Source organism: Numida meleagris, chromosome 1, assembly GCF_002078875.1.
Source record: "Numida meleagris isolate 19003 breed g44 Domestic line chromosome 1, NumMel1.0, whole genome shotgun sequence".
NCBI lineage: Eukaryota > Metazoa > Chordata > Aves > Galliformes > Numididae > Numida > Numida meleagris.
In genome coordinates, this window is record NC_034409.1 from 35873679 (window position 1) to 35931007 (window position 57329).

The following is a 57329-nucleotide window of genomic DNA, read 5'->3' on the forward strand; positions in this document are numbered from 1 at the left end:
GAGGCAGAATGTGACCAGTGTTACTCTGTTCAGCTAGCACAATAAGTCCCGCGCTCTCTCTTTGTAAATCTGTTTTCCAGCTCCTGAAATGTTTGCTATAGACTCTGGTTTTTTTGGTTTTGTTTTTTTTTGTTTGTTTGTTTGTTTGTTTTTAAATAAGTTTTTGTTGGTGTCAAATGGATTTTGGAACTGGTAGAATAAAACTGCACTCCTAGGTAGCGTCTTACAACAGAGAAAGAAAGCGAGTTTCTGTACCGCATTTCAGCCAGGAACATGCTTTTGCTGCTGAGTCACAAACCCTGAAAGACACTATTATGTAACAGTCTTCACCTACAGCTGAGTTAGGTGGTGCCTATAGCAATATCAAAGGCCTTCTTCCTCGCAAAATAAAATGACTGCGAATTCTCTGATTTGTCATGTGGCTGTTGCTATAATTTTATTTTTACGAGAAACTGTTTACTCTCTTACGTTTCAATTTATAGGTGAAACATTTAGGATGTGGATCAGCATCCATCTCCAAAAATACTTTAAGGCTTTGATCAGTATCGATGCTGAATTATACACATCTCGCACTGATCAGAAAGGGCTTCCCACTAGAGAAGACAAATTGTGCATGAAATGGGATAGATTCCAAAGTTGTTTTGAGGAAGAAACTCTTCTCTTCATACTCTTAACAAGTTTATTGCCACGAATTTCTAAACAACAGATGAAAGGACACTCCAGAAACACAGTCTGGCATTCAGTTCCCTTGGAGTTCCTTCTTTGTCAGACCAAGGCATTAAGAATACAAGATGAGTAAGGGAGAAATTTATTAACGAGATAAATCTACTGTTAAAATTTTGCATGTGATTGGGCTGCTCTCTTGATTATAGAACTGAATAGTCTTGAATTAGTACAGTTTACAGGCAAGAGCAAGAATCTGCTAAGTCCAAATTCCATGATAAATCCCACAGTGTTGGTCCCTTCTTGTAACAGTCCTGGAACTGCAATGATACGGGTCTATGAACCAACACTGAAAGACACTAGGATGGTGAAATGAGAGCTGCTGGCAGCGCAAGCTACAGCATACCCGATGTGGTTCAATCTCCTTTCTTCTCCAAAGACTGAGTCTTTCCAAAATATTTCTATGGCCTCCTAGTTTTTAAATAAAAAGGAGTTGTTCACCTGAAAATTTTAATTTGGGGCGAAAGTGACATTATCAATAAAGGAGTTGTTCTAAGTAGTATTAAAAAATAACACATTTAACTCAACGTTTAATTAAATAAACTAGTTATGAATTAGAGAACGATGAATTCTGCTGCCATGGAAAACCATGTATTTAGCACCTCCAGTAGCCACTGTATATTAAAAGGTCATATATGAAATGCCCAAGCAAACACTGAAATGTTTAGTTACTAAAATAGTAACTATGCAAATTTTAGCTATGGGCCAGCTGCTTACAGAGAAGCTTTAAAGGTGGCATTAGTAGCAGCATAATGAAATATTTGAAAAAACAGAAATCGTCTCTGATTTCAAAGCTGAGCAAAAGAAAGTTTGGAGAGATCTAGAACAGAACTGAAGATGCCATCAAAAGAATTAAAGCAACATTGGCTCATAATTTGTAGATATCTGCAAGCAGATGTTCAGTCCTTGAAAGAACAGCATCTCCAGTGCATCTTGATGGACATGCAATCATCTCAGGTTGGGATGATGAAAAATGATTGTAGATAAGACCAGCAAACAGTAGAAGATGGAGAACTTAACTGTCAAAGAGACAACGTGCTACCCAGTCTGGAACCAAACTTAACATACAGTTCAAATGCAGCTGCTTACATGAGCAGGTGAAGGCATGATGAGAGCTAGAAGGAGCAGGAAAATAAAAGACCCAACAGAAGAGAGCTGTGCAGACTTTTTTAACTGCTTATCCAGACACTGCTGGGGAGGCTATGGAAAATTGCAATATAGTAATACTTGAATGGATGTGGACTTGCTGTTTGAGACCAGAAATAGCAGCTGAGCCGATCTCAGCCAACTTAAAGGCAAATCTGTATATCGAAGGATCTAAAGGACACATCAGTGCTGCAGATGTCTGTCTTCAAAGCAGCTTGTTGCTTTGTAGCCCATGAGATATGCCACATTTATGGGACAAAAGCACATACAACATGTCAGATAACCATGTTTGCTAGTGCCTTCACATTACATGACCCAACTACAGCGAAATCTCATCTCCTATCCTTGTTCCATCCAGATCTCAGAGCACGGGCTCACATGCACAGCAGCCAACAGCTGCTATGGCACAAACCCCAAACCACAGCTGTGTTCCCACTCCCTTGCAGGCATCGTCACCTTTCCAGCTTGTGCAGCTGGAGAAAACCTCTGCAAGGCATTCAGCTTCTCCAGCTCCCACACGCGTACAGGTGGTGTGGGAGCTGGGTAGGGGAGCACTGCTGCGGCTGCCGTCAGGAGAGGACAAAAGATGAGAAGCCGTCACGGCAAGGTGCTCCCATCTCCCTGACGAGAGACTTCAGTTGGCCGCAACAGCCCAAACAGCAGTCACGCACTGCTAGGAAGGCAGGACACACGGAGCGGCTCTGTGAGCTAACCGGGAGCTGGGCATTACCCGGTGGGGCGGCCTGGAGCCAGAATAGGACTGCAGGAGGCGGACGCAGCGGGAGAGAAGCGCTTCCAGCACGACCCCAGAGGAAGGTGAGGGCTCTGTGCAGGTCACTGCAGGCCAAGCGTTCGGTTTGTGCGTGTGTGACACTTAAGTACGGAGACATTCACGTTCAGTTGCGGACCGCGAGGCCGCCTTGCCCCGGGCCCGCCGCGCCCGTCGGCCTGCGAGCCGGCACCGGCCGAGGGACCTAAGGCGAGCCGCAGCGAGCCCGTGCGGCGCTTGGCGCGGCCGGGCCGGCCCGGAAGGCGTTCCCGCCGTGCCCCGGAAGTTGTGCGGCAGAGCCCGGCCCAGAGCGAGGCCCTGTCGCCGCCGCTGTCGGGAGGCGCCGCCGTTCCCCGCCGCGGACGCGGGGCCGCCTCTCGCCCGTGGTGGGCGGCCCGGCCCTGGGCTCGGCGGCCGGCGCGGGCTCATGGCGGAGGTGGGTGCGGACGCTGCCCCTGCTCCTGTCCCTGCCCCGGCCGCGCCTCGCGGGGTGCCCGGCCGGCTCCGTTCTCCCCTGCCCTGCGGCCGGGGCCGCGCTCCTTCCTCGCCGGAGTGCGGGGCCGGCGGTGCGGTGCGGTGCGGGGCGGGCGGGGCGGCGGAGGCTGCGGCCGGGGGCCGCTTGCGGACAGAGAAGGAGGGAGCGCGGCCGGGCGAGCGCGGAGCGGGTTCGGAACAAAAGCGGAGGCGGCCGGGCCGGCTTGGCGGCGGGGGCTGCCGAGGGCAGGAGCGGGCTGCGGGAGCGGCCGTGCGCGCCCGGCCTGCACGCTGCCACGGGTCGTCCCCTGCCAGCTGTCAAGCGCTGGGCCGCTGCTCCCGGCACACCGCCACTGCTCCCGGCTCCCGGCCGCGCTCCGCAGCGCGTTGGGCCCCGTCCTTTCGCTGTGAGAGCGGGAGGGGTGGATGTGGAGGATCACAGAGGTCGAAAGGGGGTTCGGCACCGGTCTGGCTTAGTTCTCTGTCCGAGCCGTGGCTCTCTGGGATGCTCTCTCGGCTTCGTGGTCTCTGCGTCCTGCTCAGTATCAAAGCACAAGAGGTGGTGATCGCGAGGAGAAGTGGTTAGGAATGCTGCTGGGCAGTCGGTTGGAGATGACACTGTGCTGTTACTGTCTGTGAGGCTGAAATCGCTGTTGAAAAGTGAATCAGTGCAAGTAAGTGTTGGAAAAGTTGCCAACTACAGTTTGATACTTAAAACATTACAAAACCTTTTTATTTTCTGCATGGCTTTTGAATAGTATTTGAAATCTTCTCTTAGCTTTTTTACTTACAGTGTTAGTGACTAAGTGGCATTTAGTGTAACGAGCAAGAAGTATGGATGTGTATTTTATCTTGCTTTAATGGTGTTAGTATTAAAAGTGATTCTGTATGACTCTCATTCTATCCACACTGCTGGCTCCGCAATACATTGGCATTCAGGGAAATGAAAAACTACGTTTCCAAATATTCATCGCTGTTTTAACAGTGGGTTGGTATGAAGAAACATTCAGATCCAGTGAATCCAGATTCAGATCTGCTTGCTTGTCTACATCAGCAGAACTGCCAGCAAGGCTCCCTGTCTGCTTCCCTCAGTTAGCAAGTGCATCCAAGCAGCACAGCCGTCCTGCGGGCGGTGTTGAAGCCTGCTTAATAAGAAATGTGTATTAGTATCAGTGTGAATCACCAGTTCAGGTCCAAAAATATTCGCTGCATTGCAAATGGAAAGTGATTAAGAGCATTATTTCTTGACTGAGAAGCCTTGGGTTTATTTGCCTGTGTATCAAGAATGCTTTGAAAATGCTTGTTGAAACAGCGTTCCAGCAGTTGTATTTATATTTGGTTAAATAGCTTTTTGCTCACTTTCCAGTTCGGTGTCTTGTCTTGAATGCTGGTGGTTAGCTGTAGTCAAAATAAATTGTTCTCATTTCAATATAGTTCCTACAGAGAAACTTGGAACGCTTTCTAATCATATAGGAAACTTTGGCTAAAGAGGGGTTGTGCAGTCCTTAATAGGTAGTCTGTGGAAGAATCCAGCTTTGTAAGGAAAGGAGAATTTCATAAACTGTAGGAAAATAGATGGCACTGGCAAAGACAGGTTTAATGATATGTCAGTATGAATCTGCACTTTGATCGCCGCTTTCTTGATCTGCAAGGTTGATACTTCTTGTCTGCTACGTTGATATGATTGCATTTATTTCTTCTATTAACTGGATGGGTATAAACAAATGTACTGACCTGCCATGGGAACGGGTCCCTTTTAAATCTAACAATGCAGTAATAAATGTAACTGCTTGGAAGTTAGCAGGGTTATTTCTAACAGTCAGTCTGTACTGCTACTTATAATAATTTACTTTTCAAAAATCAGCTTGGAAGCAGCGATATCCATGCTTTGTAGGGGTTCTGATCCTGCAAACAGCATTATTCACTTCTGTGTCCCCTGACTCTTGCAGTTTCAGCAATACAACTCTTTGAGTGGTGTCTGAAATTCATTCCTCAGCAGAGAGGTTTACAAGACCACTTTAATTGCCTGAACCATTGTTTAAATTCCTTGTAAACGTTAAGCTACAATTGAAATAATATTCAATGTGGCTGTATTAGTTTTATTGCATGTGTGTTCTTACTATGCAAAAAATCTGGGCCACTTTAATCAGTGATACATAAAAGAATGTCTGGTGAAAGTATGGTTACTATGTTAGCGTAACACTTCAGTTTGCAGCCCATGAGGAGTGAAGCTGGCTGCTGCAGCTGCCTGCTCCGCCTCTTGCTGCTTGTGCCCAAGTGGGCTGTGGCTGCTTAGCTTTCTAAAAAATGCTGACATTTGAACTCAAAAAGAAATGTATTAGAATCATCACGCTGAGCTGCTGTGGCAAATTTAAATATAAAATGGGGCAGTACACAGGTTTGTTTCACAGCATCAGCTGTGGATCACGACTGGATGTTCCACCTTTCAGCCTGTTTCCTGCTCACCCCTTGTGCTGGGAGTGCCTGCCTGTGGAGCTGAGCTGGTGGCAATGAGTGGCTTTTTCTTTAGGGTGACTTCAGTGGGGTGAGGTGCTGGAACGGGCTGCCAGGAGTTGTGGATGCCCCATCCTTGGGGGTGTTTGAAGCCAGGCTGGATGGGGCCCTGGGCAGCCAGATCTAGTGAATGGCAATCTTGCCCATGGCAGGAGGTTGGAACTGGGTGTGCTTTAAGGTTCCTTCCAACCCAAACCATTCTGTGATTCATTCTATGACTTTGAATTGATGATGCCCTGGGCTGGCTCCTGGTGAGGTTGGAACTGGGTGCTTTGTGAAAGCAGCGATGGGACCCAAGTGCCTGGGGGGAAGAGCAGGGCTGCCTGGGCCTTGACCTGTGCCCAGCACCATGGGACTTCAACTGGGACCCAACCACTTGGTGTGAATGTGTCGCTGACACGGATCAGCTGCAGCATAGGAGAATACAGTCGGTCCTGTTTGCTCCCAGGCCCTCGCTGCTGCTTCATCCTAGGCACAGGTGGGTGCCTGTGCCGTGCTGGGACGAAGTGCACCCAATGGGGCGGGCAGGGCAAGGAAGATGCTGGCGCAGTGCTGCACAAACGGTGCTGAGGGGAGTGGGGTGCGGCCGCGTTTCTGGTAACAGGGACGTGTTGTGCCAGCTTGGAGTGTGCTTGAGCCTGGCTGACTTTGGTGAGGTTGGGCTTGGGTTGAATGTGGAGGGTTTGGATGCATTGTTTGGTTGTGGTTTGTCAGCGTATTTAAAATCTAAGACCCCTTAATCCGTGGCAGTGTGACTGATTTCATTATGCACTTTGAAGGGATTTTGAGGGAAGAATCTTGCTGTTTTGTATACCAATGCCTTTTTTTTTTTCTATTTTTACTTGGTATCTATTGTTTAATTTAGTGATAGTTAATGGAAAAAATATGCTCCTGCTTATAACTGCTGTTCATCCATCAGGTTCTTGAGACAAGGAATTTGTTGTGTGTGTATTGAGTTTTTAAATATAAAAAAGACTGAGAAAAGAAGATATTTATCAGCATGTGCTAAGAAACCCGCGGGATATTCTGCAGTAATAAGTAAATTGAACAGCAATAACAACAAACGATGAAAATGCTGAGGCTGACCTGAGACTTAATGCTGTTAACTTCAGACGGTTTCCCAGGAGGCAGCATGTGATTCTTCTGTCTAAGTGACGAGGCAATGCTTAGTGGTTTTCCAACTCTGTCTTAAGACTTCAAGGCTATAACAGAAGTTTTGCTTAATGCTTCAGGATAAGGATAGGCATTGCTTTTTGCAAACATCTGTGAAAATTTTAGAGATTGTGTCCCCCAGCCATTTGTCCCTGCTGCTCTGCCATAGCTTGCTGTGCCTGTTGATCCTCCCCAGTACAGAAGCTGTTAGCAGCGCTGCCTGCCTGGGGCACACTGAGCAGCACAGGGCAGCATTAGCTCTGCTTGCCTTCACTGGGCTGTCACCTCAGTGAACTTTCCCCAAAGTGGATGCGTGTGCCCTTCTGTGATTCCTGCTGTTGCAGATCTCTACAAATGATCCCCTCTCTTGAATGAATGGCAGTAAGCGCGGGCAGCAGTGCCTGATGGAAAAGGTTATTTACCTGTAGCATTTTAGTCTCATTTTCTGAAGCCGTTTTAATGGGTGTTGGTTTTGACTGCTACTAAATAACATCGTTCTTCATCTAAGCCATTTGAAGAGCTATTGGCTGAAAACTGCTATGCAGAGGTGTAATTCCGTGCAGCATAGGCACATGTTGTTTGAGTTGTGCAGAAGTGATACAAGAGCAGGCATAACGTAGCAGGCTTTGCATTGTCCACTCTTAAGCATCAATTCTTTTTTTTTTTTTTTTGTTGCCCCTTCTGTGTAATCACAGCAGTATGCAAGCTTTCATTTCAGACCTGAACTGATTATAAACCGGTGTGTGGTTGCTCCTAATGTAAGTACGTAAGCGTCTGTGTGTGTGTGTGTGTGTGTGTGTGTGCGTGCATGTCAAGCATTCTCCAGAAAAGCACTCTCTTCAGATTCCTCTTCACTGCCTCTGTCTGGGTGGCAGCAATCACAACAGCTGATTTAGTTCACTCTTTGTTAAGGCCCATCTTCCTGGAGCCATGTGATTCTCCAGAATTTCAGTCTTTCCCTCAGGCTTGAAATTGCTTTAATAAGAGAACTAATAACTTTTTTTTCTGATGTTTACACAATAAAATGTCACGATTACTGCATATTTGGGATTGACTATATGTATTCTTTTCTAATTAGTGGAAGCGTTGTCGTGATTACTGTTTCCTTCCCTTGTTTCTGAATCCTTTAGTTTCACGTCCTATTTATTCTCCTGGAATGCTTTCACATCCATCTGGAGGGCGCTGAGGTTCTTGCTGCGTGAGCTGTGCTCACTCTGCTGCTGACTCTCAGGTGGCCCAGGATAATCCCCAAACTTTTTGCCTGGATCTCGGTTGACAAAGACTAATAGCTGTGTTACAGAATGTGTTCATAGAATCATAGAATCAGCTAGGTTGGAAAAGACCTACAAGATCACCTAGTCCAACCATCCACCCACCACCAATAACCCCACTAAACCGTGTCCCTCAACGCTGTATCTAAACATTTCTTGACCTGTTCCTCCAGGTTACTGCAGGCAGAACGCAGTTATGATGCATGCTGTTGCTGCCGTGGTTGCCTTTGCTTCAAATTCCAGAATCTGCCACAGTTAGCAGACCTGCCACCTCCTCTTGTAGGACCTCTTGTTTCCTTCCTTCTGCTGTAAAGGTTCTTATCCAGTGCTGGCTGTTGGTGGAAACACCTCTGTGTTGGTAGGTTTTTGAACCGAGATTTTACCAGAGGTACCAGATGTATGTTTTAGCTTATCCTTTTTCTTTTTCTTTGTTTATGATAAGTGCGTATCTTACATCAAAGCTACCCTTGGGTATTTCTTGCTTTACAGCTTTTTCTTGTACGCCTTTTCCATTCAGGCAGTTCTGATTCAGAAATCGTATATGAGATGTCTGTGAGGACTAGTGGGCAATCTGGAAAAGTGAGAGGAGTTCTGGTCTTACTCTGAATTTGGAAGAGACCGGGTTGCCTTTAGCACTTTGAGTCAGAGGATCAGACTTCTTTCCCTTGGCTTCTCTTCCTAATGATTTTGGTCCTGGCAGCATTGAGATGCTGCTGTTGTCATTCCTATGGTGGTGACGGTTGCTGTAAACCACTGACCCGTTACTGTGTGCTGACTCAGTGGTGAAAAGTTGCTTTAATTTCCTGCCTTTGCAAGGAGAGAATAGCCTCTCTGTGCAGTGTGCTGGTACCTGAATTCCCGTATTTCTGGTGGAAGGTGCAAAACGTCATTGGACAGGTCCACTGAATTCCTGCAACCACAAAGTGGTTCTTAGCCGCTGGGATTTACCTCCCCGCATCAGACAGTCAGTCATCTTTCAGGCAGATTTTCTTTGGACAGAGATGTTGCCTTGTGCATTGGTGTGACACCTGGCACGGCATGCAGCTGGGGACATCGCAGTGTTACCGTAAGCCAGTCAGTAAAAACGATTGTGGTAACACTGTGTTTGTTATCTGAACAGTGCAAAGATGAACAATATTAGATGAAAATATGAAGTTTTTATGAACTTTTGTCCTTGTACGTAGTACTTTTCTTTTTTTGTAGTAGCATGCGGTAATGTATTTCTGAGAGGGAATGTGTTGGTTTCATAATTTGTCAGATATTTGGCAGGGCAGCGAGTTGACTTGTTTTGCTGTTCCTTAGCATATGATGCCATCTTTTCCCCATTGGAGATGATGAAGCAGCAGCTTTACATGGGAAACTCCCGCTGTCTTCTGCAGAAAAACAAACTGGTTTACGTATAAGCTTTGAGTGAAAAATGAATGATCAAGTGCAAACTGTGTTCCATTTTGATAGCAGTGTATCTTGTGCTGAGCTTTTCTGAGATGACAGTGGCAGTTTTTTACATAGTTGTGCAGCAGAAACAGAGCTGACTGTGCAGCAGTTATCCTTCAGACGTTGAAATTTTTCAGTCTATTTATGAGTATCAACAAACACTGTGTGCATACTTCTGCCATGCGTTGAATGCTTCTATTTTCCTTTAATTTAGCTTAAAACTAGTAATGGAATTCCTGAGGTTTTGAAAGGAATAGCTCTTGGCAAGCACAGGATTTTGAAACCAAAGGCAAATTAAGATACCAAGCAAACACGGGGAGGGCTGCTTCTCCAGGGACATATGTTACGATTATTCTGACGTCTTGGAGACTGTTAGTTGGGTTTGGTTTTTATACACACACACACACACACACACACATCTCTCTTTATTTTTGTATAGGCATGGTTATTGTTGTTTTGTTTAATAATTAAAAATAAAGATACTGAAACTCAAGTGGCCTTCTTTTATTCCTTGTTATCACCCAGGAGGTTTAGCCTTTTCAACCAGCCCTTAGAAGCAGGGGGTATCATGCTCTTCGTAGGTTTTTCCTTGTATCTGACTGTATTTTTCAGAAATTCAAGCACTGTTTAAAGCGTCTAATTAGATTAAAGGCTTTATTTTATTTAAAATAAACATTTCCTTTTAAGTGGCTGCTATAATTGTAATAGGAATAGTTATCATACATCTCTCAGGTAGTACAGTATACAGCCAAAACTCGTATTTACATTTTCCAAGCGTAGTTGTGCTTTTAGAAAGCGTACAGCCAGGAGCTGCTTTAGTTTGATGGCAGTAGGAGAAGATAGGACACGTGGAAGCTTGCCAGGCTGTGGGACGAGGTTTGGGTTGGGGACAAGGAGGGGGCAAGGGACCCGTTGCTATAGGCATCTTCTGTCGTCCTGCTCCCTGTAATCCCGCCGTGTGCAGCATTTATGGGCAGCTTGCATCTTACCTCCTTGATTTAGCTTACCGCGTTTCTTTGTGGAGTTTCGTGGCTCTGTGTGCCTTCACTCAGCCCTGCATTTCCTGGCAGTGTTTTTTATTATCATAAACATTTTGAATGTCTTGGAGCTCATTATCATCTCTCTCTAACTTAACTCATTTGCTCTCTGCAATGCTGCTGACAGCACTATAATCCTCTGTCGCCCAGGGCAGTAGTTAGGGAGTTGCCCTCTTTTTTTTTTTCCTTCTCCTTCAATCCACAGTCAAATTTAATTCCTGTCTTTTTTCCTTGTCCAAACAACATCTCCCAAGAATGCGTTTTCTTTTTTGGTCTTAACAAACGAAGTTTAGACCCATATCTGTCATCTGGAGTACTTCAAAGGCCTCCTCCCTCCTCTCCTGAAATTCACATCTCTGCCATCTGTGTAAGGTACAGCTGGTAAGATGTTTCAGTAGTCTGCCTGACTGCTGATTTCTCTCATCAAGTCTGTGTTAGTTGTCTTTGAGTCTGAAAAATCTGCATCTTGTATTTCCACATTATATTCTGCCTTTGCCTTGCTGCTCACGGTCTGCCTCTTCACTTATGTACTGTGGCATATCCTTCACTTTGATTTAGGAAACTTCTAAGTATTATCATACGTAATATATGTTAATGCTAGTACTAGAGAAAACGACTTTGGGTTATTACACTACCCTTCAATTGTGTCTCTGCCTATACAGATGAACTATCTACTATTTTATCTACTGAAGCTAGCAGGGATGCATGCTGCCTTCCTATTAAAAATGAATAAAAATATACAGACCTATGAAAATTACATTGCATTCATTGCAAGAGATTTCATTCTCTTGTCTGATGGCTGTACTTCCTTACTCTGCAGTTGGAAAGAAGCATTAGTGATGCACTTCAAACTTTGCTGTGGGAGTACAGTGTTGGATTTTGCAGTCTTTGTATGTGATTTCAGTTAGTAAATATTCTTTACTGCGGATGAAAAAGTTTTTTGGGTAAGACAAACCTATTGTAGTCTGGAGCTTTTCTTTAGATGGTACACAAACGGAATTAAACCTGCAGTAAACATAGCACTAAATGCCATGCTTACTGCAGAGCTGAAATTGATTTCAGCAGAAGCAATCTTTTTTTTCTTTTTTTCCTTTTTTAATAAATAGAAGCCAGTTGACTCCTAAATATTTTTTCATGTCTCATGGAGAATTGGGCCACAAGTGACTTTCCCTATTGAATGTTTCGACTTTGCTTTCAGATATGATTGCAATGGTTTAACTACTTCGGCTTGCTGTACCTGTCTTTGAAAAGTTCTAGAGTGGTAGAATTAAATTGTCATGAATCACTTCTGAGTCATAGCAGCTGCCTTGTGTTTTGTTCTCCTAAAGCCCACTGAGTAGCCTTCCCGGCCTTGAAGTTGAGAGCGCAGCTTATGTATTGCTCATCAATTTATACAGCAACAACTGTGAAAGAACAGTGGCAGCTCTAGTGTTAGTTTTATTAGGTGCACCAAGATCAATGCCAAAGTAAGCTGAAAGTTTTGCATCAGTCCATGTGATGTTTGTGTAGCTAGCTTGGAGATAGTCTTACTCCGAAATGATTAGCCCCTCCTTTAAGATTCCTAAAAGCATTTAACTGGCAAATGTGTGGATGCTCTGTGTGAATGTGAATGTCTCTTTTCTTATCTTCATTTACTGTATATGTTTTAGGCTATGACATTGATTTGTCAGAGAGCATCCTCTGTATTTGCAGTTTGGCTGGGAAGGATGCCATTCCATTTATCTTTGTTACTACATTTGGCTGGGACATTTTAGATCTCAAATAGTAACGAACAAGCTAACGTTATATTCAGTGTTATCCAATAAATTGTTCTCTAAGCACTGAATTTTATGGCCAGGCTGTATGGGACTTTGAGCGACCTGGTCTGGAGGGAGGTGTCCCTGCCTATAGCAGGGGGGTTGGAATTAGGTGGTCTTAAAGGTCCCTTCCAACCCAAACCATTCTATGATTCTGTGGTATTTATTTAGTATTGTAATATTGTTAGGCCTACGTTTAGAGAAATCTTGAGTAACACATGCCAGTCAGGCAGTCCTGCAACTCTAGATAATGCTTCATTCTTAAAAGCTGCTGGACTAGAAAAGAATGTATACAGGAAGGGAAGAGGGGAATGTGCTACATAGACTTGAAACTATTTTCCTTTGCCCCTGCCCCCACTCCTCCTTTTTCAGGTAGGCAAGTGGATGAGTAAACCTTTCTTACCCAGTGCTTACATTCCCCCTCCTCCAAGTTCCAGAACCTGTTTTGAAAACAAAAGTGGGGAAAACATTCTCAGATTGGCTTTTAGGTCTTCAGTTCTGGAGCAGTGTTTGTTTTGTCTTAGAGGCGCAACATATGCCAGAAACTTAGATAAGCTTCTAGTTTCTCTAAGACTCTTCCAGCGTAAGTATATATTATGGCTGTTATTTTCAGATACTTATGGCCACTAAGGATCTTGAAACATTTCTACTATTAAAGGGTAACAAGCTGCCCTTCAAAATCTGAAGTTTTAAGTTATTTATCTTGGATTTTCTGTGCCTGCAGTGAATGTGGATCATCTGACCTTCACATATGTGTTTTCTTTTACTGTGACTTTCATCCATAAGTGTCAGTTTGTTTGCTTAATAAATATTTATTTCTTCCTGCTTCAGAGTTCCTTGTCCTGTTAAATCTTTCTAAATTGATCCTGTACAGCACAATTTCATGTGTCTGCAAAGTTTAAATTTACTTCTTTTGAAGAGTTTGTATGTATTAAGTCACCTGTAATGTTTAGTCCTGTTTGTTAAATGGATGCGACTTGCTTCAAAGTGTGTGTTTCTGTAAGTTTTATGCTACTGTAGAACATAGCTTAATATTGTTAATAGTATGGAATTTAAAAACAAAAACACCTTTCTGAAGGTTTGATTATGCTGATACCATACCCATTTAGCATTTTTTGTGAGTTCTTCGTTGCTAACATAAAAATAAATCAGTAATGCTTATTTATGGTACAGCCTGTCCCCATCTTGTCTTCCCTGCAAAGGACTTAAATATCTCTGACTTTCCCTGGAGCTCAGCCTAGAGCAGCTTTGGATTGGTTGTGCCCCAGCTTAGATATTAAAGTTTTAGGGTTCACAAAAACAAGCATGTAAAAAATCAATTGTTCAGCAGTTATATCGGGTTTTATGTTCACATCATACCTCTGATAGCTTCTGCTGCTCTTATCTATTGTTACATAGATTGGAGCACGATTTTGAGTGACTTTTTTTTTTTTAAGATTCTGCTTAATGTTTTGACTTCTCATGTAACTACAGGTGAGAAAACTTAGCAAGGTCTGTAGGAAAAATAGGTGCAAATTTATATGCCAATCAATTTGCAATATATTGCTTTTAAACTCTGTAGGAATGAAGGAGAGCCAGAATGCAGGTGGGTTCTTTGTGGTTTGGAGTAGGAAGATGTCTGAAGAGGAGTAAACCTGTGTAGCTGCGACTTGGAGTTCTTCATGAGAAGTAGTGTCTTCTCGAGAAAGATTATATAAAATAATTAAACCTTGACTACTTTTATGCTAATAAGTAGAGTGATACTAACTTGTTCTTGTGTGATACAGCCATCCAAGTGCTCCCACTTTGATTCTGAGATGCCTAGCTGTAGTGGTGCCCTGGGTGGGTTGGCTCTTACACTGTCTTACCCAGTGAGCAGAGCATTAGGGATTGTACCTTATGTTTTTATGAAATGTTCTGCCTTCAGCATAAGTTTTAGTACTGGAGCAAATGGGATATTGTACATGAAATATGCAGTTTTAGACTTCTGCACCAAAAAAAGTCTTCGTTTCTGTGTGCTACATATTGTGTAGTTAGTTACTTTGAAATTGACTGACGTAGTTTTTATGAACTACTGTAGTGCATGGTTACATGAAATTCTAGAAAATTTTCAAGAAAATATACATTTTTGAAGTAAAACCTATTTTCTAATGTTAAAAAAACCTAGAAGAGGCAGGCAGCATTTTTTCATGTTATTTTCCAATGCCCTGCATAAAAATGAGTGACCTAGATGTGTTGGTTTTTCTCTTCTAATGGAGTTTTGTTGGTGATTAATAGCTAAAATTACTGGGGGGAGGGGTAGTTGAGGAAGGGACAGATAATGTTTCTTCTTCTATAGAAAGAAAATCTTCAGCTCTCTTGTGTCATTTGTGTGCATTCAGCTTTATATTCTGCTCCATCATTAGTGTGTAGAAGTGCTGGCGTTCGAGTTGTCAAAAATTGGACGTAACCCAGGAGCTGAAGAGAGTGTAAACTTTTGTAGGTCGAAGTATATGAAACTTCCCTGTCGGCTAAGGAGGAATATGTGAAATACTGTACTAATGAGGCTTTTAAGTAGTTAGATGTTAAATTAGTTCCGTATGAAAAGTAGTTTCTCAAGTGTGCTGTATCAGGGGGATGTAGCTTCAGAAACCCTTTTGTCTTTCTTGACTTCAGAACAAAAAGGGAAGGAAAACAGAAGAGTGCTTGAAAAGATGGAATAATAAAGTAGAGTGGGCTTTAGTGAGCAGTAAAAATATTGTTGTATTTTACCTCAAATAGTAGATACTGTGGGTTAAGCTGTTTGTGATTTGAGAGAAAATGTGGTTTATGTTCACTGTAAGTGCATTATGTGAATAAATTCCAAGAAGAATGGCATTTTTTTTAGTTATATCATTGATTGCCTATCACTACAAATGGACTATATTGAGGTGGGTGGGTTTCGTTTGAATTTTTATGACTTCGTGGACATCACGTTTAAAAATAATGCAAAACTCGAAGGAGTAAGGAGATAGTAAGAAAACTCCTACAAAGTTTGACATAGGCTAACCCTAATAACAGACTTCATTTAAAATTTCTTTGGGTTTCAAATCCATATTTGTGAATATTTTGCTTTTAAGCTACCAGTGAGACTAAAACCAAGCTGGGTGAAGCGCTGATGGTTCAGCTGGCTGTCAGTAGTTGGTTTTCGTTCTAAACTAGAAACAGAGACAGCGCAGCTTGGGACAGCTAGGGCACCTTTTTCTTCTGTTTGCTTTGCACAACTGCCTTGTACATGGATGACCAAACTGTTTCTAAGTCATTTTACAGCCTGCCTTGCAGATTGCTGTTTTAAAAGGCTGCGCTGTGCTCTGCAGCAGTGTAGTGCTGATGTGTGAGTGGATCAGTGTTTGCCTCCTGTGTGAGGCACGGCTGGCACCTTGGGAGCGCAGTGAACCGTATGCATCAGCTCCTGCCTGATGTTGGTTGCTGCTTCCCAGAACTTCCTTTTGGTTCCAGGAAAGGTCTGAATGCTTCCCTAGAAGCGATGGTTATCGACCCGCACCTAATGTAGTCGACTGTACCTGTGGGTTTTGTGATGCTCTGGGATTTTTTGTGCACATCTTGTATGTTTTGTGTGTTTATACATGTATTTTAGTATTTTTTTTCTTTTCATCTCTTGCTAGCTATTACTAGTCTAAAAGACACACTTCATCTAAGGTACGTCACTACTAATGGCATAAATCTGTGATAGTGACACGACAGAGGCATTTGCATGTGTAGCTAAACTAGTGGGCAGCATCAACTGTACGTGGTTCTCAGGAAACTCACATGCGTTGTGTCCAGTGCCACACGGGCACTAGGCTGAGTTTGGGGTTTTTGAGGTGGTTGTTCCCTGGGCTGTCTGATGACCAACAGAGAAGCTGTGATGCACAAAAGATTGACGAAATCAGCTATCATTTCAGTACACCGGTTGCAACGGTTGGCATACCCATAAGAAAATGAGCATCACCTCAGCAGCAAAGAATTGTTTTTCTAGATGGAATAGGGTAAAAATGGTACAGCTGGGGTAGGGCTATTAGAATGGGGAAAGTTAAGGATGTTCATGTGCTTATGGTCCCCTTTATAAGTGGATGAGTGTGTCAGGACTGTCTGCAGACATCTGCAGGAGGTGGTGTGGGGCTGTGTGGAACCAGTTGATCAGCTCATGGACTTCAGGGAGAGTTCGCCATATTTGATTGAGATGACGACAGATTAAATAATTATTCTGGAGGTGTTAATGACTGTTCAGCAGCAGCTGTGGTGGGAATGACCCAGCTTGATTGCTTGTGGTTGGAGAATCAGGGCTGTATCTGAGGCACATCTGGGGCTTGTCTGCAGTGCAAAGGGAGTGAGCAGTAAGGTAGGCTGATCAGCACATTCACGCTATAATGATGTATACACTAGTCAAACTTGCTGCATGTTTTGAGCATTAAATTATTAATGCTCCTTCTTGCAGTACTTTCCTTCATTAGAGACTTTTTGACAAGCTGGAGTGATTTACAGGGGGACAGTGGATCATTGTTCTACTGAGCTCAGCCCTGGAGACAATAAAAGCAGATAAAAGCTCTTTTTATCTAAACTGTATATACGTAATGTTAAACGCAATTTGGGAGTGATTTGTGTGAAGAGGAATTGGAACAGACAAAATTTCTGAAGGGAAAACTTTGTATTTCTCCTACATTTCCCTGATTGCAGATAACATAATGAGTTTTCCTTCTGCACAGTTACAGACCTCAAACGATCCATCCGTCCTGAAAGGTACATCTAGAAACTGGTTATGACCTACAGGAACTAATGTATTTTGGCTGATAACAAAGGGGCTTGATCAGCTTCCGCTCTTTTATCTGCCTCTATGATTTGAAATCATTGAAACTTTAGACCAACTTTAGAAGTAAGAGGCACATAGGAAAACGTCATCTGGCGTGCCTTGATGAATTGGATACCGGGGGACAGAGCTTCCTCCATTCGTAAATTTGGAGTTGAATCTAACATTTACAAGCTATTTATAAACTTAGGCTTTTTACTACTTACAGAGAAGCAAATTGTTTATGAGGGCTTTAAAACAAAAAGTGTAACTTTGTTTCATGGTACAGAAAGGACTTAGTTGCTTTGTAACAGCTGCGCACTACGATCAGTCTTTCTCTCCCCATTCCTTCCTAGGAACTGGAATTCTCATATTCTGTTTCTCTCATCCTTTCTTGTAAATAAACTAACTTCTTAGTGACCCCGCTGTTTGGGGAGCTGGTTGGCGTTTCTGCTGCAGCAGCAGATTTGTACGTGTGCAGCACCAGGCAGGTTTCAGTCTGACAGGAGCCCTGCTCGCAGCATACCACAGCCTTCCAGCTGCTGGCACAGCACAAGCAGGGGATGAATATGTTCTGGCTGTGGTTCCACACTATATTATTTAAAAGTTTTCCAACTGTTTGTTTTCCCTTCTGCACTGCATTTTGCTGCCCTATCTCTTGCAGTGTTATGCATATATATATATATATGTATGGTGTATGTCTATATGGTGCGTATAAACATATAGGGTAACTGAAATAGCCTATATTAAAAGTCCTTTTTCCTTCCAATGAAACGTGTACTTTGTGTAATGTTCTTTCTTCCAGACACTAAAGTAGTATTTATTTTTAAATTATAAAATACAGTTTTCTCATACTGTAGTTTATGGAATAACGTGCAGAAATTAATCTGCACTTTCAGCTAGTCAGCATAAATGGGTTGTTTGTTTGAAAGAGCCTAGGGATGTTAGGTTCGTAACCTTGGATGTATATGAAGAGTTAAATAATTGATGTGAAGTTGTACAACAGCATCAAAGCATGCATCGTCTTTAGAATAGGTAAATAACAGGTGTGTTACAGTGATCATACATTACAGAAAACTCATGAGATGCAGGCGCAGAACCAGACCTTGCTGGAGCTTCGAAGGGTAGGGCAGTGGAAGAACTTAAGGGATTGAGTGGGACTTGATAAGAAAAGGGGACTGGGAATCAGCAGGAAGAAGCTTGAATTTTAGCATGTTCTACATTTGGGATGCTTGCCTTTGTTGAACCTGCTTATTATCATCTACTGCATGTAAGGTCTGCATTATAATGATATATAATATATAATGATTGTCTTAGCATGTGTTTTATCAAGTTTCTTAGTTCTAAGTTGTGTTCACCGTTTCTTCAGTATTATTACGCAGGGGTGAGTAAATTCTGTGCTTTGTTTGGGAGAAAGTGTCTTCCAGTGTAGAAGAAGAAATTGCAATAAATGGACAGAATATCTGGGATTTACATGCACTGTAAAGTAGCGTCATGATTATTTCACACTACTTCTGCAACACCAACTTTTCTCCAGTTCTTTTCTGTTTCTGTTCTTAACCATAAAGTAGCTTTTGCAGATTCTGGGTTGCAGTTTCTGCAACATTCTTGTTGACTAATTCGGTTATTGCTAGATGTAATATGTTGCTTTGACAGAAGTGTTTTGTTTGCTTGTACAGTCTGAGACACACATTTTCATGGTTTATCTTGGAATACCCAAACTTGCTTTGGAACATTGTTGCCAAAGGCTATTACTCTTAGTGATTATTATGTTTATGAAGTTGTTGTGTTTTCTCAAACCACAATTCTTGTAAAAGGATAATTGAGTTAAAGCTTGGGCTATTCTTTGGAGATTCTGTTCGACTGCCAAAATATTTTCAAACAATACTTAGTTATCATTTCAAAGATATCCTTTTAACTTGAAATACTTAGTAATGTAATAAGCTTTTAAAACATACTGCTGTCCCTCTAGTTTACTGAATGTTAACTTTAAGGTGAAAGGAAGCCATTAGAAATCAGACTTGCTACCAGGACGAAGTGTGTTACTTACTGCGAAGACTTGCAGCTTGTCTTCTTACTTGAAATTAATCTTAATGCTGATCATCACATACACAGATCACCTAGGGAGGGGAGTCACTAAGGTCTTGCTGTTTGCAGCTCTTAAGCAAATCAGACTTCCAGAGGTATCATGCTGTGTGTTTACAAGAAATGTAATTTACTGCTGAGTTGGGCAGTGGGGAGTTGGTGAGGGTGCTTGACATCTGTGTTGACTTCTTGAAAAGCAATAGGAATGACTTCTGTCAGTCAGATGAAATGACTTAAATGTCAGAAGTTTAATCTTGACTTGTATGCTCAAGTGAAGTTTTATGTTCTTATTTTAACGTTGTCAAAGTAAGTTGATTTTTATTTTCTTTTTAAAACAAAAGCCGTGCTGGGTAAATGGTTGCCGTTCCCGTTCCTAAATATTTAGGAACTTCTGAAACAATATTTCTGCAGAATTTTTGACACTTGAACTGCTGTGTTAGTGGGTGTTAAAAATTGCACTGCTAGGAGTTGCAGAGTGCCAGCACGCTGCTTGTATAAGTTTAGATTTGTGAGTCATACCAATACTGTTGTTTATCTTGAAACTGAACTATTATGCTTTTTATAAAAACCTTATTTTCCCCTACGTTTAAACAGATTTTAGTGTTTGCTTGAAATTTTACTTTGCATACATAACTGTGTTTTTATATGACCTTAATTTTGCATAAAGTTAGTTGGAAGGAAGCAGTTTCAGAGGCTACAGCCCTATTTCTTTTCCCATAGGTCTTCTGTAGGTGTCTGTAAAAGTGGTACACAAGATGATGCGTTTCAGGAGATCCCTGCAGTGTCTCTTTACATGATCATGACACTGTTTTCATGGCTTCTTTAAAACCATCAAAGTACGACCAGTTGCCAGACAAGAAGTATGACTTCTCCTTCAGCTGCATGGTCCACCCTTCCTTTTGTTGGTGATAGTGTGGCCTTCCTATCTGTGAGATCAGTGGGGTGCTCGGGATTAAAGTTATTCTGGTTCTGGTAGAGAATTACTCATTTTTAGAGGTGATTCTTTTTGGCATTTTTTTCTGGGCTTTAGCGTCAAATGCGAGCAGTTACAGCTAAATGGGACAAGATACTTAAATACTGCTCATGAGTCATGATTTGGACTGTCTGAGATTTCACAAGAGTTGTAAGAAATTATTGTTGTTTTTTTGTTGTTGTTTTGTTGGTTTGTTTTCAGGGAAGCAATCAGGGATTGGCAGTGCAAAAGTTGATGCAGCAGCCCAATATTTAATCTGCAGTGTTTAGTGAGCATTACGCAATTGTTTTGATTAGCAGTATTCATTCTTTTGGCTTTTTTTAAAGGTACACAGTGGTCTTAGTTGTTCCCTTTGCGTAACTAATACCAAAATCTCTGGTTAAAGTGCCACGATTCCAACAGTTTTCAAAGGTATCTGCCTGCAATATTAAAATATTTGACATTAAATGTGACCCTTATGAGTATTTGCTTGCAAAAGCACTTTCTTTAACCTTAACCTTAGTAGCTCCTTTTCATATAACTGCTTGTTGCTGCTGATAAAATAGGTGTGCTTTTGGTTACATTCAGCCCGCTCCCGTTTTGTCTGCCTAGATTAGTGCTGTTGCTTTGATGTGCAGAATAGATTAAGATGCTAAATTGTGTGGGATTTCTTTTCACTGTTAAGTTCAGAATGATAGGGTGCTTATTACACAAAACTGACATTCTTAATGTTGACTTCTAGTTTTACTAAAGGGTGGTCTTAGACACAGATGTTCACAGGAATTTTGTTTCTCAATTCTCCCCAGAAATGTCCTTGAAGACAACAGAAAACCCGTGTTTTGCACTGAATCACCAGGCGAGCTTGTGATGTTAATCACATTATAACATCTGGTTTTGCCATTCGTATTGCTCTTTTTCTGAATGAAGAAAAGAAGCAAGAACAATTAAATACACTGAATTATTTGAGCACATCTGTTTTTGATAGCTGAAGATGTAGCTTAAGATTGGAAAAAATATATATTTATGGAAATGTCTAGTATTTTTTAATTGTTTTTATATTATTCATGTTATATCATGTGTGCAGGTAAATTCACTGGGAAAACTTGCAGAGGGTATCAATACCTGTGATACTGCTATATTGCTTGACCACTTGGGGCATTGGTGTTTTTTTTTTTTTTCCCTTCTTAGGTCAATGTGAAATCTTTGGGGTTTTCACAGAACTGTTACAACTTTGGCTGTGTTTTTAGCCTCCTCCAGCAGGACATCACTGTGCTGGTGGGTGCACATGATCATTTCCATCTGCCAGTTCGGTGCATAGCTTCAGTAAAGACTGACCTTTTTGTGTGAGAGTCTGGAACTGGATAATTCTGCACGTTTTGTGAGTAGGTAACAAATGGATGTTTCAATCCAATTGACGACCAAAGTTCTCTGCACCTGTTAAGCATATGTTCTGATGAGTTTCCAGAACATGCCAGTATTGAAAATTAGAAGCTTGTTGGGCAACTGGGACAGATTGTACATTTGGTTGAAATGAGTTGCACCCTTCTAATGACTATTTATTTGTTGAAGTTCTTGCTGGCCGTTTAGAGTGTAATCCGCGCTGATACGTGGTCAGCTCACTGCGCAGTAACTGCTTTTTGAAATGTTTGTTGGGTGTGTGCTCTTCTGACCCATCTTCTCTCCTTTGCACGCACACTTTGCCTTGTATAGACTTCAGACTGTAGGGGAATTGTGGGAGACTTTTTGACAAGATGCTCTATTTTTCCCTTGGTGGACAAGCAAAGCTTTGAAAATGACGGTGGAAAGGATTTTAATCTCACGTGATCAAGATTCCTAATTAAGGACCTTTGTACTTGCAAGTTGTATTATCTCTTAGAATGCAATTCCTGTACAGCAAACTTTTTTGGCACAGTATGTCTTCAGGATGTCTTTATTTCAAGGTCTTTGACCATTACATTTTATAATGTTTTATGACTCTTTTACTGTTGTGGACCATTTACACTAAAAGTTTAAAAAAAAAAAAAGTGGATTTGTTGGTGCCGTGTGTTGACTGTAAATAAGGTATAGCTGCATTTTGCTAGGAAGATTTACCTAGGTCAGGTTTGCTGAGAGGTTGTGCACATCTCCATTTCCAAGTCTGTTCCCATTAGCCGCATGTTTGGTATCTCTTTACAATTGTGGGGTCTAAGGAGTTATATGGGGTAGGATATCAAATAAAACCTCTGTTTAAGTATAAGATTGCATGCACAACCTTTAACTGTCTATACTAAATCAAGGGTAAGTTGTAGGGAATGTAAATGGTACAATTGTGTAAATGGATAAGACCAACACACAAAATAAGAAAAATACACGTGCCGTGTAAATGGTTGTACTTCAACAGTGACGATGTTAGAGATTTCCTGGATGTGTTTGTGGGCTAGGGATTAGCTGAACAAAGACAAGGGAACGAATGGGAAGCAAGTAGTCAAGCAGCGGTGTGTCTGTGCCTGGTCCTGTCATCTGGGGTGGTTGTGTGGCTCCATCCAGCTGGCCTTCTGTGCTAAGAAGGGTATGGAAGTGGAGGGTGGTGATGCTCATCAGCTGCTGATTTGTGAAACCTCAGATTTGGGACCAAAGGGACGGTTGTTCCTTTCAGGGTATTTCCCAGTGGTAGGCCCTGTGGCAGGAGGAAAGACAGAAAAGTAGAAAAATCCCAAGGTAGTCCGAAAAGGAGGAGACTGTTTTTGGTAACCATGCTTCAGGAATCAATTTCAACCAAATGTCTCGTGATATTGTTACCTGATCTGTGTGCTTCTGGAAAATTTCTTCTTATCAGCATACTGAAGATATGTGAAACTCCTTATCAAAAATACTAGATCAAAAATACCAGTCATGTTAATGAAATCTTGCAGTTTACACTTCAGACTTTGTAGCTTTGTTACATAGCAAATATTTTGATTTTTCTGTCCAAAGATGCTTTGCAACCACGCGTGTTCATTCCTATTACTTTCACTGTTGTGTGTTTTAGGATACTGAGTCATTTCTGTAACTTATATCAGTCTTACTTGTAATTAGATGATATGCTAAAATGTATGTCTTTGAAATTTAGTTTCTACTCTATAATTGCTTTCAAAAATCTATGAATAGTGGAGAAAGGCTTACTCTTCTGTTTTGTTTCTACTTTCCAGTGCCAGCATTTGTTCTTAGTCATACGTTGCTTAGGGCTAGAACGGAGAACCTGGTCTGACTTCATTTTGTTCAGATAAGCTATTGCATCTCACCCATTTACTCTTGAATTGGAACCAGTTAACTTTCTACCTAAATAACGTACTCCAGAAAAGTATCCAAGCTTGATTTTCGAGCTGCTCAAGAGATCAAAGCTCCACCAGTTTTCTTGTCAGTTTATTGCATGCATTAATTACAGTGTATTTACTGTGTGTTTAATAATTTGGTGGTTTTTTATGCTTAATGGCTTTTCAAGCAGATTTCTCATTCTCAGAGGTTCTAAAAAGTTATCTTCTCTTGAAGTGTAAAAAATCTTTTTTTCCATTTGACCAATGATTTTGGAGTGCACATATTTACTAAACTACAACTTCTTAGTCAGAAACCTCATCTTAATCCATTTGTAATGAACTTAGATACCTGGCAGTATCCCACATCTCCCTTGAACACAAGAAAGCACCTCAAAAATCATTGCTGTGTTCCTTGACAAAACAACATGGGTCTCAGGTGACTGAGCATTCAGCTTGTAAAATACGTATGCTGTAGTTCCTCAGAAATAACATGGTAATGTTTTTTATTTTAAACTCAGATTGGAAACTCTTCCCCTGTAGCTTGCCTCCAGAAAGCCTACAAAATACACCAAAAAAAGCTGGTTTGGGGTTTTGCTTGTAGGCTTACATGTTGTTCCCAGGGTTTTCCTGAACAGCTGAGATACGTTGTAGGGACTGAGGAGATTCTTTAACTACTTTACAGGAGGTTGAGTATCAACACTAGCAACAGCAGTTTACTGTAGTTGAAGCAGCTATTTGTTAAGATGGGTCGTTGACTGCAGAAATGCTGGTAAGCTGGAGCAGAGAAATGTAACGAGGGTAATCAGTGCTTTGGGTAGATATTTTACTGCCCTGAGTTTTCAACTCGGGAGTAACTCTAGAAAGGAGTTAGTAAGTTTTCTGTGTGAATTATTTTTTTTTCCTTTCACTCATTTGTACTTAAGTCCGCTTTGTGGTGTTGAATCATATAAATTTAAGTTAAAATACAAACCCAGTTCTTAGAATCGAGCAAATTATTTTTTTTCCATTCTTGTCAAAGTAAGTGCCAGCAAGCTTTATGGGCATTTTATTTAGTGTTTTGTGCCAAAACATTTTACATCCTGTGTTTACTGGATTCCTGCTGCTTTGTTAGAGACCCAAGTTTTCATCCGCAAAATCACGGTGCTGTAGATGTTAAAATGTGTGATTTTTTTTTTTTCTATCATGCTTTGGACGGACTTGTGATTCCCTGAAGCAGCAAGCTGGCTGTTTTAAATGATGTAAATAAAGTTACCTGTCGCCTTCCGGAAGGCTGTTGTGTTGGGGTGGTATCCATTTTGCTTGTTGCAGCTACTATGTTCCCTGCTTCAATCAAGTTCATCCGTGTTCCTGCGCCTTTTTCCTGATAGTGAGGTATGATTGATAACTTAATTGCAGCTCAGAGTAACTACAAAGGTGTATCTGTGGGTGTGGCATCAGGAGCGTTTCTCTTTGTGGTGCTGTTGGTATAAACAGTGCCACCCTCTTCCTTGTGTTTGTGTGCTCTTGTGGTGAGCCTGATTAGGAAGCTGGTCCACATCAGGAACAACTCAGCAAGGAAAATAATGATTATTTTTAACCCAGATCAGCTACGAGTGAAATACTGGTGTGTGGGAGTGATGGGTAACTACAGAAGTGTTTCTACAAAGTGCAGCCTGAGACAGCTGAAACGTAGGTGGGTAAGTGGTTTTCTTATTAGTTTTTTGTTTGTATTTTAATTCTCAGTAGCAGCAAATGGTATTTCTCTTGCTTTTAGGCAGAGATGATGTACATGTTAGCTGGAAGAGAGCATAGAACAATTTATCTCTGGTCCCATTGGGCTGACAAAGCTGAGATTTGGGTCTGGCTTGGCACTGGAGCTGAGCTCAGAGAGCAGCTAGCCATAGCCTTGCTCTGCCTGCGCATTCCTGCCTCCCCTCTGTTTTGCCAGCTTTGTCACCAGGCCAGCAGGGAGGCAGCTCAGGAAGCTAAACTTGCTGAAACATAACTTTCCAAAAATATGTTTCCAACTGGCCTTGCTCCATGAAGCAGCTCACCATGGGGATGGATGAGAGTTAGCGTTCACCTGTGGCTGGCAGCAGGCAGGAGGGCATGTGGCGGTGCCTCTATCTTGTGTTCTCCTGTAGCCCCCTGACAGCAGGAGCTTGGCCTCCTGAGTGATGCCTGAACATTTCCAGCCAGCCCAGCAATCCTTCTGCTCCTTTCCGTGCTGCCTGCCCGATACCCTGCCTGCATTGGCTGTGACCACTCCTGCCACAGCACCTTGCTGTACTCCATCACGACCAGCATGTGCTGCCTTGTGCCACTCAGACTGAAGGGCGAGGGAGGAGGGGTGGGGAAGTGAAATGGACTTGCAGACTTCATTTGGAGGAATGCTAGCTTAGGAGATACAATGGCTGGCAAGACAACTTGTCAGCTTACTTCAGTGCTTCAGCTGGTGATTCCCATGGAGATCTGCAGAGCTCCCAAGTGGTTGGGAATATATTTGTGGTTTTTTTTCTCGTTTGCAAGGCCTTTTTGAAGTTAAATAATAAAAAGTGCAACAGAAGAGCTGCTGTTTGTACCTTGAAAGCTAATGCACTTTTCCAAGTGGTACTGCCTTGCCATCAATTGAATAGTATAGCTGGTATGGAGTGGGCGCAACCTGTGTTGTTGACTGAAGAGTATAATTTAAATTTGAAGAATTAATAGAGCGTACCTAGGGAATATTCATGTTGGATGTTTGTCCTCTTTAATATGTGTTTTCCTATGTGGAAATTAATCACAATGAAAATGCATGTAGTGATGGAAGGTAAATTCGGGAGGTGTTAGCCCCAGGTAAAGAAAAGACCTCATTGTGGAATTGATGGCATTTTCAAATGATGCTGCTTTGATATGGTTATGCCTAACAGTGGTGATAGTGCATTGACATCTTCAACAGTGTCTAGAATTAAACATTTTCAAGAGAAAATGGATATTCAGTGTAGCCATCAGATGCTAGCAAAATGAATAGGCAAGGAGAAGCTTGCCCGTGCTGGCTGTAAACCAAATCAGCCCATTTTCCATACACAGTGTTTGAAGTTTTCATGTGGTATTTTAAAGTTTATTGTCCACGTTCTTACTGTCTAGAAGTTGCAGAAGTGACAGTGTGAACTCATGCGTAGAGGTTACTGTTGAATGCAGTCCACAGCAAAAAAAGCAACAATAAAAATCTTATCTGAAGTCATTGAGGGCTGCAGCATTTCAGGTAATGTTTGACGCTGCACTGTGCTTGGAAGAATGGCTCCATAGCCGAGGGGGCATGGAGGTGTGTGAGGGTTGTTGGAGGCTGAAGCTGAAGACTGCTGTCCCAATACCAGGCAACTTCAGCGCAATTCTTAGGCCTTTTGTTTTTCATTTCTTTTTTTAATTGAATTTGTTTAAACTGAGCTATACCTCTGTTGTGTTGCCCATTAGGAGAGGACTGCAGCTGAATCTTTGTATGTAATTACGAATCCCAGAACTGCTCTAAATGCTGCCCCAAGAATGAGGAGCATCAGGCAGGTGGGAGCTGCCTGTAAAATAAATCCGTACGCAGCACTAAAGAAAATGATTTGGCTCCTTTGTGAGCACACATGCTGCACACATTCAGGCAGCACACTTGATCACAAAATTTGCACCTGCTGTCAGGACAAGAGTCCAGGAAGGCTACTTTTTCTCCTTAAAAATTATCTGCTGCTTACAGTAAAAGATGATCGTTTCAGTACAAATATGTTTAATGTTCTCAATTTAAAGAATTATGACTTTTCTGTGTAGTTGAAGGTGCCAGTGCTTACAAATGTTGTGTGATACACAGAGTAGACAGCAGAATCTAGAAAACCTTCCACAGAAGTGATCTCTAAAACACACCTAGTCAAACGTGTTAATGGAAGGAATCTTATGGAAGGACTTATTTAAATAAAATTAAATGTGACTTCTTTTGATCAGGGAGGCTTTAGTTTATTGTGAATTCCTTCTCTTCGAAATCGGCACCTTCATTATGCAAACAGGCTTTCATACTACAGGCTTGGAACAATAAAATGCCTGAGGAAGAGCCCTCAGTAATGCCTTGAGAAGAGTTCATTCTTACACAAAGAAGAATAAAATCAGAATATTTTTCATTACCCACCATCTCAGATTATCTCACCCCAGATAAGAGTTTTCAAGGTAATATAGTTTATAATAGAGATTTAGAAAGCTATCGTGGGGGAAAGAAAACAAATTGTGTAAGTAGTAGTAAATCATGAGATCCACAGCTGATAGCATTGAGAGATTTAAAATGTGGCTGGGTTTGCAAGCAATGTGTGCATTTTTACATTGTAATCCATTATTTTGGGAAGTAAAAGAGAGCAAGTAGTTACTCAAGTTAACTTTAAAATAAAACTGGTAGTTCAGCGTAATTATTTTACAGCGTTAAGCAAAGATGTAATTAGTTTATATTTTTTAGGAAGAATGGTGTAATAAAATGCAAGGTAAGGTGATGTTTTTTTCTCTAATTTCAAAATTGGTTAACACTTATTCACTGCAGCCTCACATCCACTTGCTCAAGCAGTGCCAAGACTTGTGCCCAAGTGGATTGGCCAGGGTCTCTTGTGAGAGACGTGGGACGAGAGAAAAGTTGTCAGTTCCTCTTCATTGGCAGTAACAAAGTAATTTTTGGATGACCTTTTATTTCCTTTAGTGATTAGCAGGTGTTGTGACCTGGTCATTTCTTTCTTCAGCTTCCGTAAATCTTGAAGACAGCCAGCTATTCATTGTCTGGTTTTCCTTTTTTTTTTTTTTTTTTCCTTTAATGAATTATTTTTTTAATATGTTTTAAATTTGTCAGTAGTCTGTGTTGCAGGTGGGTTAACAGGAAAAGGATGGATTCATGCGATGTGGTGCAAGCTCATGAGGGTCTGTATGTCTGGCAGAGATTGGAGATGTCTGTCCTGTGATCAGGGAGCATGCCTTGCTGCTGGGAGAGCTACTGTGTGAACAGTGTTCTTCTTCCTCAGTACATGCTAAGCTCTTAATCCTCATTCTGATGTTCAGGCACTGACACACGTACATGCACACACAAACATTTCAGTGCATGTTGCGTATGGATCTCATAGTATTTTTAGTGATCTTTAAAATCTTTAGAAGATATTTATACAAAATGGGCAACTCAGTGTGGATTCTGCGGAAAGGTACATTAATTATAAAAGACAGTGCTGTGTCATATTAACACTGGACGGCAGTCATCTAAAGTAGTATAATACTCATCCAACAAAGTAAAGCATTGTAGACTCCTTACTGAGAGATCTGGGCCGCTACCGACATTTCCGTTTGATGTTTTAGCGATATTCAAGAAGAAAACATTTTCTAAGGCCCAAGGAGGAGCTTCTTTTAAAGACTGAAAATGTGATATAAGCAAGTGAATTTTTAACCTGTGCTACTTGTAACGCTCCTGTACAGGGAGATCACAGTACAGTTTTTTGGTAACTTCTACCTCAAGTAGGAAAAAACCTTCTGGCGCCTGGATCAGCTAGGCTAGTTGGGAGTGTGTTGAATCACTAACAAAGGAGTAGTCAAAACTAATGGAGATGTTGCAAAGGCTAACATTATTTAGTTGCATTTAAATTGACAGTAGAAGATTTGGCAGTGAACACAAGAAAATGGTTGCTGAGGTGCGCAGATGTTGGATTTTACTGAAATCTAATGGGAAGATGAGAATTTGATTCACTTCATATAGCACAGCACACGGACGGGCACCTGCACAGTAAGGTTGCTGTGATTTAACAGATCACCCACACTTACTAAATGTACATGTGTTCTTTTCTATTGCAACTGTAAAGGAAAAAAATTAATCTTGCTTTTTGACGGATGCAGTTCAGTGGTTACAAAAGGTTCCCTAAGATCATGGATCTTATTTCTCATCAACCGTCAATGAAGAGTCTGAATAGTCCTTCTGATACAGAGGAGAATGTAAATAACTATAGATAATCTTCCCCGTGTATACCAGGAGTTGGGGCTGTAGGGAAGATGGAGTTAAACACTATTAGAATTTTTCCTTAAAGTGAGGAAAAAAAATATATGAGAAGCGCATGAGTGAACAGAGTTAAGAAATGGGAACTATGATAAATGGAGATGACAAACTATTCTTAAAAGAACACAGATTTCATGATGAGATGGAATTTTCAGTTTTCCAAGAAACAAACAAAAAACCGCCTATAAGAGTGTGATTTTGAAATAATGCCTGATTACTTGTATCCCTGTGCTGGGAACTTTTTGATAGAGAAATAGAAACCAAGGGGTGGACGAAGAAGGGCATAAATTGAGAATACGTACTTATATATACTTACGTAGTTTTATAAAACACACTGGGATGGTCTTAGTTTTGATAATATCTTGCTATGTCTGCTTTTAATTTTGGAAAGACAGACCTTGCAGGTTTTTTAATGTTATCTTTATTAATGAATTAGAAGACTTGTGTGCAAAACACTTCAAAAACATAAAAGCAAAGCTTAACCTTTCCTGAAATGTTTGAATGAACAGTATTTCTGAGATTATAGTATTGCAAAATATAAACTCAGTGCCGCTTAATTACAAGAGTTGGCACTTTGCTGGCTTTGAAGAATTGGCAAGAGCCATGAGCCTCAAGTTTAGAAGGCATTTGTGGTTAAATACTGGAGAGCTGACTCACTATTTCAACAGTTTCAAGCCAGGCATCCTTTTCAAGAATTAAGCTTGATTCTCCCTTTCTCATAGCGCCCATTTATTGACTTAATCGTTCATAGAATCGTAGAATGGCTTAGGTTGGAAAGGACCTTAAAGATCATCCAGTTCTAAACTCCTGCTGTGGGCTGGTTGCCACCCACCAGATCAGGCTGTCGGGGATCCCACCCAACCTGGGCTTGAATGCCCCTGGGTATGGGGCATCCACAGCTTCTCTGGGCAGCCTGTGCCAGGGCCTCACCGCTCTCTGAATAAAACATTTCTGCCTAACATCTAATCTAAATCTCTTCTCTTTTAGTTTAAAGCCACCTCCCCTTGTCATAGAATCATAGAATGTTTTGGGTTGGAATGGACCCTTAAGATCATCTATCACTATTAGACCATGTAAAAAGTCAGTCCCTCTCCTGTTTATGAGCTCCCCTCAAGTATCAGAAGGCTGCAGTGAGGTCTCCCTGCAGCCTTCTCTTCTCCAGGCTGAACAAGCCCAATTTCCCTCAGCCTTTCTTCCCAACGGAGGTGCTCCAGCCCTCTGATCATCTTCATGGTCCTCCTCTGGACCTGCTCCAACAGTTCCACATCCTTCTTGTGCTGGGGTCCCCAGGCCTGGACGTAGTAGTCCAGATGAGGCCTTATAAAGGCAGAGCAGAGGGGGACAAGCACCTCCTTCCTTCAAGTCTATTTTCCTGTCTCCTTGCCTTTCTCATTGAGCCTATATCCAAAAAGCTCTTCTGCAGCAGTGATACTGCAATCCCATTTCTGCTCTTTGCTGTTGCATAAAAATGATGCTTGTGTATATTCTGTTCCACAGAGGGCATTTTTAACGGTATTTGGAATTTCCAAGACTAAAACAGTTTAGTAGTGTTCGCTTGTTTAACCTAATGTAGTGGTTTGGAGTTTGGTGTTTTGGTCGTTTCATTTGAAAGGGTGTAGTTATCTGGGAGGCATTCATAGAAAACAGTATCCTGAAGTTGTTTTATTAAAAAGTTATAAAATTGCACGTGTTTAAGTTGTTTTAAAACTGATACAAACTATTCAAGCTATAATTTAAGTCTTGTTTCTCTGGAAGTTTAAAGTAAGGGGATAACTTTTGGAGAGCAGTTAGATAATACAACAAGGAACATCATTTCATCCTCAGAAGGATTAAGGGGAATGAGGGAGTAAATGGCTCTTGGATTTATTATCAAGATGCTTTTTCATTAAAGAACAATGAAATGTGCTAAGCTAAAAGATTTTAAATTCCATTTAATGTGATTTACCTCTGTGCAGCTATTGAATAGAATAATTGTATCAACCTAGTACCTAGATATGACTGTGTTTTGTGTCACATTAGCATGGGCCAAAATACAGAGTGCCATAAATCAGGAAAAGGGAATGTGGTCTCAAAGTGTTACACTAGAACTAAGTGGACAGGTGTGGGACTAGTGTTACATAGGCAAGCCTTAGATGATGTATCATTAGCATGATGTGGTTACTTGCTGCAGTTCCCTGTGCTCTTCTCACCTGACTCTTTGAGCTGGTCTTTAATCTTCATTTTTACAAAGCAACTGGGATGAATATAAATGCTTTCCTTGTGGGAGTGAGCAGGTATTTTTGCGGGATTAGTGAGTAATGGTATTCCAAGAAATGTTTCACTACGCTAAATGCTCAAATTCAGGTTAAAATAATCACTTTTAAGAACTGGAGAATTTTTTTTTAATACTAATATGCAATTTCAAAATTGTACGTAGTGGCTTTTCAAGCTGGTTGGCAGGCTATTTAGGAACATTTCCGTAAGAAAAAAATAATCTCCTAATGCACTCATCATTTATTTATTATTATTTTTTAATAGTTCTGTGTTATTGTTTTACATAGCACCATCTAGTGCAGGGAAGGAAGGAAGAGAAAGAAAACGTTGGTAGTCAGTTTGAATCCAGGTACACTGAAAAATGGCACTGAAGTCTTGAAGATCTGAAACCCACCAATGCAAATCTGTGTGTTGAGAAGGAAGGAGGGGGAAAAAAGAATGAGGAAAAAAATAAAAAGAGCATCTCTCCTGAAGGTGAGGAGCGGGACACGGCCGGGCCTGGGGTCTGTGAGGAGCATGTTGCTGCAGCCTTGGTGCTGCTGGGAGAGGAATGCTGCCAAGGGCAGGGCCCTGGTGGGCGAGTGTGGGCAGTTGGTGTGATCCCCGCCGGCCCTCCTAACCGCGCCTTCAAGGAGGGCTGCGAGGGCGGCCCACAGGAACGACATCTAATGAAAACCTTGAGGTAAAACTCCACCTGTTCGCATAAACAAAATTATAAACCAGGTTCTGCAGCTTCACCTCTACCATTCATAGCTTGTTTTCCATAATTGCCGCCGGTGGCACCAAGCTCTTTCTCAGCGTGTTTCTCTTCTTGGATCTCCTTCGTTGTAGTCTTTAACTCTGTTATGGTTTGTTAGTGCTGGTGTTGTTTCATCCTGCCAGTCTTTCTGCTAGCGAGCGCTGCTGCCTTTTCATCCTTCTGCTACTTACGTAGCTTCAGTATTAATTTTCTTAATTATCACTGCCAGATGGATGAAGGGCAGGGATTAAGTTTGACCTTAGCTCAGTTTGCTTTAGCGTTAAGACACCATCTCTTTGGAATACATTCGCAACGTATAGGTGAGTTATGTTACTGTGGTCAGATTGAGGGGCCAGAGCCAACCAGGGCATTTGAGAGAGCAGAGCTGATTGGAAGGATGGCAGTGTGTGGGGAGGCAAGGAGGCAAGGTTTCTGCTAGTTCTGTTAAGCATTCATATCCCTTAAAACTGCTGTGTTTCCATGGGGCTGTGTTCCAGCTCTGGCACCTCTTACGTCTGTTCTGTCTCCAAACATGAAAGTGAATTAGTCAGTCTTTGCTGATGTACAGAAATCTTTAATTTTTTTTTTCCAAATAATTACAAAGTGAAGACGTCTATTCTGTGACTGTTGGGGGAACAAGTCTCTGGGAGCTGACCACAGTATGTAATTACTAGTTCAGGGTAAATGCTTTATTTTGATGCTACATTTCTTATGTGCATGTGAGGTCTGGGACGTGGGAGTCCTGTGTTCCAGAAACCTAAGTTTTGTTTTCCAATTGAAAGAACTTGGCTTCGTGGTAGTGAATGCACACTAGCCAAAATAAATAGAAGGTCATGGTATGGGCTATTTTAAGTCTTAAGTAGGATACCAGGATTCTTAAATCATATAGAATTTGCCACCATGGATTACATCACAACTCTGAAGACAGAATTTGCCACATCAGATAAGTTATACGCTGAATCTGTTCTGTTACCCAGTTCTGACATGGGCAGATTCGACTGTCAGCAAAACTCCAAAGGACTGATTGCAGTACCATTTCAACCTCCTTCACCTATCTGCTGGAAGGAATCAAATGATGATAAAACAATTTTTATTTTAGTCAGCAGCAGTTTTCCTACATGGTAAGTTGGTCTCTCTATTAGTCTGCCTGCTGTCTTCAGTGCCTTCCAATTTGATGGAAAAATTGTGCAGAGAAGATAAAGCAGCTTTGCTGTAGTGACATCTCTGTCCCAAGTTACTTAGAAATTGTGTCTGTGTAACCTGAAAGGCTAATATTTTTGCTTTTGGTTTGTACTTGATCTCTGGGATGACAGTATCTTGGTGGAGTTCTTCTATGCTCTGCAATAGCTGTCAGCTATCAACTCTGAGCTGGGAAAAATTCCTTATCCTGTTGTGTCCCTAGGGACTTGGCTGTGTTTTCTTCAGGTATTTCCAGTTGTGAGAGTTGAAGGGAAAGATGTACCGGAATGAGCTTCGGAGAGGGGCAGGTTGTGTGCTGTATGGCTCATCCTCGGGCAAACAGAAAAACAGAAAGCATGAATTCAGTGATGTTGTTGGCTTTCAAATGAATTGAGTATGTAAGCTTCAGGTTCTGTCAGAAGAAGTTTGGGCAAGTGAAGTTAGTGCAGCCTTTGCCATTGTTTGGGATGAATGTTTTATATTGGATTTTAATTTGCAATATCTTTTAAACTGTGTTTTCCCTCTTTGACATAATTCAATCCTTGGTATTTTTCATGAGGGATCTAGCCTGCCTCGAATTGCATTCTCCTCACTGCTTATATTTTTGCAGGGCAAAAAAGTTTCGCCCTGCAAGAATTCACTGTTCACAGATTAAATTCACCAGATGTAATTAAATGTCAGGCAATATTTAACATCAACTCTTATTTAGTATTGCTCTGTAAAAAGTTTTAAAGGGAGAAATAGGGCCTTAAAAGGAAAAAAAAAATGAGGGACGGGGGAGATGAAAAGTTCTTGAACTTTCAGGATTGCCCCAGTGGTATCCTCGGTTCCATCAGAAGAGGTGAGGCCAGCAGGGTAGGGGAGGTGATTGTCCCCCTCTATTCTGCCCTCGTGAGGCTCCAGCTGGAGTACTGCATCCAAGTCTGGGGCCTCCAATGCAGGAAGGATGTGGAGCTTGTGGAGAGGATCCAGAGAAGGCCACGAGGATGGTCCAAGCGCTGGAGCACCTCTCCTATGAAGATGGGCTGAAGCAACTGGGCTTGTTCAGCCTGGAAAAGAGAAGGGTGCAGGGAGTCTTCAGTATGGCCTTCCAAGATTTAAAGGGAGCTTATAAACATGAGGGCAACCAACTTTTTACATTGGTAGATAGTGATAGGACAAGGGGGGAATGGTTTTAAACTAAAGGAAGGGAGGTTTAGATTAGATGTTGGGGGAAGTTCTTTACTGAGAAGAGTGGTGAGGTGCTGGAACAGGCTGCCCAGAGAGGTTGTGTGTACCCTGTCCCTGAGGTGTTTAAGGCCAGGTTGGATGGGGCCCTGGGCAGTCTGATCTAATGCCAGGTCTGGCAGCTGGCAACTCTGCCTGTAGCAGGGGGGCTGGAACTTGATGATCCTTGAGGCCCTTCCAAGCCAAACCATTCTATGATTCTTTGATAAGGCACTGCTGACCAGCTTGGTTCAGGTAAATCATGGCTAACACTTTAGGATGGTTACAGAACACATTTTGGGAAATGCTTTAGAAATTGTCAGAATTTGGACTGAGGGATTCATGTATGCGTTGTTATTGAAGACAAGACAAATATGAAATGCCAGATGTGCCAGCATCAGTTTGTGCAATATTGCAATTTTAAAAAATAATTAATGATTTGAAAAATACTATTCTACATAGTATGCTAAATAGAATTCTTTAAATGAATGAAAAAGGTGAAATACTGCTTGTGTTGATCTACCCATCTCTGAATGAGTTTATGATTTTAATATCCCTCCAAAACTTGCAGCTTTTTTTTTTTTTTGTCATAACACACATTTCCATAGAAACTGATGTTTGCTGTGGGGAGTTGACAATATATTTTTTTTTAAATTCAATTTTTAAAGCAAGTATTTTGAATAAGATTAGGAAATAAAAGCACAGGGGTGTTGTGTGTTGTACTTGTTGGGACTGTTCTTCCAATTTATTTTTAGTAGTCAAGGTCCTTGAAAACAATGAATGCCAATGCTTTGAGATTTAAAATGCAGACATTGTCTTCCAAATTATGCAATTCAGAATGTTACAGGCAAAAAATGATAGTATGAGAGGGTTATATATAGCTTAGCTCTAATCAAAACGTTACCAAATGCTTCTGGAGGAGAAGGAAAAACCCTGATCATAGTCTTTTTTTAACTAACATTTTGTGGTATGAAAAAACCTAAAAATCATGTTCGTATGCTTTAGTTGTGTTCTCTGCTCCCAGCTTGTGGGTCTGACTGAGAGCAATATGTAGAGGATCTGGCAGTGGAGGGGTAGCTCATGGGTTTAAAATGCCACTCTTTCAAGAGAGTACATGCAAAAGGTGAGTTTCCAGCCAGGGCTCCTCTGCTTCTCCCTGCCTCTTCTGAAATGTGCTATGACTAGAGGGGTCCTTCCTTCCCTGACTTTTATGGGATGTGTGCTAGAAATAATTGCAAACAGAAATCCCCCAGAAGTTAATGTTTGGTTCTGCAATTGTGCTGGTAGTGCTGGCTGAGAGGCTCCCCCAAAAAGCCTTAAGGTGTTTTATGTCTAAGGATCTGCTTAGTGTATGAGGGAAAATAGACGTGTTTTAGGTTACTAATCCAACTAATAAACCTTACTGGAGCTCTAACAGTTCTAACTTTCACTCCTTTTAACAAGGTGTAGATAAGTGCAGGTCTTGCTTTGTCTTTCCTGGCATTTCTTCCTTGCAGTGCAGTAATAAATGCGTTGGGAAGAAGTGAAAAATACTCTCCTGCCCTTCTCCCTGCTTGCACCACTGATGCTTTATGAATGAGAAGTTACAGCTCCAAAATCTGACACTGGAGTCATGATTGAGAAGATTAACTTTAGGGTTGTGGCTGTGAAAATGTCTACTTCTCCTTGTGTGCATAAATTCCTGTAAATACTTCACAATCGGGGAAGATTTAAGAAAATTGCAAATTGAATAAACAACCCTTAAATGAAACCCAGCTTGTAATGGAGTGCAACTTGTTGGAGAATTTTGTTACTGCTTTGTGTGCTTTCATTTATCCACTAAAAATTACCTTTAGATCACTTAAGAATTCTTTTGTAATTAAAGCAGGCTAGTTGACCTTACATAGTCAAACCATGGGAAGGATTAAAAAATGCTAGAAAAATATTGGGGTAAATATTGCAAACACGTGCATTGGTGTTGTTTGCACGTGCTTGTGATTATTGTTTCGTATATAATTTTTGTGACTAGCTGTAAGATGCAGCAGAATCCATCAGAGAGGATGGGTCCTATTTTTTTTCTCTCACATCTGTTTTCTCTCCCTTTCTGCAAGTTTTAGCAAGGAACTTGAAAAAATAAGTCAAGGCTGGTAATTAGTGAAAGGGCTGAGTTTTCTGAAAATTGGGCAGAGGGGACTGAGGTGGTCATTCTGACCCCAGCTAGCTCTGGGACATGGTAGACCCTCTGCTGAGATGGTTTGGTGTGCCAAGCCAAAAAAAAATGAAACCTGGCCAGAAAAATCTGTGTACAACAGATTGGGTAGGGCCATAATTGAAACAGTGTCTACGTGTGTTGCAAAGGGTTTGGTCTTGAATACAATTGCTGAAGATCAAGAAGGCTCATGGCTAAAGCACGAATTATATTAAGGGTACATGACTTGCTGCAAGTTACTGAACTAAATAATACCTGTGCAAGGAGAGAACCTTTGTGTTACATACACAAATAGACATATCCATCAAATGGTTCAATAAAGCTGTTCCTCTGCGCCTTTGTGAAAGCTCGGGCTTAGTTTCAGTTTAAATACAAGCTGTTATTTATTCCTTTTTTTTTAAATGTGACAGTGCGCTAAAAAGTGTACGCTTAATTCTGACATCCTTTCTATTCTAACTAGGAATGTTTTTTAGGGGGTTAGACTGAAGTAGTCGGTTAGTACAGTATCTTGCTTCTTAGAGTAGCCAGTAGTATATAAATAGGTTGCTCTGAAAGTAATGCCTCCTATTTATTTCTATAGAAACTACAACAGATACAAAGAGCACAGTAACACTATTTGATAGAGCAAGTTCTCAGCTACAAAACGCTGTTTTTCAGGATGACTTTCCCCTTACGTATAGGGAAGAGAATAATAAGAAGGAATGTTCAGTGATCTGATGTCTGTCCAAAAATCAGTAGCAACAGCCAGTGAAAGGAAGCGATTTATGGTTAATATCACGGAGCAAGAATCATGAGGGGTGCAGAGAAAGGGTGATGTGTTAGCTGTACATATTGGCATTTGTATGTGTTCAGGAGATAAGCAAGAGACTTAAGCAGAGTAAGCCATGTGCATTTCTGTTTGTCTACTGTGGTTTGGTTCTGTAAGCATGAAGTATAATAGGAGTTTTGCATTGTTTCTGTGCAGTAAATTGGGTAAAGAGTCGTTGGAGTCCCCAGTGTGACAGGCTACCCTACAGGCAGTGATTATTTTCTTCCAAGACCAGATGGTACTAAAATGCTTAGGAAGTTCATAAGAGATGAGAGTATGTCTAAGGCTCCACTTTAGAATCAGCTTAGCCATGAAAACCTTGCTTGACATAATGATGCCGAAATAAAATATCGTATGTATTTTGTTAGTTTACTTGCCAGCTTATCTTAAAAAATGAGAAAAATTAAATTTTTATGTACTTTTCTAGTTCTAGGTCAAATGATTAGTTCTGTGACAAGACAGCATGACACTTTGAAGTATGACAGAAGCCCTGATGCCGCAACAGAAGCTGGGAATATTAATGGCCAAATCTAGGTGAGTGATTTTAACTCTGATGGTTCCATAGCTGTTGCTTTTCTTCCTCACTGCTTTAGTTCCCCCTTCTGCTTTGAAGCAGCATTATGGTTCTTGATATTCTGAAGTTTTAATATTAAAATATATTGGAGATGAAGTAACAAGCTTATATTATTATTGATTGATTACATCCCCTTTCTTTGTCTTTCTTGAGATATGGTAGGTATACTACTTATACTATATGTCCTTATTTGCAACTCTATAGATTTTTCCCAAATTACCTTTACTTCAGTTTCCTGTATTTTTTACTGCATTTACTGCAGTTATTTTTTTTTGAATTGTCTGTTGAGTTTACTACTGAGTTACCTTTATGGTGAATGCAAATACTGTCACATGATTACAGCATAATCATATTACACCAACCATATTATGTTTAAGATTGATCTATAGTGGGGTGATAGAAGAAGAAAGTTGTGAGACTACATTCTCTGGCAGTTTTAGTGTACTGTTCTATGAACGTGTACCATTCATACAAAAATCTTTTAATTTGAAATCCCAAGAATATAAAATATTTCTTTTTCTTGATTTAGACATGGTATTGGTTGAATATTTTATTGTTGTATAGTAAATAGAGCAGACTATGTAACACAGTTTAATCCAAAGAAAACTTATTAGGAATTAAAAAAAAACAAAAAACTAGTTGTAAACAGTTTTTTATATGGGACTCTTTTTTTCCTTTACTTTGGTTTTGTAGTTGTATGTACATTGCTATATGAGAAGTATTTTTAAGTAGAAGCATGGAAGCTGAGCACGAAGCTTCCTCCAGGCCTGGTGTGCCTCCACCTTCGATTGAGCTGCAGCCCTAGAGCTCCTCAAGCCAGGGCTCTTTGTGTTTGCTGCCTGTGCCTGGTAACCTGCAACACAGTGCTGGTGTGGGAGCCAGTCAGCGCTGTGTTCAGCAGTCTGAGTTGAGGAGTGCTCAGTTAAGGGAAACTGGAAGCTGGGTGGAAAGATCTTGGTTTGGGAGATGAGAATTGCAGCTGTTATGTTGTTTTTTTTTTTCTCCCCCCTACCCCAAGAGCTACAATAGGAATTAAAGTGACAGTTCATTGGGTCTGTTGTTACTAGCCTCAAGTTCAATTACTGGTAGGACTTCCATGGCCTAGTGTAGTCACTCCTCAAGGCCAAATCTAATTTAATTCCGGAAAAAATGTTGCAATCTTTTATTAATTATGACTGCAAAATTCATTGTGAAAAATTGTAATTGAAGGAGCAGTTTATATTGGGTTGTTCTGTTGATGGTGCTCACATAAATGATCACATTGGGTTTGGTTGTGATTTATGGTTTTTACTTTAGGGATCACATGGTCTTCTAAAGAAGTCATGGGTAGCTGTTGTAGCTGTCCAGATAAAGAAACTGTCCCAGATAACCATCGAAACAAGTTTAAGGTAAGCACCTGATGTGGTATGCCATGAATTATTTTGTTGCATTCTTGCGGATTAGGTGTGTGATGGAAAATACCTAAAGAAAAATAGGAGAAGAATTACCTGATGGTTTAAGTATTGCAGACCTGCAGTTGTCTGTGGCTACAGGTTTATCTTGCCCCTTTCAAAATCTTTTCTTAGCAGCAGTGACAGGAATTCTGTAGATAGGCTGTTTCGGTCTTCGGGAAGGAGAAGCAGCCTCATGTTTTTGGTACAACTCCATGCAGTTGATAGGGGCCAGTTAAACACCTTTACTTCTGGGAATCATGTGAGTAGAGTAAGAGGCATAACTGGGTAAGTGTGATCATGAACCTGGAAGTGGGGTCAGCAATGGAATATTATAAGACTGCTGATTTTACTTAGAGATCACTATTAATTATATCATTTGGATATTTTTTTTCCTTTACTTAAATAAGCTTCTTTTATGTGTGCTTCTATCCCTTATATCGCTGGAATTTGCAAGCTTGTGAACGCTTGTTAGTGTGCTTAACAACAAGAAGCTACTGAAGTCAGTGCCTTTAAGTAAACAGACCTTTGCATAGTCACACAACTCAGATTTGTTTCTGTGCTCCAAACTTTCTCTCCAAGTTGGCAAAGGAATGTAGTGCTTCCATAGTCAAAAATGATTCATATGTTGCCTTTGGGCAACACTGAAATGAGCTTTGAAACAATGGCAATTTCTGGAAATGTTTAATATTATCAGTACAAAAAGCTGAAGGATACAATATTTTTGTTGTCTTGTCTTTTATGCATTTGACAACACTTTGTGCAACAAGTTCCTCTTTTTCTCCTTGTAGGTTTTCTCTATTGTTTGTGTGGTTCTCTGATTTAGCAGCAGGGGGGAGAAGATGAAAGAAAGTAATTTGCAAAATGAAGAAATTTGACATAAGCCTCAGTGACAGATGAAACTATTCCTAATTCTTTTTAACTGACTAGATTTCAAGTTGAAAATGTCTCTTTAAGGAGTAAAATTAATTGATACCATAGGGATCTTTTTGTAGCCTTTTTACTGAGTAAGAAAGAATTCTGCTAAAAGCAACAATGCAAGATAAAATACATCTGGGGGAAAATACACATTGTCAGTATTCCATAAAGGAAACAGAAGACCTCCAACTGGTGTAAGAGCAGAAGGAATAAGAATATAAGCTGTATACGTATCATGTTTTCAGATAAGATAACCATGGGATATGTGAATTATTTGTTGACATGAAAATGACGGACAAAACAATCTAAAACAGTCTAAAACTTCATTAAACTTAAATCTCATTTGTTTTAAATATCACCATGGATTTTGCAATATGTTATAAATCCTCACTCGTGTTGCTTTTGAATATGTGTTATTTTAATTCTGGGTTGGAAGAGCAAAGGAACTGGTTTGGTGAGTTTTTTTGTTAAAGTCTGACATCAAGGATCACAGCTCATATGATAGAACAGATAGAGTGCATTAGTGAAGCATTAAGATGCTAGTAGTATTGGTGCTCAAACAAATGCTTACCTAATGCCGTTTAACTTCCTTTCTATAGGTTATTAACGTGGATGATGATGGTAACGAGCTGGGTTCTGGCATAATGGAACTTACAGATACAGAACTAATTTTGTACACCCGTAAAAGGGACTCTGTAAAATGGCACTACCTCTGTCTCCGTCGCTATGGCTACGACTCAAATCTCTTCTCTTTTGAAAGTGGTAGAAGGTGTCAAACTGGACAAGGTATGTAGAATTTTTGTATAAAAAGATTTTCAGAAATGTATTTGATATCTAAGCACTTGTTTAATCATCATTATGTACTTGCCTGCCCTTTGACAAGGGCTGTAATGGATGTAGTTTTATGGATGCGATTCCTGGAAAAAAGTAGGTGGAATAGTCTGAAGGTAAAATGAGGATTTGAACTGTTTACAGTTTTTGGTCTGGAGCACTTTGTGTTTTTGGGTTGATAGCTCTGGTCAGCTTAGAAGGTTTTCACAGGGAAATTTTCCTGCCTTTGGAGTTTGAGTTGGCTTTTGGGAAAGGGCAAAGAAAGCTAGGGCTGTGGAGGAATATTTTCAGAACACAAAGTTTGCTACTTTTGTATTTTTAAGAGACTGAAACTCTGGAATGAACTGGATATGCCTACCCTGCTATTACTGTCTTCAGCATCTTGCTTTTGTTTCATCCTGTTCTTGAAACTAATACCTCTTTCATTTGTATCAGTGACATGATTCTCAATTTTTTGCAAATTTTTGCATGAAGACTGCAAACTCCAGCTATGCTTAGTTATTTTCTGTGTGGCTTTAATCAGAAAAAAGTCAGTTTCTTTTCCAGTTCTGAGGTCACCCCCATCTTGGCCAAGATAGGTTTTTCTATTGCTATTCATAACAGCAGCCCCTGATGGAGGAATAGCTTTATTAGTTGAGGTCTGAGCCTCATTTCGCATCTTCATGTTGTAATGCAGCTCCATGTACTTGAAATTCTTATGTACTGATCTGTTGTGAAAGTTGAGTTTTTATTTTCTTACAGATTTTTAGCACTTACTGGCGTCTCTGTAAATCACGTTATTTAGCAAAGGCAAAATATTTTTTAAATTCACTATTAAGCGAGGAACAATAAAGAACTTGATCCTAACCAAACTTGGTCAAACTTAATTGTCAAAGCAGAGGTAAGGGCAGACAGTTACTTTTAGTGTGAAGTTTAGAAGGCATTCTTGATTCAACTTCTAGTGAGAAAGAGATGTTTTAAAATGTTACAGAATACTGTATATTAAACTAAACTTTCAGACTTCTAAGGAGAAAATTGTGAACTTTGGTTTTGAAAAAATGCACTTAAATGGATTTTTGCAGGTTTAATTTACTGCTTCTTTTAAATGTATAAAATAGATACTGATAAAATTCAATTGAAAACAGTATTTTGAAAGTTCTTTCCGCAGCCTTATACCAAGTCTGCAAGCTTCTTCACTGTCTCTACGACTCTCTTCTACCCTTCTAATTTCCCTTTTTTTTTCTTTTTAAGAGAATATTAAGCAGACTTTGAGAGCAGCAACCCTTTCCTCCCTCTTTTGTTTCTTGCCTTCCTTACATAATATTGAGTACTGTGAATATTGAGAAAAAAGAAATCTGGCAGAAAATGTTCTTCCTGCTGCCATTTTGCAATGGTGCATTGTTCCCAAGACCTACAGTAGCATTTGTGGGCACAGTTGCAAAACTTCATCTTCAGTTGATGAGATGACCAAAAAATGTTTCCATTGAGAATACACTGAAGAGTATTGCCCTGCTGCTTTTACCGATTGCATTAGTAGTGTTCTTGTTGTTTGTTTCTTTGATTTTTTTTTTTGTCTGTTAGGGTTTAAGTATCTAGTGCAAATTTCTGGAAATACAATAGCATACGTTTCATTTTTGCTGTACTTGAACTGACTCGTTTATTAGGGAAAAGTAGTAGAAGCAGCTCTACATCTGTTGTGTTGCAAGTGTGGAGCTTATTCACTGGGCCAGGTAAATATTGATTGTTGACGGTCATTCCTCTCAGCCCATTTGGTGTATTGTTTGTGAGGTTTGTGAGCTTCTGCCTCATGGAGTGTTTCTGGTACTTCTGTTGCAGTTCTTTGTCCATAAATAAATATATGGTGATAATAATTGCCAGCACGTTGCACTAACAGAAATTGCAGTATAGCTAGGTGGTTTTTAGTGAAGAGTGTTATAAGATTGTGATACTCATTTTTAAAAAATGAGCACCTGCACCCACGTTTAACAAGCATGTCAACTTTAACTTCATGCTTTCAATGGAAGAATAACCCAAAGCTGCGACTTTGCTGGTGAGGGTAAGTTGGGGCACTCCCTGCTGTTCAAAGGCAAAGTGGCACAATACACACGTAAAACACATGGTATTGCTGCTGACTTTGTACTGTGTGTCTATCCCTTTAGCCAAAACCAGTTGGTTTGTTGCTGTCTGTTTCACGCAGTTTGTCTTACTAGTTCACATTTTAATCTTCTTAAAGAAACTAAACTTTTCTGAAGTGTTTAAATTCTTCTTTCCTCTTGTGCAGGTATCTTATAGCAGTTTAATAGAAATCTGGTTTAACAAATGTGATCTTGTAGCGTCACGGTAATTTTATTTAGTTTTTTTGTAGGCATCCTTGTTATCAACTTAAAAAAAATCTTGCTGTTCATGTTTCTTTTTTTCTTTTTGACCCCTCATTTAGCCCTCAAAACTTAGTTTTGCTTTTAATGGAATCAATTTCTGTTCCAGTTTAACTTTGGGTGCATGGGAAATGTGTTCTATCAGATAAACACTTGAAAGGGTCTAACTGTATTTGTGTGTGTTTTGCTGCAATAAAAACGTCTTAACTTTTTTTCTTCTTTAACAGGTATTCATGATGTGGGTTCCAGTTCCTTTGCTTGAAAGTTATATATATTGTAAGGTATGCTTCTTACATTAACGGATTTTGATTTTTTTTTAAATTGTGTATTTATAGGAATCTTTGCCTTTAAATGTGCCCGTGCAGAAGAACTATTTAATATGTTGCAAGAAATAATGCAGAATAATAGTATAAATGTGGTAGAAGAACCAGTAGTAGAAAGGAATAACCATCAAACTGAGTTGGAAGCTCCAAGAACCCCTCGAACACCTACCAGTAAGTACGGTTATACTGTCAAATGACATACCTGAATATAATGTGGTATTCAGTTTTAAATTGGAGTGTTTTTTTTTCCTTAATTTTCATGAAATTTTAAGTAACTAAATGCTGTTTTCAGCTGAGAGGTTAATTACTAGCAACACATTCTCTTGAGGTACTTGCTGAGGATTCTATTTACAGAGTTTCAAGTCCTGGGAGCAAAATTGCCATAGTCAAATTTTTCAGCTTAAAGAAATAAGTTTCGGAAATTAAGTTTTTGCACAAAAATACTGCTTACACATATACTTGTTCAGTTGCTCTATTGTATATCACTGTATTTTACTTGCAGTGTTTCAGGGAGATGTTAACATTAGTGAGTGTTCCAGTCTTTTGGTTAGGAAAAGGATAATAACAATATCACATCCACAGTGGGTTTGGAAACTTGCTGTGGGTAGATGGATGGGTAGAGTGAAGTCTTATCAAAACTGCTGGAGGATTTGAGCTAATCCCAGGCAGATACCAAGATTCCTGAAAGTATGAATTCTGAGAAATAGAAGGCTAAGTAAAAAATAATAGTAATAATAAAATTCCCTGTATTTATTTAAAGTAGTCATGATTTCAATGGTAGAAAAAGAAGTTGGATAGGGAGCTTATTGGGAAAACTGTGGTGTGTTGTTCACCTTGATTTTGGTGGTTGTTTCAGATGTCTTTCCCAGTAAATACTGGGATGTTCTACTCTGCAGTTCCTCAGCAAATTTGTCTTGTGAATAATTAATAGTTTTACATATTTTTATTTCTTTTGAGAGCTGAAGATGAATATATAAAATGCGTTTTACTCATATACAGTAAAATGTTCCATTCTAATATGTTTTTGCTTATCTTCTAATCAAATCAGCTCCTGGGTTCAATGCACAAAGTTTACCTAACGGCTATCCCAGATATCCGTCTTTTGGAGATGCTTCATCACATCCTTCCAGCAGGCATCCTTCTGTTGGAAGTGCACGCCTCCCCTCTGTTGGTGAAGAATCAACGCATCCTCTACTTGTAGCAGAGGAGCAAGTGGGTATTTTTTTTCCTTGTGTAGTTCAAGTTCAGCACTTACTCAGATTTCTCTCATGTTTGTTCTGTCAGCTTATGTTTTCATTTTTGTGTTTTTCAGTCAGATGCAATGTATTTCTACTATATGTTAGTTGGTAGTCAGAAAAGTACTCTTAAAAGTGATACTTTCTAGGATAGCTCGCTGAGGAAATATAACTATTTGAAGTTTTTATATATGAGTAAAGATATAGAAAGCATGTATTTGCATATGCTCATTTTCAAAAATTTCAGAAACTGTTTTTAGACACTTAAGTTGGACATCACAGTGAGAAGTCTTGGTCAAAATTATTTACACTAAGTCTTCTATTTTGTAATCATGGAATAATTTAAGTTAAAAGCAATCTCTGTAGTCCTCTGGGTCTTATTGTGGAGCTAGAGGAGAGGCTGCACAAAGTCTTGCCCTGTCATGTTTTGAATACTTTAAGTGGTGATCCCACAGTGTCTCTGAGCTTGACCACCCTTACTGTCAAAGCATTTTTCCCTTATCAATCTTTTTTTTGTTACAGCTGGTGTCAATTGCCCTTTTGTTGAACATCTCCAAAAAGTTTCTGACTCTGTCTTCTCTTTAACTGTCTAAAAATAGTTGAAAAGAGCTATTAAATTGCTTCCTAGCCTTTACTTAAGGCAACGAGGACATCTCACTCAGGTTCTCCATCTATATCACGTGTTCCATTCCCTCTAATCATGGCCCTGCAGTGGACTCTCTCCAATGGTGTCTGACTTCTTCTGGGAGCCCATCGGTCCAGATTCGGTATCAACAGTACTGAATTGAAGATAATAATTACTTTCCTTAACCTGCTGGCTGTGCTTTAAGTAACACAATGCAATAGACATTTTGTATTCATTGCTGTAAGGCCATACTGCTGACTCACATTCAACATGGACCTCTGGTGGTTTTCTACAAGATTGTTTTCTAGTCAGTTACCTGGCCTGTGTTGTCAGTGTTGTTCCATGTCAGGCACGGGACTTTACATTTGCCTTGCTGAATTTCGTGGGGTTTATGTGAGGTCATTTCTCTAGATTGCTGAGGTCCTCAGTGAATACCTTACCAATGTGAGAAAGAACACACTATCAGAAAGTTTGAGGCATTTCTCATCATTCAGACTGCTGATAAAAATGTTAATAACATTTAATAAAATATAATCTGGTGAGTAAAAAAAAACTGTTGAAAATGAAAGAAGGTAAGCAGCACAAAGTGAACTGTCTTTTGGGAAAGAATTAGGTTAGAGACACCACAGAAAATCCCGGGAGTTATTGCTGTGGTTACTGCGGACTAAATGAGTTTTAAAGAATCATTGTAGAGTCAAGTGAGCTGTAAATAACACTTCAGTTTGTAGAGCTTGACAGAGAAATTGTGAAGGCGAGGTGAGTCCTGCTGTCTAATACTGCCCTTGCTATTTGAGTGCGCAGACAGAGTCTAAGTTTAGAGGTGGTGTTTTTTACTCTAGTCTTTCCCTTTCAGCCGTATTTTGACCCGAAGTTGGAACTTGGAAGGATAAATTAGTAGTATCTTCCTGTCTGTCTTAGCGGCATCTGGTGTTAAATCCTGTTGCTTCTTAATTCTGAGTGCCACAGTTCATAAGGAAGTGCAGTTTTTCTGTTTCAGCTTCTGGTATGAGGAAGCTGTTGGCTCTTGAAGAAGGAATGGCCTGCTCTTTCTGTAGAGCTAATCTCATTCTCACTCTTGAATTGAGTTGTATCCAAGGCACAGTCATGATTTTTTTTAAATGGACAGCAAATCTCCTTTCCAGTATGGAAATCAGAAAGATAAATTTAGCCAAAGCAACTCTGGAATTGTTGGTCACTGTCATGGTATGGGAGGACAAAGTAGAGCTCAGCTTCACTAACTTGTCCAAGCACACTAATGAGGGTTGAAGAAGCCCAAGGCTGCCCTGACCAGAGCAGAGCTGAAATAGAACCTGGAAAGCTTCGACTAGAGCACAACTAAAAGATTAAATCAAAATAATTGTTAATACGGGGTGTAAATTCTATTCTTCCATTAGCATAACAGTAACAAAGCCAGCAATAAAACACAACAACAAAAATAGAGCACACCTCAGCAAAATGTGAGAAAGACAGCATAATTTCCTTTGTTTTTTTTCCTTCCTTTCAGGTGCACACTTATGTCAACACTACTGGCGTACAAGAGGAAAGAAAAAATCGATCAAGTGTGCATGCGCCACTGGAATCAAAGCTTTCGAACACTGAAACAGCTAAAGTGAAAGAAGATGAGATGTGTACTGATGACAGAGATGCTCAAGTTCTCCTGGAGCCTGAAGGAGTCAAGTTTGTTTTAGGACCAACCCCTGTTCAGAGGCAGTTAATGGAAAGAGAGAAACTGGAGCAACTTGGGAGAGACCAAGTTAGTGGCAGCAGCACAAACAATACTGAATGGGACACTGGGTACGACAGTGATGAACGTAGAGAAACACCATCTGGTAATAAATTGGTGTATGAAAATATAAATAGGTTATCAATCCCTAGTGCCTCAGGGGTCAGGAGAGGTCGTTTGACATCCACCAGTACCTCAGATACCCAGAACATTAACAACTCTGCTCAGAGGAGAACTGCGCTGTTGAACTATGAGAACTTGCCATCCTTGCCTCCTGTTTGGGAATCCCGCAAGCTGAGTAGAGATGAAGATGACAGTTTAGGACCAAAGACCCCATCTCTGAATGGCTACCACAATAACCTAGATCCAATGCATAATTATGTCAATACAGAGAATGTAACAGTACCATCAAGTGCTCATAAAATAGAATTTCCACGACGTCGGGACTGTACCCCAACAGTCTTTAACTTTGACATTAGACGTCCGAGTTTAGAACACAGGCAGCTCAACTATATACAGGTTGACTTGGAAGGTGGTAGTGACTCCGACAACCCTCAGACTCCCAAAACCCCCACCACTCCACTTCCGCAAACTCCAACCAGGCGCACAGAGCTGTATGCTGTGATAGACATTGAAAGAACTGCTGCTATGTCAAGCTTGCAAAAAGCACTGCCCCGCGATGATGGTACTTCTAGGAAAACTAGACATAACAGTACTGACCTGCCTATGTGAGCCTGGGAAGCATTAAATCATTTGCACCTTTTGTGAAGTTTATAAAATTGAAGATGCAAGTACTTTGCATTTCTTAACACTAACGCCTTTTATAGACTAATAGAACTTTTTCTGCATACTTCATGTACTTGTCTAACTAAAGGGAATTAATGTAGAGCAAGTATTCATTTAGGTAACACTATTTCATTCTACAGTAGTAATTACTGCATAGCAGCATCACCACCTTTCACAGTGCCTCTTTAAATTGATTAGAGTCTGAGTGACAAGCCAATTTTGAATTTATAAATATTCTGGTCTGGTGCCTATAGTCATTAATGGCATTTATAACACTTTTTAAAGCCTCTTGATGTATGTGTTATTAACAGGTAAACCTAATCTTTCAAGACAAATATCTACATTCATTTCTCATTGACGTGGCTCCTTCAGAATTAAATGTATGTAATTCATTAACTCACTCAGTTTGATGTACACAAGATATATTGGTTCATCTCAAGGGATATAAACACCATGCTTCTCTCTTTATTTTTTTCTTCTTCAAAGACCATATGGGCAAGAAGGCATCTAATTCCCAGTAGTTTTCTTGTGTGATATTTGAGAGGTCACATCAAAGTCCGTTGATCAGTGCTATAAACACATCTAAACCCAGCCTTAAGCTACTTCAGCTCAAAGAGAACTCCAAGTGGCATATCACGTTCCCTGTGAAATCAGATTTATTTTAATGTTGTTAGTTTTTTTGTGAAGGAATTCACAGGTTGGCTATATGAATTAAGGCTCTTTTGTCATTTCTTAGTTCACTGTGCCTTCCTTTCTTTGCATTTGTGTTCCTTTTTATCTGTTGTTTTCAGAGTCAAAATTTTTGTACATAGCTTTAATTATTGTTCAGGGTTGTGTATGTGTTTGTCTTACTCCCTGCATTTGACAAAGAAAGACTCTTGAAGGTCAAATGTTTGTCTTTGTCCAGCGTTGTACTTTTTTATGCCTGACTGAGATATCCCAGCTCTCCAGCCGCATGCATTATTGCACAACTGGAAAGGTTTATTATGCAGTTATTGTCTTCCTCTAAAGATTCAGACACAGGTTACGTGGGAGTCAGGGTACTGGACTTGGTAGTTCTTTGTAGGAAATTGTACATTCTAGCAATGTACATCCATAGTTGATAGTATAATTTAGAAAGATATGTAGTAAATTATCTGAAGGTAGTATTATCTATGAGTATACTTCTTTTCCTTTTGCAGTTGGTGAATTTGGTTTCAATAATAGCTGCGCAGTGTTACAGGTACATCCAAGCAGAATATCATTTGAATATGCCAGATGCACCCTTAGCAGAACTTGTTTCTTTTTTAATGCTCTGAATAATTTTAGAATTCTGGCAGTGTTGCAGGTGCACCTTGGTACTAGCAGCAGCAGAGGTTACTCTTGAGCCTGTAATTGTAAAGGAACTGACGCTTGTGAACTGGTGTGATGTAAAATAACCCATGAACTCTGTGAGGAAAAAGATGCAAGAAAAGCCATCTGAAGATCTGGAGAATAAATAAGGGTCTTCATGCAATATTTAAAACTGTTTTATTTAAAAAAATATATATTTTTTTCAGATTTTTAAATTGGAGTGTATCCCTGTTCCTTTGTTAACTTTTTCTTTGGTCTTCTCTCAGTTTAGTAGTGGTAGCAACGATAGCATCTGAAATACACATTTCTTGCCACATCATTAAGGGATATCAGGCAACCTTTTAACTCTGAAAGACTTTAATTATTCTTTACAGACTGTGTGGTATCGAAATGCCAGATTTACAGAGAATATAATTTGCAGAGGTAAGAGATGGGTGTGGTTGAGGCCATTATGAGGCATTTGAATGAGATATTTAACGATTTCACTGTCAACCTATGCAAACTGTTGTGAGAGATTTGTTGCCTTGTGGGGAGAACTTGGTATTCAAGGTGAAGGCTACCTAGATCTAGGGAGTTTTACAGGTCTGCAGTGTTAATGCTCCTTCACATCTTTTCCGTTGCTTTACCTTGCGTTATGGACCAGTCTTGTACTGAAAAGAAGTTATGAGGTATTGCACAATACTGGGTTAATGATACTGGTGTGATTCTTAACTTAAGAACATACATTTAAGCACACTTAAATTTGTGAGCCAACCTACTGCTTCAGCATGTGTTTTGAGGCAAATGTGTTTGATCTAGATAGCTGCCTAGAAGTATTTGGTCCTCATCTGTATAGTACAGGTGTCTCATAAATTCTGATTAACTGAACCCTTAAAACACACCTGTGAGGCAAGGGAGTAATATTCTTAATTGTCAGATAGGGAAACAGACCTAGTGTGGATCCGAAGAGACCTGCCAAAGTTACAAGAAACATCCCTCCTTAGTTCTGGTGCACTGTCCTATGCGTTAATCCTAGTTTCAAATACAAGAGATGATCTGAATAATTATTATTTTTTTTAATGCAAGTTTCACAGTACTTCTTGTGGGATATTTTCTTAGCTCTGGTCCCCAGAATTGAGAACGTCTTGAGGTTTCGTTCTCCATGATTTCTGATTGCATAGCCATGGCATTTTTTTCTTCTTGTTTTTTTGTCTTTGAAATACTCATCAAGCAGAGTCAAGTGAAAATCTTCTGTAGCTTTAGTTATATTAACAAATCTGGCACCATATTTTCTAGGACTATTTTTTTTAATCCTCTTCTACAGATGGAATAACGCTTTCTTGTTTTGTGTAAGCTGCAAATGTACTGGGTAGTCTCTGTTACCTGCACTGCTCATCTTTAGCATTCTTTTTATTTCTTTATTTTATGACCCTTGAAGTAGATGTAGTTGTGATGCACTTTACCCTTTGAGACTTGGTAAATGTATTTTCAGTCTCTTTAAAGGTTGTGTTGTTAGGTTTAGTGTCTGTAATTTAGGATTCAGTTTTCAGCTGAAGTCTCACCACAGTATTTAGCTCGTATTTATTTTGGCCCCACAGGTGTATAGAATGAGAAGCTTCAGGTAGGTAACAAACTTCTTTAGTAACTAAGACATTCAGTTTCCACACAATAGGTCCTGCAAGAATGGCAACATCACTACCAGTCCTGCTTTTCTTCCATAGCATGCAGTTGGCTGCTGCCCTTCAAGCACATTTAATGAGGGAAAGAAAGCCTTTAACTGTAGATATTCCTCCAGTGCAACGACTTGTGAAAGACATTGGAGTATCTTTTAAAGAAAGAAAATGTGGAAGCAGTGACCAAAAGTACGTAATAAAGATTGTACTGGAAATACACTCAGTGAGAATCTAACCCATTGGTTGTATAACAAATATTTCTCCTCAAATTGATATGAAGAGGAAGGCTCATTTTAATTTTGTAGTGTTTCTCTGTGACTCCAGAATAACATTAAAAAATGGCGTTTAGCTATTATTCCTGAGCGTTTTTTCCCCCCGATAAATAAGTTTTGCATATGTGTTAAATTTAATGGTGTGCATTGAAACGCTGTTCCTATTTAACGTGTACAAAACTTTTGTAGAAATCTGAAGGGTTTTATACATATTTCGTATCATAAACTGCTTAATTTCTACCCCCTCACTGCCCCCAGATACCTAAACATTTTTGTGTGTTTAAACCTCTGACTAGGGCTTCAGTATAGAAGTGACCAGAGAAAGGTCTTAGCTGTATCAAGTCCAAAACAGTGTCAGAAAGGGCTGCTCTTTTGCTGGAAACTGACCAGCAGTTGATTTTGCTGGATTTTTGACAGTGTGTTTGCTCAGAATCTGTTTTTTATGTAACTACTTCACATTGAGACGGAATCATGAAAGAGTATATTGTCTTCACTGTTGGGGAAGTAAAACTGCAAGTTCTGGTTAGCTTCATGTACTACTTTGAGCATATAATGCTGTATGTGATTTGGACCTCTATTTCTGAGCAGTATTCTCTTCTTTCTGTAAAGTGGATTCAATGGTGAATTTTTTTTAATTTTTTTTTGCACTGTATTAACTTAGTGGTTGCAAATAAGATAAAGCTGATTTATCAGGAACTGATAGTTGACTGGGACCTGAAGTTTTTCTGTAATCCCCAAGAAGCCAAAAGAAGTTTGATCCTTCTGTTTAATAGACAGAATTAGGTGGTTTTGGATTTTAACATAAGATATTTTCCCATCTTTTCTTTGATATAGCAAATCAAGCATTTATATTTGACAGTATTTACTTAATACCAACTTAAGTTCATTTACTTCTTTATTTTAAATTCATATACACTCCAAAAAAAAAAAAAAAAGAAGAAATTCCACCACAAAAGACTGCGTTAAGATGGAGTCAAGGTTGTTGATGTCCTTCATACATAGCATGCATTGAAAAGACACAAAGTCATGAGCAAAGGTCTGTTCACAATCTTTAGAAAGTACTTCCTCTTTTGGACAAGATAAGTGAATAGGAAGAAGTCTCAGCAACTGTAACTCTGACCATTTGTACGTTATTTCTTGTGATATTGTGCTGTAAGGTCTGTGACTAAGTTGTCAGATGTCTTATGAGGATGTTATCCTAATGTGGTGTTTACTCCAGATTAACGCAGTATTTTGTTTGGAAATATGTAGGTGTACAGATAGAGTATGAGATATAAAGTTACCTTTAAAGTTGATGAAACAAGTGTTGGACATTTCTATATTTTTATATATTACAAAGGGCATTTTGAATTTTTTCTTGCAGTTTTAATAATTATTTAGTGCGGTAATATACAAACATTGTGACACTGTTTTCTGATATACCCATTACTTTGGTGTAATTCTATTTTATGTAGCAAATATGTGTATATACAAAGGAGATTCTGTAAAAATACGATTATGAAATAGGCTCGAACGCTTTGGAACGGGGACCGTCTTCCTGCGTGTCTGCAAAGTCCTTCATGCCTTGGGGTCCCAGCCACAGCTCCCATCTGAGACCCATGGTGAACAAACTGTCAAGAGATGAATGTGGAGGAGCAGCTCTTCTGCTCTCTGGAGAAGCCTTAGTACAAAGGTGCCATGAGCTCACCTTGCCACTCCCCAGTGCCAGGGCCATGCCATGTGTGGTTACTCCCAACCACTTGCCAGCAGCCCAGAGAGCCTGGGGTTGGTGTGTCCTTTGCTCTGGTCCTTCCCTTTGGCAGCAGCAAAGGAAGCCTGAGGTAAGAGCTTTGAAGTCATCAGGGAATCTGCCTTCCTAGTGCTTGGGCCTCATGCAGCATCCCGTGAAGCCAAACAACTAGTTCATATCTGCGTCTGGGCCTCTGGGTGTGTTCCTGCAAGACTGAGTTCTGCTGACAACAGCTCTGTTACACCTGAGGACGTGGTTGGTCAAGTTCTTCAGGAATGGTCTACAAATACTGTAAAAATATAAATATATTTAATTACATGTACTGAAAACAAAAATCCTATTTGTTGTGGTCAGAGTTCAGATTACTATGTGAGTTTTCATTTCTTAGACGTACCTGCATATATATTGCTTTAACTATTATGTATGAAAGAGGAAGTGATTCTAAAGTGTGTGAAAGATCAGGATTACACCTGTATTTGTAATGGTTGTGTTATTTAGGAATGGATATCAGCAAACTTAACTCCATATTAATGCAGTTTTTTTGCATTAGAATATGTGTGTATATCATACACCTGCATTTTATATATAATATATTATATATTTGGTACTAACTTTGTATTTTCCCTGAAATTTGCCAAATCTTGAAGACAAATGTTCTCACTTGTAAGACTTTGGTACTTAATAACTGAATGTATATGAAATGCTCTGGTATGAAAGACGGTAATGTTGTACAGTACCCCACAATACAGATGTCTCAACCAGCAGGCGTGTTGCCTTTTTTGCGTGTTACATCTCAATCCACTGCAGCATCACCTTATGTCTCATGAAAAATTGCCTGTGCATTTAACTAAACTGCAGAGCTGCCCTTGCAGTACAGCTGACAACAGTTCTATCATGTATGCTGGCTGGTAGGAGTAAGAATACAATAGTCACCAGTGTGCCACAAATGCATTTATTAAATGCAGAAATACACATTTCTACAAAGGCCAAAATCTTATGTTGTATGTTCCTTTCTTGTCATTGCATTGTATGATATTGTAAGATTATTGTATGTCCTAATTTGCATTATAAAATGTTTTTTCCTACTTAAAGGCATAAATATAGCAACTTTGTATAAAGGTAGCTTTCTAGATTTTTATTTCTTTTATATAAAAAGGTCTAAACAGTGAGAGTATCATTGCCAAACTGTTTATAAAATTTCAGTTAATTTGCCCTGTTCGATGAATTTGTTTTTACAAACATTCCATATTTCTTTTATGAAAATTATATTATACTATGCAGAAAGAGTGTATTTTTATGCCATTCCACATTAATCTTAAAACAAAAAAAACACAAAAAACAAACAAAAACCCCTTGTTTTAAGCGGTCTTTATTGAGAAAGCTTACCAAATGTTCATTTTCAAAGATGTATTATGTATTATGACAACATTTTCCCCTTTACCAGTGCCAACTTCATTTGGAAAAGAAAATAATAATTGTAGCATGGCAATAAACTATTGATTTTACATTGAAAATAATGTGTGGGTTACTTCAATATCAACCATTGTTACTGTGGATACATATTGCATTAGTGGCCTTTTTTGCTTTTCTTTAAATCGTTGCTTCAAGGCAATTATAAATATCTATTTTTTTCCCCTAGTATTCCATTCAGTAGTGGGAAGAAAATCCAGAAGACAGTGACCTTGTGTGTGTTTGTAAATTTTTCCACAAGCTTTTGTTTCCTTTCTGTAGAGCTCCGTTCCTTTCTTCTGCCCATAGGCCTGGAGTTCTGTTGTTGTACTGCTGGCTACCTACTACTTGTTAGCAAATCACATACCATCAAGTTATTAAATGACTAAGATTTAACAAAACCTAACATCTTTTTTTTTTTTTTTTAAGCATTGTACCAATGATTTCAGAAAGAGTAATAGGAAAAATACAAGGTTGAAGCCCTGTCCAGATGGCCTTTACACTTTTCTCCAGAGATGATAAAATGTGGTGATCTTGTCCTTCATGATGCAAGATTCAGATTAGTTTGAAAATGTACAGTAACTAATTTATCATAGAACTAAATTGTCATAGAACTAAATTATCATACAGTGGTTTGAGTTGGAAGGGACCTTAAAGCCCACCCAGTTCCAGCCCCCTGCCGTGGGCTGGTTGCCACCCAGCACCTCAGGCTGCCCAGGGCCCCATCCAACCTGGGCTTGAACGCCTCCAGGGATGGGGCACCCACAGCTTCTCTGGGCAGCCTGTGCCAGGGCCTCTTTATCCTCACAGTGAAGAATTTCTTCCTTATGCCTAATCTAAACGTGCCCTCTTTTGGTGTAAAGCTATTACCCCTTGTCCTGTCACAACACTCCCTGACAAAGAGCTTTCTTGTAGGCCCCTATTTAGGTGCTGGAAAGCTGCACTGAGGTCTCTTCAGAGCTTTCTTTTCTTTGGGCTGAGCAACCTCAGCTCTTCCAGCTTGTTGTCATAGGAAAATCAATAAGCAATAAGTAAAATTAATAATCTGAGTATAATTACTAAAATATCATTGAACTGATGTAGTCCGTCAGTGTTACCAGTAAAAATATGCTTTGTACTGAAATAATTTTTGAAGCTGGCTTAGATGACATTAAACAGCCAATTCTCCACCAATAATGCTACAAATTAAAATCTCTATACATAAAGCACAGTAATACATGTGTTAATCTTCAGCACCCAAAGGGCTGGATTTTGTGATGATTGTTTTCCCAGGGCACTGGGCCTGTGCTGGACCTGGAGCTGAGAGATGCAGAGCAGTCAGCTCCAGTGCTGAAATGTGCAACATAGTCCGCTCCTAGGCACTCATCCCACAGCACGGGAGGTGAGAAGTAGTATCAGTTTAAGGAGCTTCTGCTCGTATTAAAATATTGCAATGAGCAGAGATCAGGAGGTAACAGCTTCAGTGTTGGCATGGTCTGCCACTGAGTTGCCTTTTTTATACGTATGTATATCTTTAAGTGCAAATTATCTTAGCTAAAGGCCATGTTGGTTGGTTGATCTCTGGTATTTTCTGGTAGTTCTACATGTAACTGCGAAGCACAAAACTTGTTGTCTCAGTTAAAATAACCCAGAGCACAGCTCATTTATAACCTCAGCTTACACCATGATAGCAGAAAATGTGAATTAAAATCGATATTAGTTCAATGTGCATCTTATGAATGCTCTAATTCTAAGATAAAAGTAGTTATTATCTTTGTTTTTTCCAGTTTATTACCCAACCCAAAACTTAAGATACTTAAGACTGGGGTGAAAGCATGTCCCACTCTCTGAAGAGAGCAAAAAGCCCTTCCAAAAAATCCTAAACTACGTATGTTTAAATTGAGAGACAGGTATGAAAGGTGGCAGAGTTTTAGTGGTGTTTATTTTACCTCTCTATTGGGAAAGACACCTGCCTTTGGCCAGCCTGAGTCTTGAACATACACCCAGAGATGTTTCTCAGGATGTGCTTTCCCAAAAGGCTTTGCTTTTTTAGCCAAAAAAGAAATTGGAGAGGGTACAGTCCAAATCTCTGGCACAAGTAGTCTGAGAGCAAGAGAATAGCAGAATAAATTCTCAAGGAATAAGTCATACAAACCAATTTCTTTATATGTACATCATAGGATCATAGAATTGTTTGAGTTGGAAGGGACCCTTAATGGTCATTTAGTCCACCCCCCCTGCAATGAACAGGGACACCTGCAGCTCCATCAGGTTGCTCAGAGCCCCCCCAGCCTGACCTTGAGCGTCTCCAAGGATGGGGCATCCACTGCAT

General features: G+C 40.0%; 1 protein-coding gene across 5 annotated transcripts; it reads left to right on the forward strand.

Moving 5' to 3' along the window:
• On the forward strand, positions 2529 to 55083 carry FRS2 (fibroblast growth factor receptor substrate 2). Of its 5 annotated transcripts, none has more exons than XM_021385143.1 (7): positions 2529 to 2685; positions 38213 to 38319; positions 39656 to 39747; positions 41307 to 41493; positions 44228 to 44386; positions 45264 to 45427; positions 47580 to 55083. In XM_021385143.1, exons 3-7 carry the CDS (start codon positions 39682 to 39684, stop codon positions 48528 to 48530), a joined length of 1527 nt encoding a protein of 508 aa, XP_021240818.1. In that variant the 5' UTR covers positions 2529 to 2685; positions 38213 to 38319; positions 39656 to 39681; the 3' UTR covers positions 48531 to 55083. The 5 variants fall into 5 exon arrangements, with proteins under 5 accessions (XP_021240818.1, XP_021240813.1, XP_021240814.1 ...); XM_021385138.1 differs by lacking the exon at positions 2529 to 2685 and adding an exon at positions 2939 to 3074; XM_021385139.1 differs by lacking the exon at positions 2529 to 2685 and adding an exon at positions 8324 to 8407.

Coding starts and splice junctions, on each gene's coding strand:
- FRS2 (XM_021385143.1), top strand. CDS start 39,682: ATGGGTAGCTGTTGTAGCTGTCCAGATAAAGAAACTGTCCCAGATAAC. Junction 39,748..41,306: donor ACCATCGAAACAAGTTTAAG/GTAAGCACCTGA, acceptor TCCTTTCTATAG/GTTATTAACGTGGATGATGA. Junction 45,428..47,579: donor TACTTGTAGCAGAGGAGCAA/GTGGGTATTTTT, acceptor CCTTCCTTTCAG/GTGCACACTTATGTCAACAC.